Genomic DNA, 72089 nt, shown 5'->3' with positions numbered 1-72089 from the left:
AGTCCCTTCGAATGCTAAGGTATCCTCACAACTGTTGCCTTCAATGACCAATCGACGACCCTACAATGACCCTTTTACATCCAAAGGATAAAACTACTTACTTCTCAATAGTAAGGACGGTTTTACCCTCATAAGGATAGGAAATGCCCATAACGACCTTAGGAAGGTATAACTCTCAATTGCTGGATCATAACCTAAAACATTTCCCACCCCTCACACTTTGCAAATCCTAGAAAATCACCACTTGGTATACATTCATATTAGAATCATTACCAAGTTACATTTTTCTAAACCGTTTTCAAAATCAAACGAGATAAATACTTTGTATACATTCATACGAGAATCATTACAAAGTTAAACTCTCTTTTCGAAACATTTTTTTTAAACAATTCACGAACACTTTTCAGACAAAAATATAAGTGATCCAGCAATTAAGAGCCCATGGATAACCATGGATACAAAGGGTGCTAACACCTTCCCTTTGTATAATGTACCTCCCGAACCCAAAATCTATTGAGGTCTTTCCTGTTCTTTTCCACCTTTCCTTATTGGATAAAAGAAAAGTCGGTGGCGACTCTTGCTATCCGCGACATTGCGATAAAAAGCAAAACACCCCAAGTCAGTTCACCGTATGACAAAGTACCAAAAGTATTGGCCTCTAGGGCTTACACCAACAAGAACCACTACTTTCGGGAAATAAAAACGAGCCAATTAACAGCATAATGTAACACCTAGTTTTTATTATTCGAGCATCTTCGGTAGAATGCTCATCTAAGTATAAACTATTATAGTACAACTTAAGGCGTGGGAGTAGTATACCTTGACCTCTTGCATTATCATCTAACAAATCAGTCTCCAAGAGATCCATGCAAATTAAATTTGCATAGTTGGTTTTACCATTAACAGCCTCATCGGTTGGGAACCAAAATGTGTGTGTCTCTGGTCTCCATCTTTCGCATAAAACTAGAATGAATTTGTTATCTATGGACCAAGACAAAATCTTGCTTATATGACCAAAATCGGCGAGTTCAACATAAGGTTGAATCATCGGGTCCATATGGACATATTCGTGGACCCGAGTTCGGAACCTTGATACATCCTAAAAAAGAAAGAATAAAAAACTTGACTAAGTTGGTATGTTAAAATAAAAGGGGGTTGGTGAAGATGAAAGATAAAAAGTTAACAAAAGAAAAAATTTACATATGTTGCGATGTTTGCAACCGTTCCTCTATGTGATTCGCCCATTGTGAGGATAGACATTTTGTCGGGGGGTTAGTGTAGATGAAACTACAAGAAGTTGTTGCAGATGAAATTGTAGAAGAAGTATTGTAGAAGAAGTAGTGCGAGTGATGGTGTGGAAGAAGTGTTGATGGAGTGGATGTATTTATAGGCAAATGGATGGGAGCATGAAAAGTTGTGCTTGCATGGTGTCTCCACTTGAATTGGCGACCATGTACAACCTTTAAGAGGGGTCGCCATTCAAATTGGCACCTCCATAGGGACATGCATGCAATACCTATGTCTAATTGCTTGGTTTCGAGGTCTGAATGCATGCTTTGACAAGGTGTATCCACTTGAATTGGCGCCCATGTGCAAGGAATGAGTGGGGGCGCCAATTCATTTGGAGTGTGTGTCTGCATGTCTGACACGTGGCTGTCTTGTCTCTTGCATGCTGAACATGTCACTTCTTAGTAGCTTGCATGGTTGACACATCATTTCGGAGTAGCTTGCATGTGCGACACGTCATTTCGGAGTAGCTTACATGTGCGACACGTTACTTCGAACTAGCTAGCATGTGAGACACTTCACTCCTCTATTTAAGTGTCTTACTATCAACATCCAAGACACTTCACTCACATTCATCTGCAGTAAGAAAATAAGTTTCATCTGCACAATGTCATCTTCATCATTATACAGTGTCAACGTTCACTGCAATGGTGAAACATACGAGTCTGAGCTATATGGTTTTTGTTTTCGAAACACCGATACCATTAGACTCACGATCAAGAGAAATGCAACCTTCTTGCATTTGAAAAAAAGAATACAATCCTGTATAGGATCGGGTATTGTGTCAAAGATCACATATCAAAATCCAATATTTTTTTAGAATAGTCAATGCAAGTATTTCCCCCTTAAGGTATGAAGATGTTGAATACATGTTTGTTAGTCATGAACATTCAGGCTGCAACTATATTGAGTTGTACATTACTCTTCAACCATGTATACCATCTCAACAGTATCAACTAACCGGTCAGGATGAATCTGGTGAAGATGATCCACAATGGTCAGATGAACTCAACCCAGAAGAAGAAGCAGAAGTGGACGTCGTTGATGAAGAAGAAGAGGAGACCGAGATATAGGTTGATCACATGCTGAACAACGACGATGAAGATGATGATCAACCACCACCAATACCTCCTAGTCATGTCTACAATCCGCCTCAACATATGACAAATATGGATCTTCACGATGATGAAACATCCAACAGTGTTTTCTATAATCTGTATCCGAGATCAGAAGACGAATTAAAGGTGGGAGACATGTTTCGTACCAAAGAAGAATGTGTTTTGGCTATCAAAAAATTCCACATGAACAACTCTATTGACTTTACAGTGAAACGCACTGATTCTAGAAGGTATGTTATCGAATGTCGTACAATGCTTTGTAAGTTTCGTTTGGCTACGTCTTACAAGAAGAAAAACGACTCTTGGGAGATCGCTTCAATAGACCCACCTCACAGTTGCATTGCAACTAACGTTGAACAAGATCACCGTAAACTAAGCACAACGTTGATATGTCAAGACATTCTGCCGTTGGTTAGACTCATCAGTGAAGGTGAGTATAATTATATCCCATATCAGAACAACATATAATTATACTCCATCTTACAAGAAAGCCTGGATTGCGAGGACAAAGGTTGTTGAACAAGTTTTCGGCAACTGGGAGGATTCATACAAGGAATTGCCACGGTTTTTATGGGCACTAAAACATATGTCCCAAGAACTGTGGCAATTATGGAGACATTGCCAACGATGATGCCAGACGAAACCTGTGCTACAGGTAATAAAATCTTTCACCGTCACTTTTGGGCATTTGACCCGTGCATCAAAGGTTTCGCATTCTGCAAACCTATTATTCAAATTGATGGCACTTGGTTATACGGAAAATACAAGGGTACTTTGCTCATGGCGGTTGCACAAGACGGCAACAACAATGTATTTCCCAATGTCTTTGCTCTTATTGAAGGTGAAATGGCTGGTGGATGGGGTTTCTTTCTTCGACATCTCAGAACGCATGTGGCTCCACAAGCCAATCTCTGTTTGATTTCTAATAAACATGTTGCCATTAAGAGTGCTTACAACAACCATGACAACGGATGACATGATCCTCCTTCTACCCATGTTTATTGTATCAGACACATTACACAAAACTTCATGCGTGCTATAAAAGATAAGAATCTTCGCAAGAAGGTGGTGAATGCTGGGTATGCTCTAACTCAGCCGTCATTTCAATATTATCGTGATGAAATTAGACTGTCTAATGAAGACGCATGGAGATGGCTAAATAACATACCAGTAGAGCAGTGGACAAGTGCATTTGACAGAGGTTGTCGATGGGGTCACATGACAACAAACATTGTGGAATGCATGAACGGGATATTCAAAGGAATTCGAAATCTGCTGATAACCGCCTTGGTAAGATCAACCTATTATAGGTTGGCTTCTATGTTCGCAACCAGAGGTGAAAGATGGAGTGCGGTGTTAATGTCCGGGCAAGTATTTAGTGAGTGTTGCATCAAGGTCATGAAAGAGGGGAGCATCAAAGCTAGCACACACGTTGTAACAGTCTTTGACCGTCATAGGCAAAATTTTAGCGTCCAGGAAACAATGGACCACAACGAGGGGAGACCAAATTTAGCCTACGCTGTTAGACTAAACAGAAGTTGGTGCGATTGTGGAAAATTCCAGGCCTTCCGCATACCTTGCTCCCATGTCATTGCAGCACGCGCTTATACTCGTCAAGATGCTTACAGTCATTTATCTGATGTGTACAAGGCTAACACCATCATGAATGTATATAATCAAAGTTTCTCAGTACTACCAATGGAAGATTATTGGCCTCCATATGAAGGTGATATTGTTTGGCATAATGATGAGATGCGTAGAAAGAAAAAAGGAAGGTCAAACAACACACGTATCAGAACAGAGATGGATTCCACAGATAAAATGATAAGATTATGTAGTATCTGTCGTCAACGAGGACACAACAAGAACAACTATCCCAATCGAGGAGCATCATCTAGGTCTTAAGCTTTTTGTAACATTGTATTTCTGTAACCTTCAATCATTATATATCATTAAGTTTTTGTTACAACTAGGTTCACAACAAACATCAGTACAAAATAAGCAATCTGAAAACATAAATATTTCTAACTGATTACAACAATCAAATTGATGTCGTCTTGACCGAACATCATTTCCCTAGCATCCGTATCAGTCTTCATTCGCACCCAACCAAAGATACTATCAAGTCTCTCAATACTTCTAATTTTTTCCCCTTCTGGTATTTTCCCATCTAAGCAATGAACCAGCTCCCGCTTCAGTTGATCGAACGTAGTGATGTTCCAGAACAGCATCACCATCTGAGGTTCGTCTCTCGCATAAATCACCTTACCGTATCGGCGACGAACACCAAACATGATTGCCAAATGATTGTATGAGATGTGGAACATTTACTCACATAACGCATCTATTTATAACACAAAAATTGCATTTTAGGAGGAGTCTCCAATTGAATTGGCGCCTCCTCCTAAATCCTACACAGGGGCGCCAATTGGATTAGCTAGGGCATCTGCCATAACCAATCCAATTGGCGCCTCCATTCAATTTTTAAGAGGAGTCTCCAATTTAATTGACGACTCCTCCTAAAAGTGAGGTAATTTGGAAAAAAAAATTGAAACCAGAAGTATTTTGAAAATTTCCTTAAAAAAGTGGATTATTTTTGTAAAAAAACCTAATTTTATTCGATATTGAAATAATCTAATTTTGTGAACGAAATTTTATAATATTCAAATAAGTATTAAATACCATTTAAATTACTTTAACAACCGGAACTATGTGTTTGCATGATAGTTTTGAAAAAAACTAATTTTTTAAATAATTTTAATAGAAATGAAAAAGAAAAGTCAAGTTCTTAGCAACTCTACCCAAAGAAAACTAAGGCCATGAACCTCTATTATTTCACATGAAATGTATGAAGCTTCTTCGAACGTGGCCGTTAGAAAATTATTATTAAGTTGACTTGAGAAGACTTCATAAAAGATAAAACAAAACAACCTACAACTTGGGCAACAAGACATCAGCTTTTTCTTAAAGCAAAAGAACATGTACTAATTGAAAAATGAACAAAGGCACAAGAAAAGCCTAGGAAATTTTAACGAGAGTAGCCAGGAATTAATAAAAAAGAAAACTTAACCTCTAAGAAGGTATGTTGAAAAATTTAAAATAAAAGTATATTCAATTAATAATTAATATTCTTATATTTAATTTTTTTTTATATTTTTATATTCTTTATCCTGTGACCTTAGGCATAATAATTACCTCTTTTCACCGTATCATGACTCCTTCAAGATAAATTTTGGAAAGCTACTGTTTAATTTTCATACTAAAAGCTTTCTTAAATTCTTTAAAGTCGGAGTTAGATTAAATGCAATTTAATTATGATAAATATTATAATTTTTAGTTTTTTTAATTATAAATTAAAGATTAAAGGTAGTGCATTGTCATTGTAAAGAAATATTATATTGACATTCAATTAAAATATTTTATATTATCAAATAATAACATTATTTTAAAAATAAAAGTGTGATGTGGTGGGATACATGAATTTCATTGGTTGATGGTATAAAAATATTTTATATTTTCAATGTATATTCTTTTTTCTCAATAAATTAAATGCGGCAAATTTTAAATGATTGTGGAATTGTATTTTTGCTTTCTCTACAAGATACTAAAGATTATTTAAAATGTCTAATAAAATTGATTTATAAATCCAAAGATGTAAATATTTAAGTGTTCTTTGAGTCTTAAAGTTGTCTTTTGATTATTATAAATTATAAAGTTCAACTCATCTAAATTTTTTATAAAAAAAATACATAAAGAAAAATGAAAAAATAAATAAAATAGAAACCACTACAAATAGAAGCATCAAGTTAGAACAAAAAACATTCACTATCTCACATTCTCACTCTCTCAGCATCAAAATTCACAAACTCAAACACTCTCTTAACATCAAAGTTCACAAACACAAACACACCATGAGACCCCCTATGTTTGGTGGTTTCTCTTCCTCATTCACAAACATTGGTTCAGCATCATCATGGTTCGAGATATACGCTGCCTTTTCCACATTCATGATGCTCTTACGAACCGCAATCAACGATCTCATACCCTTCAAACTTCGAAACTTCATCATCTCAAAACTCTCTTCTTTCTTCACAAATTACCAACCCAACAATCAAGTCTCACTTCAAATCGACCAGTTTTGGGATGGAATGACCAACCATCTCTACTACGCAGCTAAAGAGTATCTCCCTACTAAAATATCCAACACTTACAAATCCCTCAAAGTTGGAAAAATATCCAAACACAACAACGTTCTGTTAGCCTTTGATGGTAAACAAGTAGTAACAGATGAATTTGAAGACATCAAAGTTAAATGGAAGCTTGTTGAAAACTCTAAAGAAGATGATCTTTTTGAAAATCCCAAAAGGGAATATAAGCATCATAACAAGTCGAAAGACTACGATGAAAACGGGTTTGTGTTGAGTTTTGATGAGAAGTATAGAGATAAAGTAATGAAGAAGTATATTCCACATATTTTAAGCACTTATGAAACTATAAAAGCAGGAAATAGAACTCTCAAGATTCATTCTATGCAAAATGGACCTTGGAAACAGAGTGATTTAACACATCCTGCTTCATTTGATTCAATTGCTCTGGATCCTGATCTGAAGAAAGATATAATTGATGATCTAGATAGGTTCTTGAGGAGGAAGAAACTTTATCAAAAAGTGGGTAAGCCATGGAAACGTGGGTATCTGTTGTATGGTCCACCAGGGACAGGAAAATCTAGTCTTATCGCTGCTATAGCAAAACACTTGAAATTTGATGTGTATGATTTGGATCTAAGTTCTGTGTTTTCTAACTCAGAACTCATGAGAGCCATGAGAGAGACATCTAACAGATCTATCGTCGTCTTTGAAGATATTGACTGCCACAGTGAAGTGCTTGATCGATCAAAATCAGACAAGTTTTCAGATGATGATTTTTCAGACACTTTTGGTGGTGGTAAGGTTTGTTCTCTTACTCTCTCTATCTTATGTTTTTTTATCTAGTAGTTTTGGTGGTTGGAATTTTCTATAAATAGGATGTCTCAAATTCAAACATGCAAGTAATTTTTGTTTTGTTGAAATTTTGGATTAGATGGTTAAGAACATGCCTATGCCTATGATGCCTATGCCGAGAAAGTTTACTCTTTCGGGTCTTCTTAATTATATGGATGGATTGTGGTCAAGCTGTGGAGAGGAAAGGATTTTGATATTTACTACAAATCATAAAGACAAAGTTGATTCGGCATTGTTGCGTCCTGGTAGAATGGATATGCATATTCACTTGTCATTTCTTAAAGGTAAAGCATTTAGAATCTTAGCTTCTAACTATTTGGACATTGAAGAACAACATGGTCCACTCATTGAACAAATTGAGGAGCTATTGGGAAAAGTTGATGTCACACCTGCAGTAGCAGCAGAGTATTTGTTGAGAAGTGAGGATCCTAGTGTTGCTCTTGAAGCACTTGTTAAATTTCTTCAAGAAACTGATATTTCAAAAGTTACTGTAAATGAAGAGATTTATCAGAAAGTTTAGAGGCTCTTAGTTGGTGAAAATTTGACATTAAGAATCCTTTTGTAATAGTAATTTTTATTTGAGATAATGTCCTCTGGTGTTGTTGGAGGATTTATTTAAGATATGCACTTGTATTTTTGTAAAACTTCAATGATGAATGCTGGTAGATTCTAATATATAGAACTTTACTTTCAGCTCATTTTTAATTAAAATAAGTTTATTTTGTCTCCAATGGTGAAATTGTTGAAAGATTTTCCTATTCAAGATCCTTGGTTTGTTTGTGTCAAATAGAAAAATGCAAAGTTTGTGCCTTGTACTAATTGCAAGTGGCAACGGTAGCAAGAAACTGTTCGAGGAGCAACTAGAGGAGTGAAAGGTGTCTTCATTATAATGGAAGTGAATTCATAGTATGCACAAGTTGTTGATCATAAATCAGTGATAAAAAATTCGTCGAGATAAATTTATTAATATATGAACTACTCAATAAATTTTTTTAGATGGAATATCAAAAGTCCTTTCAGAAAATTATTAATGATAAAATACATTGTGTCTCCCAACTTTCCAACCTTTCTCTTTTTCTCATAAGTTTTGTCTTTTAAAGTCCACCTTGTTTTGACCTAATGGGCTCCTTTCTACGAAGTCCATGCCCATTTTGTTTTATCTCTAAGGTCCATACAACTCATTCGTAAAGGAGTTTGGAATTGAGCATGTGTAACTTGCGTAACTCTTCTGTACAAAAGCGTGGAGTTGACCACATGCATCTTATGTCACTCGTCAGTGCCAGACACGTGACATGCTATAGGGAAATCCTAAGATGAGCTTTATTTCATCCGAGTGAAAGGTCGAAATAGAATGAATGTCCAAGTTGAGGTAAACACATTAAAGCGTTTGAGCTGAGTCAAACATGTTCTATGTGGCATGGTCATACATCTCAGTCCAAAGTCCACTAAGCGTCAAGCCTGATAAGGCGTTGACGTTTGCTTCTCATCATATCAGCCTATGCATGCCAATCCATATTCCACAAAGTGTCAAGCTTGATAAGGCGTATGCGTTTGCTTCTCGTCAGACTAGCCTATGCATGCCAGTCACAAGTCCACAAAACACCAATAGTGATAAAGCGTAGGCATTTGCTTCTCATCATATCGACATATGCATGTCAGTCCACAGTCCACCAAGTGTCAAGTCTGATAAGGCGTAAACGTTTGCTTCTCATCAAATCGGCTTATGCATGTCAGTCCACATTCCATCAAGCGTCAAGTCTGATAAGGTGTAAACGTTTCCTTCTCATCAGATCTGCCTATGCATGGCCTTCCACAATCCACCAAGCCTCAAGCCTAATAAGGCGTAAACACTAGTTTGATTCCAACTAGTCTTTCAAATCTTAATTATCGTACTTTTATTATTTTTGAAGTGATCGATCAATTTGATCTTATCACATAAATGATACTTTCTTCCTCCATCTTTTCCCATCATTATGACAACCCTTAAAGTAGTCCCCACCTGAGATACTGATTGATCACCATTTTCACTATGTTTTCGTTGCTTATCCGACAAGAAACCAAGGATATTGAGACACTGTGTACGCATCATGGTACCCTTAAAGTTAATTTTCATTCCCATAGGTTATTTAAGCAATTTTATTAATTGTCAGTTTTATTTTGTGTTTTCGTGATTTTATGTTTTAGTTGTTGTGTTTATGCCCTCCAGGTCCACGGTGAAGATCCAATTGACTCAATGCGAGAAAGTGGAAAGTTCTGACATGCGAAAAAAGAAGATTTCCTAGTTTAGGAGGCCTGACACGGCCACCCGTGTCACCTGACACGGGCCGTGTTAGGAGGAAGTCCAAGAAAGAACAAGTAATGCCCAAAATAGTGGCCTGACACTGCCAGTGTCAGCCTGACACTGCCAGTGTCAGCCTGACACGGCTAGTGTTAGCCAAAAACGCTAATTTTCCAGTTTTCGGGCTTTTTCACTGGGCTTAAGCTGCAAGGACGTTTTGGAGATTTCCACTATATTATGAGAGTTCCTATCAGAAATTAGGGGATCTTGGAACGAGGCGAACACAGAATTGTCAGACAATCAAGGATTACAGAGATAAAGGAATTCAGAGAGCGGAAGGTTTTCATGAGCGAAAGCGATTGAAGATCCAAGTCATCCAACTACTTATAATGTGTATTTTTTATCTTGAATTTGTTTTGAACAATATGAGTAGTTAAACCCCCCAATGCTAGGTGGTGTCCCTAATTTAGAATTGTAATGACTATGAGTTTATGATTGCATTTATAATATTGTTTTTACGGTAACCTTTTGATGTGTTTAATGCTTTCTCTTTCGGACCAATCGAGTTTGTTTTATGGTTATCAATTAGGATGAACCACCATTGGTAAGGTTTTCATAAGGTTACTATGTAGTGGATATCGCCTAGGACTAGGGATACCCTATATGAATCAGAGTATTCTCGATATAATAAAGCTTAACTTCACCCTAATTGCCTATGGATATAAAAATTAGGGTAGAATGATTAAAGGTTTTCTCACCAAGTAATTGGGAGAAAATACCCTTGAGAACTGGTAGTAATTGATATTTGTTGATGCAATAGTGACTCAGAGTTGTTACAGGGAAAAATCATACACATTCCCTGGCATTGTTCCTCATACCTTGCAAACCCTTATTTTTATTTTCCTTTATTTTTATAATTTTGAATTTAAAAACCCCAATTATAATTTTTGTTTAATTGAACGATGAATTGAACTCAATATTAACTTGCAGTCCTTGAGATCGATATTTGGGAAATTTCCCCTTTATTACTATAACATGCAAAATAGTACACTTGCTATTTTCTCGATCAAGTTTTTGGCGCCGTTGCCGGGGATTGCCAAAATATAGAGTTTAATTTTAAGTTCAATTAAAATTTTGTTGCTCTGCAATAAAATAATTTTTCTGTCATTTATATATTTTCTTTGACTAATCTGTGTATGCGAGGATAGCCCTTAGCAGGATTTCCTTTTGGCGCAGAAATCGAGAGAACCCTTCACCGGAGACGTAGAAACGCTAGATTGGATTTCAAAGAAGAAGTTCCCCCTGATCACTCAGATTCAGAAAAAGAAACTATGACTGAAATCCCTTAATAACAAGGGAAAATGAATCGTCGAGCCATGTGACGTTAAACGAAGCGCTTCGTGGGAGGCAACCCACGCATTGTTATTTCTAATTATAGTTTGTGTTTGTTTGTTATTTTAGGTGTACATAGTGCCTTGCATAAAAGGGCGAAGGTACTCACATGGAAAAAGTTGAAAAAATGAGCAGAACAGCAGCCTGACGTGTCAGGCCTGCAGATTTGAAATTTGTTTGGAAAATTTGAATTTTGTGTGGGCATGTCACATTTTCCACCCCATCCCCCTCAGTAGGGCATTGTGAGTCACCTTCCTTCTATCCTGTTCTAAAATATTGAGGCCAATGTTTAGTTCAAGTGTGGGGGAGGGTTTACTATGCTGTTTGGTTTTATTTTTGTTTTGTTTTATGTTTTATTTGATTAGTTCCCAATTTTTATCATTTCACATTTGGTTTATTTTTACTCTCGAGTATTATGTGCTGCATGTATTTCAGGTTCTTGGCATTATTGTTGGATGAGGTGATGATCAATAGGGTAGTGGATGAAATGATCACTCAACTTACTATTGCTTGCTGTGAAGGATCTTCCCAGAAAGTCGATACTGCTAAAGAAAAGATCAGACGTAACTTCTAAAGCTCAACTAATGTAGGATCATTGTGCATTCCGAGTTGAATAAGAAGACGCACCATACTGGAAGTATTGTGGATGCTGTCAAGCTTTACCTAACATGGTGAGTGCATAAAAAGTCAAACAGGTTTGTCATCATGAGCAATATTCAAGTATGTCTTTATCATTTTGACTTTGCGTAGGTTCTCTGGGAATTTCACTGCATGTATACACACACTGAGGCACATTGTTTGATTATAGCCCCGAGCCTTTCTAGCCATCCCGTTAATGTTATCCCTTGCTAACCCCATTTGAGCTTGTACCCTTTGTTTGTCTAACCACATAAATGTAACCCGCAATCCAAAAGACTTCCTTACCCTGTTCGGAGTTAATGTGATGTCATTAAGCTGTGTTAAATTCTAAGTTTGGGGTAAACCCCATAAGTATCAAAAACCAAGGTGAGTACGAAAAAAATGAAGAAAAACGACAAATATAGTCGATGGTTCGAAAGAAGCACTCACCAAAGGAAGATCACTCAGTTAAAAAAAAAAAGAGAATATCAAAGAAAAACTGAGCAATTGAAAAAGAAAAGAATAAAACATATTGAAAAGAATATTAACATTGACTCTGAACCCAAAACCACTTGTTTTCCCTTTTGTTTGTATTTACCACACCATAACCCAAACCCCGTTACAACCCAAAAGACCTTAAAAAGTGTGTGTTGTGTATAGTTGATACGAAAGGAGAAACTATTCAAACTTATGAGTTGATATTACATATTCTGAATTGGGAGTAAAACACTTTAACCCCGAGAGACTTCGTGAGAGTGTGATATAAGCTGACAGGTGAAGTGGTACCTCGATGAGGAAGTGCGGCAGAAAACTCATTAGGAAAAGCAGGAACTATAAAAGGGAGAGTGAAGGTGTTGGCGAAAGATCTCAGCAGTATCATGGTAAGAATACAAATTTTGGGAAGTGACACTTTATCGTATAGGACATTACTTGAGGACAAGCAATGAGCTAAGTTTGGGGTTGTGATCGATCACTATTTTCATTATGTTTTCGTTGCTTATTCGACAAGAAACAAAGGATATTGAGACACTGTGTATGCATTATGGTACCCTTAAAGTTAATTTTCATTCCCGTAAGTTATTTAAGCAATTTTATTAATTGTCAGTTTTATTTTGTGTTTTCGTGATTTTATGCTTTGGTTGTCGTGTTTATGCCCTCCAGGTTCAATTGATAAAATGCAAGAAAGTGGAAAGTTTCGGCATGCAAAAATAGAAGATTTCCTAGTTCAGGAAGCCTAACATGGCCACCCGTGTCACCTGACACGGGCCATGTCAGGAGGAAGTCCAAGAAAAAACAAGTAATGCCCAAAATAGTGGCCTGACACGGCCGCTCGTGTCAGCCTGATATTGCCAGTGTCAGCCCAAAATGCTAATTTTCCAATTTTCGGGCTTTTTCGCCGGGCTTAAGCTGCAGGGACGTTTTGGAGATTTCCACTATATTAGGAGAGTTTCTACTAGAAATTAGGAGATCTTGGAACAAGGCGAACACAAAATTGTCAGAAAATCAAGGATTACAAAGATCAAGGAATTCAGAGAGTGGAAGGTTTTCATGAGCGGAAGCGATTGAAGATCCAAGTCATCCAATTACTTATAATGTGTATTTTTTATCTTGAATTTGTTTTGAACAATATGAGTAACTAAACCCCTCAATGCTAGGGGTGTCTCTTATTTAGAATTATAATGACTATGAGTTTATGATTACATTTATAATATTATTTTTACGGTAACCTTTTGATGTGTTTAATGCTTTCTCTTTCGGACCAATCGAGTTTGTTTTATGGTTATCAATTAGGCTGAACCGCCATTGGTAAGGTTTTCATAAGGTTACTCTGCAGTAGATATCGTCTATGACTAGGGATACCCTATATGAATCAGAGTATTCTCGATATAATAAAGCTTAACTTCACCCTAATTGCCTATGGACATAGAAATTAGGGTAGAATGATTAAAGGTTTTTTCACCAAGTACTTGGGAGAAAATACCCTTCAGAACTGGTAGTAATTGATATTTGTTGATGCAATAGTGACTCAGAGTTGTTACAGGGAAAAATCATACCTCTTCCCTAGCATTGTTCATCATACCTTGCAAACCCTTATTTTTATTATTATTTTTATTCGCCTTTATTTTTATAATTTTGAATTTTAAAACCCCAATTATAATTTTTGTTTAATTGAACGATGAATTGAACTCAATATTAACTTGCAGTCCTTGAGATCGACATTCGGGGAATTTCCCCTTTATTACTATAACAGGCAAAATAATACACTTGCTATTTTTTCGATCAGATACTCTCAATGATAGTTTCCAAATCCTCTATTTAAATACTAAATTTCTCTTTATTCATGTCATTTTTGTTTTCCCATTAATTTGGATGTGTTGTTCTCTCTTGATAATCTCATCACACTAGTGGTTTACATCAAAGCTAGTATCCATCACCCCATGTAATATTTTCTTTAGCCCATTTTTTTACAATACATCATTGTAGCCTTATTATTTATCCCATCTTTATTATTATTGAGACTTCTTATTTCGAGATAATCCGCCATAGGCTTAAAAACGATGATTCCAACTCACAACTAGCTTACTTTATGGAAACTGTATGTGAGTTTCAAGAGCGAAATGTGGAGTAATAATTGTAGAATGAGGAACAACAACGTCAATGAGATGAAAATCATTTTCGGGAGGCCAAGCTCAAGCGAAAACCGGAGGAACGAGAGCATGAACTTAGGGAACAAATGGCGGTCAGAGAAAAAGAGTTGAGACAACAGGTCGAGCTCGTGCGGAATAATGTCACTAGAACCAAAACAACTAGGTTGATGCCTATGGTCCCTCAACCTATTTTAGAGGAAATCAAGGGACTAGTTATTCCTCGTCACTTTAGATAACCTACCATTGACCCTTATGAGGAACAACTGACCCTTAAAATCATGTTTTTCAACATTCCAGACACATAAGTTTATAAGTGGAGTTGCAAATTTTTTGAAGGGACCTTGAAATATGTAACTCATTAAGGGATTACAGGGCTCCCTGATAGGTCCATCACAAGCTTCGAAGACTTTGAAACTCATTTTGTTTCTAAGTTTGCAGCAAACATCGAAAATCCTTCCTTAGTAGCCGACTTGTTCGATGTCCAACAATGTTCAACTGAGTCTTTGAAGACTTGGTTTAACAATGCTAACCTAAAAATGGCGGAACCAAATGAAGATATATAGTTCATGGCCTTCTCGGAAGTCTTCAACTTAGGAACCTTCAGCGAGGCCTTAATATTATGTAAGTCATACTTAATGGATGAAACTTGAATGAGAGTTGAGAAACACGTTGAGGTCGATGAGATTTCTCGAGAGAAGGGATCTAGTGAGATGCGAAGTAGAGATCAAACATATTAAGGCCAAAAATAAGGGAGAACGAGAAAGATAGAAGAAGAGGTAAATCCAAAGAATGCTCAACAAAGGCAAAAAGACCGACAAGAGCTTGAGACACTATTTAGGAGGAATCCTTGGGGTGGAAAAACGCACTCCTTTGAACAAAAGGAGGGCCCAATTACTCAAATAAATAATGAACACTCAAATTATCAAATGAAGAACCCCAAATCCTCAGCCCATGAGAGAAGAAGTGAGTAAATGGTATAAATACCATTGTACACAATATCAATAGTTATTGAACCTTCAAAATACATAAATAAAACTCGATACAAGAAAGTTGCCTTGGGAGATAAGAACAAGGACGAGGTGAAGGCTATCCCTGCAAGAGGCCATCATCCAACATACCCTTAAGTTGGTCTCCACAACAAATACATGGAAGAGAAAAGACGGAAGATAAGGGTCGAGAGGGGGAGGAAGGGCACAATATTAATGCCAAGGAATAGTCAACAACATTGCAGGTGGGTTCTCAGGAGGTGGAGCAGCCAACTTGGATTGAAAAAGATACTCATGCTCGACTTTATCTTGCAAAATGGTCAGAGTACATGCATTCAAAAAGCACCCCCAAATTTCATTCACTTTTTATGATTTTAAAGTGATATACCTTCATGATGATGGCCCTTTGGTTATCTCGATGTCCACAGATGGATTTCAAATCAAATGTGTGATGATGGACACATGGACCAAACTATTATTTTAGAAAGTCTTCGAGCAGTTGAGACTGCCCAAGAAAGTCATTAAGGAGCATCGAGGAGCTATGTTAGGGTTTTTAGGGGAGTCAGTGGATATTTTAGGTTATATGGATCTATCTACCACGTTAGGCGAGGAAGAAAATGCAAAAACCATAATGGTGAAGTACATTATAGTGGACACACAATCATCCAACAATCTCATTTTTAGAAGGCCATCCTTGAATGAGTTAGGAGCAATGATCTTGACTGAACATTTATGCATCAGGTATCCACAAGAGGGAGTTCACGTTGGGTTATCAAATATGATCAAGTTACAACAAGAAAATTCTATAAAGACAGCTTGCAAAACATACCCTAAAGTTGGTTCACAAAAGAAAACTTCTACATCTTCTGAAGAAATTAACATTACAACAAATCTGAAGATATTCAAACTCCAAACTTTATGCCAAGATGTCATACAACATGTGCTGAACATCTTTCTTACAACCAAATCTTTAAGTTAAGACTTTTAGCAGAACCTTGAACTGAACATATCTTCTTAGAAACAAACATAGTCACACTTAGATTTCTTCATGAAATCTAGCTATAGAGTGAGGCCAAACGTTGGAACACATGTTGGAACGTCTTGTTCCACATGTTGCCTCTGCACAAAATACATGTCGTGCATAATTTATTTTACCTAATGCAGTTAGTTAAAAGGAACAATAGTAGGATTTGTCCTTCTCCCTTGGGGCGAATCCCTTCGCTAAAGGCGACATTTTCAAAGTGGGGCGAGTCCCTTAGCTAAAGGAGGCATTTTTAATGTGGGGCGAGTCCCCCCATCTTTTGCCAAGTGTTTCCTAGGTAGCTAGGAGGTAATGGGATATATCTAGTTTCATATTTATTGAACTCTGAGACGTCAAAACGTCAATTAATCGTGAATCGTGAGTTCTTTAGTGAAAAAAAGAGCGTGGGTAGCATTTAATGCAACTCATGATGGAATCATTGGAAAAACCAATCTAGCCTCTTTTATTTACACACATCTTCCAAGTGTAAGGACTATTCTACTTCTCGTAACAATCACCCCATTGGGTGGATATATGGCTTGTGCTATTGAGTTTCCACAGCTAAAATGTAGCGGAAATTTAAAGTAAATAACTAAAAAATAAAGAGATAAGGGAAGAGAAATAACACCGGAGAATTATACAAGTTTGACCAAGAAAACCTAATCTTATCCTCTAGATCCTCTACCCTCTTCTTCTGCATTTGAATTTCCTCACCCATATCATTTTCCTCTTTAATTTTTTCCTTTTATTTTTCTTTCCCTACGGCCACCTCCTTCACCCTCTCCAACTCCTTCTACCTCCTTCTCCCAAACTCCCTTGAATAATTTCTTTCCTTATAAGTTAACATTTTTTCTCCCTCACCCATCCCCATAAAACCTAATCTTATCCTCAAGATGTGGCCTTGAGAGTATCAACTATGCTGAATAATCAGAATTGTAACTCCATTTCGAATCCTAGTCACCACTCCATTACAAGCCCAATCAAAGTCTTCAGAAGAATACTCATAACTTCTACCCACGGGTGCCTCGTCTATCTTCCTTCATCTTCCCTCTATGACTTCTTATTTTTTCCCTCGATTACCTCTACGTATGAACCCCTTTGAATAAAACTCTAGATCCTCTACCCTCTTTTTCTGCATTTTAATTTCCTCACCTACATCATTTTCCTCTTTAATTTTTTCCTTTTCTTTTTCTTTCTCTACTACCACCTCCTCCACCCTCTCCAACTCTTTCTACCTCCTTCTCCCAAACACCCTCGAATAATTTCTTTCCTCATAAGTCAACATTTTTTCTCCCTTACCCACCCCCAGATTTCTCACATCAAACTTCTCAAACCTATCGTAACAAACCATGTTCACATAAATTCTAGTCTCCGGAGTAAACATTATTTAAACTTTTTCTTAATTTTTCTACATCCCTCACATTGGAAAACCGGGAAAATCCAAACAATTGTCCCTTTGCGTTTCTGTTTTGAGAAATAAAAACATCAGACAAAATTCCATATACCTCAAGTTCTCTTCGTATATCAACTTACTTAAGATGACCAGGAAAATTCAAAAAATAGAACAACACCATTGATGCCCGTGTTGGATCCACTATGATGTCCTTCCTACTGTATCGACTACCGTGATTGCTCCAACACGTAGCAACCTTTTCATGAGTCAAAACCTTATGAGCAAATGATCATCCTCTGAAAGCATCATTCCTTGAAAAACCATAATGTTGCCTAATGTAAAAAAACTTCTTCGTTGTTGCTAAAACTACAACCAACTGTCATGACATTTTCGGACTTGTACTTTTGGTTGCAGCTTCTGAAATTCATACTTTTGCTTGCAGCTTCTGAAATTCGTCGTCTGTCTTCCTCCCTGCAGGTTTGTTACATATATATATATATATATATATATATATATATATATATATATATATATAATATATATATATATATATATATATATATATATTATATATATATATATATATATATATATATATATATATATATATACCTCGTACTTTTTTTACTTTTACTATTATTTTAATTAATAGTTTTATATTTTATGTTCAGTTTAATTAATAACGGTATGTTTTCCCCGAATATGTCCGACTAAGCTCTTAGAGTTTGAAATGTGAGGATCGTCATTTCTATGGGACTCTGTAAATTATATCGGCACTTGTTTTTAATATTAATTTATTTTTCCGATTTTGAATTATATATTTTTAAAGTTAAAAGGTTTTGCGCGAAAGCGAAAACACTAAAATACCGATCAATATTGCAACAGTGTGAGACCGTTATTCGATAAATAAAATTTGAATTTTTAATTTCTAAAACATCGACAACACTTTATTAATTAATTAAGACTTATTGGTTTTCAAAAATTGTTTCGAAATTGTAACTTGTTGAGCGACAACAGGTAACTACGGTTTCGAAACATAACACGGGCTACACGAAAATGAGTAGTGTTTTTAAATTAGTATTTCCTCCAAAAAAATGTTTTAAACCAAACGAAGTGTTCAAATTTGTCTAAGTTCTAAAGGTACTCGGAAATCCGATTATCCTTTGATTTACAAAGTGACAATAGATCACAATAGGTTGACATTGGTCTATGTGGGTTTGATATTTTTTATATTATAATTGATTGTTCTGTGCACTTGTGGATTCAATACATCACCATCCACAACTCTTTCAAATAATATTCTATTCCCTAGTCTGTAGTTCCCAGCCAAAGATCCAACACCAAATAAACACTCGTTAGGTCCTTTCCTGATAATTACTAAATTTCAAATATAAAGATCCACACGATCATCAATCGGGTTTGAATCAATCGGAGTATACTGAGGATTTTGAACTAAAAATTCTACGAGCAATGTGTCATAGTCCTTCTGCACATATAAGAACAAAATTTAAATTAAATATAGTTTAAACAATATATAAGAATTAAATTAAATAAAATAATAAAATATAGCCACGTGATTTTTACGCCACAAACATTAAATTAGTTGCCACATGAAAATCACGGTACAACTTTGTCATTAGATATTAAAAAACTTTAACAATTTATTCATATACATAAATTAATTTAAATAAAATAATACAATATAAACAACTTACCAAAGTTAATTTGGTGTGTTCGTTAACAAATTCCCCCGATTTTTTTGTACGAGTCTTTGCAACCAGCTCATTCATTCGTGAGTGTCTCCCCAAATCCTTAGACTAATTTATAAAATTAACTTGAATTAAAAATATATAGTAAATCAATATATAACTTAAAGAAGTAGTTATAATTACCATGCGTCGAGCATGTTCGGCGATACTAATGCTTCTAACTGCACTGAAGTGACCCCCTTTTTAGATGCTCTCATTTTCTTTGCATTTTCAGATCTTGCCTTAAAACCAGGTGTATCCCAATAGACAAGAAGTTTATCTAAAACTTCCTTGCCTACTAGTTAGAACGAATACCATGCTCTTCCAACCATGTCTAGCATGTCGTAGCATGTCAGAAAGTTGGACTACTATTCTGCCCCGCCAATTATTTTCAATCCTTGCCTCGTCAATTTTTCCCACGTACACTTTTCCTGCAATGTTGTATGACATTCAAATTAATTGTTAGATAAATATAATTAAAAAAAGTAATTAAAATAATAATAACTTAAAATAACTTCATTATACCTTAAATTTGCTAAACCAAGCATGTTTATTATTCTTGGAAAGTTTTCGAAATCTATTCCAAGATTTTTTATATATTTGTTGAAAAACATAACTTATACATTGGGCAACAATCCGAATCGGCTCAAAACTAAACAACAACAATTTGAAAAAGTATTATTAGATCTAAAAAAAGGCAACATGTTTACTTAAATTAAAATTTTATAAATTAGAAACTTACGATTTTCAACTGGACCAAATATAGTATCTTCCATCAATAATCTCATACTCACTCGAATATGCAGCGCGATCCTGCCCCTGATGATCATCCTCATTCTGCCCTTCATGATCATTCTCATGATCATCCTCATCCTCCCCCTTATGATCCTCCTCACACGCAGGTATGTGTGTGGTAAGTGAGATGCGAAGTCCCCTAGCCTGCATGGATGTGGAGGGTATGTGTGAGGGGTGTGGGGTGCGCGGATCCCCCAACATGCATGGATGATGAAGGTATGTGTGAGGGATATGGGGTGCGGGATCCCCCAGGCTTCATAGAAGGTGAGGGTATGTGTGAGGGATGTGGGGTGTGGGATCCCCCATGTTGCATGGATGGTGGGGCTATGTGTGAGGGATGTGGGGTGCGGGATCCCCCAGGTTGTATGGATGATGAGGGTATGTATGAGGGATGATGAGGGTACAGAAAGCTAGACACCCCATTCTGCCGGTGTGGAAAGCTAGACACCCTAGTCTGCTGGTATGGAAAGCTAGATCCACCAGTCTGTTGGAATGGAAAGGTAGATCCCCAAGATGGGCTAATGAAAGTTGGGGACACATATGGGAACATATGATAATCATTAGGGGAGAGTAGTGACATAAGAGGTTGAGAACTAGACATAAACATGGGATCTACCTGACTTTGTGAGGGAGGGCACATAACCAACTGAGGTGCCTCACATACGATTACCCTCGGTCACTAGCGCTGATGTTGGGTCTTACCCTTACCCTTATCAGTTTGGGGTGGAATTTTATCTATTTTGAGAGAATACATATATAATAAATTAACATAACACATACAACTAATTCATCAACACAATTAATAAATCAACAAAACACATTTAAACTAACACATTATTTTCTACCAATCATTAAGTAAAATTACAAAAATGATCTATTCAAACTCTTCATGATCTTCATCCATATCATTCTCATCATCTGGTCTGATATTGTCCTCGGATCCAAAATCATCATTCTCTTTGTCCATATTATTTTCTTCTAAAAATATAGATGCATCAACTTGATGACCCTTAACCACTGTATCACACAAACTTGTAATTTGTTCAACTTCAATCACATCATTAATTTGAGAAATTTCATCAACTTGGTAAGCAACGTCTTCCACTAGTTCGTCATTCTCAATATGACCCAATGGTTTTGTTTTGATTACAACACACCATCCTCATTTACGTGGAACAATTGAAGGATAAGGAACGTAATAAAGTTGACTAATAATATGTGACTTATGAAAGGGTCATACTCTTTGTACCTTCTGTCCATTCAAATCTTAACAGTATTATATTTTTTATCTATTTTTTTGCATCTTCAGATAGATTATACCAATTACAATAAAACAAGACAACTTTATTTTCTGAGTCTAAGTAATTATATACCAACTTATAGATATGTGTAACAACACCATAGAAGTCGTCTTCACCACCATCTGTAACTCCTTCTACAAACACACCAATGTTTATGGTTTTTTCCCTCCAGTCTATGTCTTAGTGTGAAATTTATATTCGTTCAAAAAGTATGTCTACCATTCATTTGCACTTTGAACAGGTCCTTCATACAAGTTTCTCAAATGGAGTATTTCCTGAGTCGGTGCAACAATGCATGACAATTGCTCCTTGAACCATGCTAGAAAATACGCATGAATGTGACCGATACTTGCTTGTTCACTGGTGCTATGAAAATAAGAGGTGTTAAATGCCCTATAAAGAAACACACTATAAGTTTGAATGTAATAAGTTTTATATTCACAATGTAAAGATAAATAGGTAGTTAAGATATACTTACTCAATATATGGTTTAACTTCAGCGCAATTAATCAAGACATGAACATGCACATATTGCATTTCTTTTTGGGTCAGACAATGCACATTCTTCTTTCTAGAGGGACGACCTGGAAGACCGAAGGTTGATAAGGTAAATTGACTTCTTTCGTTAAAATTTATTGCATTCCTTATGATTCTTGGAGTTAACATCAAGTGATTAAAATAATGACTGCAAAAATGTGATGTTTCCCTATGCAAGTAATGTGCACATATTAATCCTTCAACTTTAGCTTTATTTTTCACTGATCGCTTTGAATCACCCAAGAACCTTTCAAACGGATACATCCATATACATTGGAATGGGCCGCCAAGATAAGCTTCATATGCAAGATGCATAGGTAGATGTTCCATGGAGTCGAAAAAACCAGGCGGAAATACTTGTTCCAACTTATAGAGAATGACTGGAATACTTTGGTCCAACTTAATGATGTCATCCACTCTTAAAGTTGATGCACAAATATCTCTAAAAAATTGACTAACTTCAGTTAGTAGATTAAGCACATGTTTGGGTAGTGAATTGAACGCAATTGGAAGAAATCGTTCCATGAAAACATGACAATCATGACTTTTCATTCCATGCAACTTCCCAGTGTTGGGATCAACACACCTTGCTAAGTTTGAAGCATAACCATCAGGTATTCTTAATTCATTTAACCATCAACCCATTTTAGCTTCTTGGGAAGTTAGACTGTAAGTAGCCTTAGGTTTTAATAATTCCCCATTCGATTGAGACTTCAAATCCAACTCTTTTAGATTACACCAAATTTCTATGTCTTTTATAGCCTTCTCATTATCTTTTGTTTTGCCTTGAACATCCATCAATGTGTTAAATACATTATCAAAAAATTCTTCTCGATATGCATAACATCAAAATTATGTCGCAACAAATTATCTTTTCAATATGGGAGGTCCCAAAATAAACTTCTTTTTGTCCAATTGTGTCTGACCCCATATCCTTGAATTCTGCATGCTTTACCATCACCTGTGAACTTTGGAAGTTCACAAACTCGGTTCCATACTGTAGCACCTCAAATTTGCACCTATCATTGTACATACATTCTCATATTAGGTCATAGCATATCATGGTCCACTGCATAGCATTGCATTGTCCCAGTTGCCTCAAGTACAAGCAAATCAAGAGAATTAGGTCAAATTGATCAGGAGATCAGTCAACCAAGCAAGCAAGCACAATTCTCAAGGAGCCAAGGCCCTAGGGTTGGTCTAACATGTTCACATGACTTGGAGGTCCATTTGAAGTGTTTAAGTCAAGGGTTGGATGTTCAGAAGTCATCAGTCAATGCACAGTTTACCAGAAACCCTAAAAAGTCAAACTTGGTCAACTGTGGTTGATTTTATGGTTTTGATGGATGGATTTGGTTTGAGAGAGCTTATTCATGTCCCAATAGGCCTCATATATCATGACAAACAATATCATTGAAGAATTTGAAGCCAATCAGAAAATTTCCAAAAATAGAAACTGGACCTGTAATTTTAATTGCCAAAAATGGAAACTTCTTGATCCCAAACTTACATCATGATACAAGCTTCAAATGAATTTTTGCCCAACATGAAAGTTGAAGATCTTGTTCTCCCATTTCCAAAAAGTCCAAGAACTCTCAATTCCCATGCATGGTTGTCAAGATATGATCAAATCATTTTCACAAAATCTTGAACTTCAAAGGGCCATATCTCTCAAACCATTTGGCCAATTTTGGTGGGGTTTTTTCCTACAAGTCCTATTTGATCCCCTCTTTCCAAAATGTATTCATCATTCATCAAAACCTCACCATTCAAAATGGCCTTTTTGGACTTGTCTTAATTAAATTCAAGAGAGGTGCAAAGTTGACTTTTTGAATTAGGCATTTTTACTCACTTTGGCCAATTGGGAATGTTTTAGAATGTTGTTTGGAACTTGTTTGAGGCCCAAACTCGGGCAGACCACACCTCCATGTGCATATTGGTTCAAAATTAGCAAATGGCAAAGTGGCTTCATTTAAGATAAACATGATTAGCATTTGTTAAGCCAAGTTAAAACAGAAGTATTTAAACTTATTTTCTGTTATGTCAACCCTAGCAGCAGCCATCCATCACACAGAAAACTCCCATTTCTCTCAATTCTCATTTTCCTCATTTTTGCATTTTTCTGTCAAAACCCAAAAGAACTCGAGCTGTTTGGTTGGTTTCCTCATGTGCTCACCATTTTGAGTTGATTGCAAGCTTCATTTTCCTACTGTAAAGCACTCAAACAACTGTTTCATCCAAAGCTCCAACAATGGCAGATTCTGGTTCAAGCTATCTCGTGCATTCTTGAGCTGAAATAACTTCATCATCCATCATTTGAAGCTTGGAGCAACGACTGTTTTGAGCATTTAGGACCAAACCATCACTGCTCCACTCTTTTCTTCAAAATCAAGTAAGTTCTCGAGCTTCATCATTTACCAAACCATGCTATGCTTAGTGTAGATCTTAATGTGCTGGTTCTAATGAGCTTTACATCACATAAAATGGTTGATTGGTTTAGGAGAAATCTAGCTTTTAATTTTGAAATTCAAAGTGGTTTTTGCTTGATTCATGCTATCTAGTGTGTTTTAACGTAAATGAATGATGGAATATGTATGTGTGTTGTTTGATGATCACGATGGTATAATCAATTTCTGTTTCTGGGTGAATTGTTTTTGCTCGATTGCTGAAGATGATGAGGGTTTACTGTACAAACCCTAGCTTCCCGTGTTTCTTCCCAGATTTTGTTTTTTTTTCCTGCGTGTTCTGCATGAGATTGTTACTATTTCATTGCCACGCCCAGTCGTCGCTTGCCACGCAGGATATCAATACTCACCGTTTCATTTAAATGATGCACATATTACCACTTTGCCATCGGTCACATATTAAATCAATTAATTCATTTTATTGTTCAATATTTATTTCACTTTGTTACACAATCTTACAAAAATCATAACTCGTGCATTTCAAATCCAAAATTCATGAAAATTTTTGCATCATGTTCATATGAATGTCTACTTTTTTATCATGATTTTTTCTGATTTTTTGGATGGCTGGATTTTAAATGGTATTAGGGTTTTGTTCATGTATGCATATTTTGTACATCTTGCCAATTCAATTGTGAAATGATGAGGATATATCCAATGACCCTGAAATTTTTTGTGCTTAATCTACGCTCATCCATGTTTATTTTGATGTAAAGATCATGAATTTATCTTATGTGGTTTGAGAGTTGTGAATTTTTGAAGTAGGGTGTGACAACTTGTGTCACACCATGGATGTACAACTTCCTGATTTTTGTATCCATGCTTCTTGACCTCCAAATGAATTGATTTTTTGCATGAACCTTCTCTTATGTGTCTAGTTTGTATGTGATTTTTTGTGGAATTGTTTGTGCCATTTTCCTAATTGTTTGAGATTTTTCTCCCCTGTCTAGTCAAATGTTGACTTTGTGTAACACATCTTGCCATTCCATTTGGGAAATTCTCATACTTTATTGGATGATCATGAAATTTTACATGTGCATACTAGACATCTTAAGCTTTGCCATGGTGTTGATCCCATTCATTTCTAATCTGTTATCACTGAGTTATGATTTTTTCAAGTTGATGCATGTTTGGTTGACTTCTTTGAGCATGTTCAAAATTGCTTTGACTTTCTGATTTTCATTGACTGCCTTCCACTTGTCCAAATGAGATGAAATTTGACATGATTACCATGCTATGTGTTAGGATTGGTCTTGATTTATTTGATATTTTTGGAAATGTTTGAGTTGACTTTTGATGCAAGTCTTTCTGTTGACTTCTATGAGCTCTCATTTGCCATGCTTTGACTTCTTTTGCTTATGAAATGATGATGATGCATGATATGAATGTGAATCCAATTGGTATTGTTGCTTAATTGTTTGAACATGATTTTGGATGCTTGCCACTTGCTTTTTGAACTTTTTCATTCCCTTTTGACCCTAGGCTTGCCCTAGTGGTCCTATTACTCACAGTTGAGTTCATTTTTTCAGGTTGATCAACAAATGACCAATGAGACCAATTCTTTTTGATTGAACTTGCTTGAATACCATGACTAACATGTTTTGTTTTGTAGGTTGCTTGGCTCACATGCCTTGAGCTTTGTGCCTTGCACATCCATTTGCCTATGATTAACTGTTAATGTCTGTTTCCTTTTGCTTTGTTTTGAAGTTGCATACTAACATCTGCTTGACTATTTCAGGTGCTTTTAGTTGCTCAGTTCCTTGTGAACTTTTGCTTTGCTTTGCTTATATAAGCAATTTGCATTGAGGTATATTTCTAATCTCCATGTAGTCTGGAAGACCTGGCCTGTTACTTGGCCAGGCAACTGTCTGAAGTCCTCCTTAAGAGGCAATGTTTGTGGATGTTTACAATTTGTCCCTGTACATACTCAAAGCCCTCCTAAGTGAAGAGGCAATTGGCAGAACCCAAGGGATATGCAACCTATCCCCTGCTATTCTGTGTGTCATCTGCTTTGCTCACACCACTGTGTTGATGCATTGCAGATACGAACCCAAGATCTTGTACAATTGTACAGTTGAGTCAGTATCAAATGTGTAGAAGGGTTCCCACTTTCTGAACCCACACATTCTTGTCAGATGCTCTCCCTGGCCAGGGATAAGAGCAATGAGGCATACCCCTCATCTCCTTTCATCTGCTTCACCTTGGCTCTCAATGTCAAGGTTAAGAGCACATTCACCCAGTTCCAGAGGTTTGTTTGTTGAGGTTGATATGACCCCTCGACTAAAACCTAGCCTTGTTTGAGCCCCTTGCTTGTGTATAGTGTGTGCTACCTGTGCTTGTATGTTTGTTTGACTTGCTTCCTGTGCAAGTTAGGTTTAGTTTAGACTAATCCTTGTTTGCTTTCGCCCTCGTTGCAATCCTTTCTCTCGCCCTCGTTGCGATCGAGACTTTTCCTTCCTCTCGCCCTCGTTGCGATCGAGACCTTTCCTTTCTCTCGCCCTCGTTGCGATCGAGACTTTCCCTTTCTCTTGCCCTAGTTGCAATCGAGACCTTTGTCCCTCCGTAGCCGAACTACGACAACTCTGATTCTCATGTTCAGATGAGATACGTAGGCACGAGATGCGATGTCTTGTCGAGTTTGACTAACAACTAACACTATTTCTCTTCTCTCGCCCTCGTTGCGATTGAGACCTCCCCTTTCTCTTGCCCTGGTTGCAATCGAGACCCTTCTGCTTCCTGTGCTAGTTAGGTTTGGTGTGGCTTGCTTCCTGTGCAAGTCATGTTTAGGATAGGCTTGCTTCCTGTGCAAGTTAGCTAGAAACCTTAACTTAGGGTTGACTTTGCATGACAACATCTAGGCTCGAGTCGTAGTCTCCCTAGTGTTGTGTCTCCCTCTGTTATCTGGTTAGGCTAGTCCTTTTTCCCTGCGTAGGGGAACTACATCGCCCTGATCTTCACACCAGATGAAGTATGTAGGCAGGAGATTGAGCTGATCTCTCCGGGCGCCTTTTTCCTTTTTGTGTGAGTTGTTTGACCGTTGCTAGGCTCGAGTGCCTGACTCCTTAGCAATTTGTTGTCTGTTCTTTTTGTGTGTGTGCTTGACAGTTATAGGCTCGAGTCCCCGACTCCCTATCAACTTGTTGTGTTGTTGTGTGCTTGGAAGCCGATGTAAGTCCATCGAGTGGCATTAGGGTTCCAGTGCGTGTGTGTTTTGGTTCGGATGCTGATGTAAGTCCAGTGATTGGCATTCGGGCTCCATGTTTGCCTGTGCTGTTTTGTTTGTTTGTGTGCGTGTCAGCCGAGCTACGAATGCTCTGATTCTTCTCTCGTCCGAGAAGATACGTATGCATAGGATGCGATATCCTAGCGAGCATGTGTCGTTTCCCCAGTCCGAACTACTTCGACTCTGATGTCTATGCCTGATAGACTAAGTAGGCCCAGGATACGATGTCCTGCCGAGTCAGTTTCAGTCAGTTTCTTTTGTCTTTTTCAGCCAGTGTGTGTGTGTTTGAGCAGTGTTTAGCAACCATTTTTCCTTCCTTTTGTGCGTGGATCCCGTAGAGTACTACGGATGCGTAGGGGTGCTAATACCTTCCCTTCGCATAACCGACTCCCGAACCCATCCTCTTTGGTCGCGAGACCATGTTCTTTTCCAGGTTTACTCTGAGCGTTTCCTTTCCCTCTTTTGGGATAAATAACGCACGGTGGCGGCTCTGTTGTTTCTTCTTTTCCCGCCGGTTTTTCGCGTAATGCGACAGTTGGCGACTCTGCTGGGGACAATAGAGAAGTTGACCTATGCTGGTCCATCTTCCCTAAGCGAGTCTCTCCTAGCGCTCTCTAGGTTAGGGTTTTGGTTGCTATTTGCTGTTATTTATTGTATGCATGATCATTATGTTGTATATATGTGCATATCTATTTGCATGCATCATACTATCACGTTGCTGTCTTCTGTACAGGTGGTTCTCTCTGTTGGGGTGGGTGTTCTGAGTGAGGCCCAATACCCAGGCCTGAGTATACACCTAGGATTAGCGTGGTCTCCTGTTTCTTCACATGTTGTACGACATGATGCGGAGACATGTCACCACAGCCGGACGAGGTTCATTTGAGAGAGTTTTTCCGGGTGGAGTTATTCCGCTTAGGTCGGATTATCTCTTATGAGCTGTTGACTTCGGTGACCGTTCTTTCCCGGATATTTGGTTTAGACGATCTTAAGAGAGCTACAACGGCACACCCGAGAGGGCAAACCCGTTGAGTATCTTTGCCCGATTGTCGAGACCATTGTCCGCCTTAGGATGACCTTGTTAGAATTCACCTGTGAGGGGAGGGTTTGATTCTTGCAAGTACAATTTCTGCCAGTGATGCTGTGTTGATGATCTTGAGTCGGATTTATGGATCGTTATTTCTGGACGCCGGAGGTTTGACCCTGGTATTGATCAGAGGGTTCCGTTTATTTCGGATCCCTGGGCTGAATTTGAGGGTACTCGCTCAGATGGTGACTCAGTTCTCCAGACTTGGGTTCAGATGCCAGCTCCTCAGATGACTTTGGGGTTTCAGATGGTTCCTCAGATGCCAGTTCCTGCCAGTCTTGGCTCCATCATTTGCATCATAGCATGTTTATTTTCCAAAAAATAGTAATGCATGAAAATGAAAAAAAAAGTTAACTCGCATACGCATATCCTTTTCAGGATCATTCATGATAAAATAGCATTCGCATCATACGCATATCATGTACATATCATCCTTGCATTACAGACATGTTTGGGGACGTGACTTCTCACTTTGGGTTCCTGACTGAGACAGGATTGCTGACCGTCGTCCGCACCGTTACTCAACCAGACTCAATCATCAGAGGATTATGGACCAGGTTCAAGCAGAGTTGGCTGAGATGAGGGCAAACATGGCCCAGTTCATGACAATGATGCAAGGAGTTGTTCAGGGGCAAGAGGAGCTGCGTGCCTTAGCCCAGAGACTGGAAGCCGTGATTCCACCAGTCCACCGTGCTCCACCAGTGGATGTACCCGTTCATGAGAATGCTGCTGTCACTATTCTCGTCGATGATTATGCCGTGAGTGATGAATTGAGGGGGATCAGAATCAGTGAACAACCTCTTGCTGCAGAGACTATTAATGTCAGAGCAACCCGCGCTCCGGTTCGCCATCCTGGCTCTTCAAGTTCTTCCAGTTCTAATAAGCCATTCTCTGGGGCACCCAAAAGGGGAGAGGATGAAACAAATGCGGTGCACCGTCGGAGGAGTGCAAACAGAGGACAGAATCGTCAGGTTGCTGCTGTGACTATTCCAGCAACTCAACCTCAACAGCAACAGAGAAGACCAACTCAGCAGTATCAACATCAGCAACATCATCCTCAGCAGCAGGCTTACCAGCCTCCCATCGATAATCAAGCTGGTATAAGTAATGAGAGGAAGAAGATCATTTTTGATCCAATCCCCATGTCCTACGCCGAACTGTACCCCTCTCTGATAGAACGGAATTTGATTACTCCCAGAGACCCGCCGCCCATACCCGTCAACCCTCGGTGGTGGTATAGGCCTGAACAACATTGTGTGTATCATTCGGGTGCTCCTGGTCATGATGTGGATAGTTGTTTCCAGCTGAAGATGAAGGTTCAAGACCTTGTGAGGTCAGGTATTCTGAACTTTGAAGATTTGGGTCCCCGTGACAATCAAGCTTGAAGATAACAAGTCCTGGGCTGGCGCCGACTTTTTCTTCAGAAGGGTTGTTCAGAAAACAGAAGCTGCTGATGCAAGAGATACTGACAGTTGTTATCCCTGGTGGGATCTATCACAATTGGGTCACTGTGGGCGTTCCTACAGTTGTTCATAAGTCAGAGTAACAATCACTTTGTTTAAAAACCCTTCTCCCATGCCAAAAGGAGAAGTGATGACATTGTTGGCAACATTTTGTGCAATGATATTTTCATTCAAATAAATTCATGTTAAACATTTGTTTTTCCATTTGTTTTCCCTTCTCGCTTTTTGCATGAAATTGGTGATCACAAAAAACCTTAAAAAAAACAAGAATAAAAGCAATCTTTTCATCTGCATAACGATTGTCTTGTTTGATTTTCAAAGTGCTTTTTATACTCAAAATCTTTATGCAGGTTGTTTCTCAAACCCATTGAACATAAGGATCGGACGTCATCTCCCAATTTTGAATTCCCTGTATTCGAAGCGGAAGAAGATGATGATTGAAGGGATTCCTGACGAGATTTCCCGACTTCTTGAGCAAGAAAAGAAGATCACACTCAGCTGCATCTCGAGAATCAGCAGAACAGCCAACTGGGGCATTATCAAAAAAAAGAAAAAAAAAGAAAAAAAGAAAAAAGAAAGAGGAGAAAGCAAAATCAAAAGCAAAATCAAAAGAAAAAAAAAACAAAAGAAAGATAGCACCCTCAAAGTCCCAAGTTGGCTAATGCTGAATTCGACGGAAAGAACGAAAAGATCAACTGCCATGTGTCATGGTCAAGTTATATCAGCAGAGAGTGAAGAAAGCATTCGATAAGAAGATCAAGCCTCGTGTGTTCCGAGGGACCTTGTGCTCAAGAAAGTCTTGTCTTTCGTGCCCGATTCCAGGGGCAAGTGAACTCCAAGCTATGAAAGTCCATGTGTTGACAAGAGAGCCTCTTCAGGCAATGTCTCGACACTTACAACAATGGATGGAGAAGTTCACTCGTCCTGTGAACTCTGATGCAGTCAAGAAATACTTCGCCTAAACAAAAAAAAAGAATAGCTCGCTAAGTCGAACACCCCAAAGGGAGACTTAGGCAAAAAGGAGCGTCTCGGAGGATTGAAAACCCGAAAGGGCGATCCAGGCAAAAGTTAGAGACATTGAAAAAAAAAAGGATTTGCATCCCGCTAGATTGATCACCTCACACTGGGGCAATCTAGGCAAAAATTAGGGATTTGGCAAGTAACTGCATCTTGACAAGACTGTGCTCTATATCTGTCATCCGTCAGGGATTCTCGATTCGTCGTCGACTGAAGCTTTGAATACATCGAAAATTCGGAATGGTAGAGGAAAGGTCATTATGTTCAATGTAGTCCTCTCCAATATATATCACCGATTTCAAACTTGTACAGATCTATGGAGTCTCGCCCTTTGCAGACTACCATTCCATCACATCAATTTGAGCTTTTTATCCAATTGTTTGCACTCTTATTTGTTTTAACTCAACAGATGTTTTGCATGTTTTAATTGATAAAGTATCATTGTTTTCAGAATAAACAAATTTTTCAAAAATTGTTCTTAAACAAAGTGAACATTCACGATGATGGAAGGATACTTAGGAGATCCGCAGTGCTCTCCCGAGGGTGGTATGATTACCAACAGGTAAGACAATTGTTCGTATCTCGAGCATGACTGTATCTTTGTCCTGCAGAACCTCGTATGGTCTCCCCTCAGTGAATTTGCCCGACGCAGTGTTGTTTGAAGTTGTTCATCTTCATGTTCCCGGCAGTACAGATTCTTCCTCCAAATCCCCGTTAGCACCTATTGTGGGGCATCCCCAGTAGAGTGCTGTTTGAGCCCTATCGTGGGGCATCCCCAGCAAGTTTGCTATTTCGGACATTATTGTGGGGCAGCTCCCCTAGCAGAGTGTTTACTGAAGACTTCAACTTTCGCCTCTCCAGCAGAGCAGTCTTCATCTCTCCCCCAACGTGGGTGTTTTTCTTTGAAGATTCAGTATTTGGTAGATCAACATCCCAGTACTATGTCATGCCCTCAGATGGATCCCCCAGCGGAGTTGTTGACATGATGAGCCTTATCAATGCTTTTGTATTTCTCATCAGAGATCTGGTTGCTTCTCGGTATCTCAGATTTTCATCACGAGTTGTTGTGGCGCATACGCCTGTATGTTGAACTCTGTTCTCCGGTTGTGACTGACGATCCCTCCGGAAGCCTCTGGTGGCCTTCCTCCCCCGCAGGATGGTGTTGTTCCCTGATATCCCAGTCTCCAGTGGATTTTCTTGGATCTCTGGTGTTTTGGCCTTCCCTGTGGAAGAAGAGTAGTACCGGTTGGTTGATTCCTGGACCTGCATGTTGAGCATGTCTGTTTGTCAGCATTCATCATACATTTCATGTATAATGCATACATGCATAATCATAGCATTTGGATACTCATGTTGCAGCTGTTGTCGGGTATCTGTAGATTGTTACCTCCTGCTATTCGATAATATAAATCTCTCCAGTAGATTTTCCTCAAGCAAATATGGGTGTGTCTGATCTCTCCATGTAGAGCCAACCCTTAAGCAGAAAGTGTCTATCCTTTCCTGCCATTTCCCCACTGAGATACATCCTCGTGGATGACGGTTGCTTCCGTTCCCTCCTTACACGGGATGGGTTTTTCCCTATTGAGTTCTTTCCTCATCAGGATGAGTCTTGTTTCAGTCTGCCTTTTTGGATCGATCCTAAATTGGCTTCCTGTTGGTTGTCTCCCGTGCTTCCTTGGGGCATAAATGAATAGTCGCTCACTAACCGGCACTCATTCATCTTATCCTTAGTGGAATTTGTGGGCCTCTACCTACAAACCGGTAGTTGTAAGTCCTATCTTTGTGGTTTTCTACCTACAAACCGGTAGTTGTAAAATCCCACTTTCATCCCCTGGCGGATATGGTTTGTGGGCCTCTACCTACAAACCGGTAGTTGTAAGTCCTATCTTTGTGGTTTTCTACCCACAAGCTGGTAGTTGTAAAATCCCACTTTCATCCCCTTGTTGGAATTAACCCTTTGTGCTCATCCCGATGATGACTGGTTACTTTTCCGTGGTTTTCTGCCTACAAACCGGTAGATGTAATCCCCTCTTTGTGGTATTAATGGTCTTGTCCCCTTTGGATACTTGCCTTGATCAAGCAGTATTGTCCCCATTGGGTCTTCCCTTTCTTTTTGGATACTTGCTCCGAGTTAGCAACTTTATCCTCTTTTGATTGGTCATCTTTGCATACCTAGTCCTGGTACCCTGATGCCTTTCTTTTCGGTCGTTATCCATCTAACAACCTACAACCCAGTTATGGATAAATCTTCCATGCGAGTGTATTATCTACGTTTTGACGGCTATAGATAATATATCTCATGCACTCTTTGGTCAATCTTTCGATTGTTATCACCAGCAGAGTAAGATTCGTATTCCTTGTGGAATCGAATGTTCATCCTTTAACAAGTTTGCCTTCGCTCTCTTCAGGATGTTTTCGGTCGATTATTCATTTAACAACCTACAACCCGGTTATGGATAATTTTCCATGCGAGTGTATTATCTACGTTTTGACGGCTATAGATGATATGTCTCATGTCTTTCCGGTATTCAGACCGAAGGAGTTTCCGACGATCAGGTCGATGTACTCATGGCACTCAGGCCAATTTTCCGGTATTCAGACCGAAGGAGTTTCCGACGATCAGGTCGATGTACTCATGGCACTCAGGTCAATTTTCCGGTATTCAGACCGAAGGAGTTTCCGACGATCAGGTCGATGTACTCATGGCACTCAGGCCAATTTTCTGGTATTCAGACCGAAGGAGTTTCCGACGATCAGGTCGACGTACTCATGGCACTCAGGCCAATTTTCCGGTATTCAAACCGAAGGAGTTTCCGACGATCAGGTCGACGTACTCATGGCACTCAGGCCAATTTTCCGGTATTCAGACCGAAGGAGTTTCCGACGATCAGGTCGATGTACTCATGGCACTCAGGCCAATTTTCCGGTATTCAGACCGAAGTGGCGTTCAGGCCAATTTCCGATTTTCAAATCGAAGAAGTATTCCTCCTCTCCGTTGGTGTTGGTAAACGCCATTGTTTCGGTGTCGGTAAACATCGAGTCTCACCCCAGTCATCGGTAAATGTCTGGTCATTCTTTTTGATGTCGGTAAACGCCATTGTTTCGGTGTCGGTAAACATCGAGTCTCACCCCAGTCATCGGTAAATGTCTGGTCATTCTTTTTGATGTCGGTAAACATCATCTTTCGGTGTCGGTAAACATCGAGTCTCACCCCAGTCATCGGTAAATGTCTGGTCATTCTTTGGTGTCGGTAAACGCCATTGCTTCGGTGTCAGTAAACATCGAGTCTTTCCTTCAGTCATCGGTAAATGTCTGATAATCCCCCAACAAAAATCCCCAGTAGAGTCATCGGTAAATGTCCTACCTGGTTTTCAGTTGCAAATATTTGTTTGTCTCTTCCCAATAAATTCCTCATTCCCAGTCATCGGTAAATGTCTGGTCATTCTTTTTGATGTCGGTAAACATCATCTTTCGATGTCGGTAAACATCGAGTCTCATCCCAGTCATCGGTAAATGTCTGGTCATTCTTTGTTCTCTTGTTAATAAAATCAAAATCCCCAGAAGTCGTCGGTAAACGGTTTGTCTGGTATCACCCCAAAGATTTTGTTCCTCCCCAAGCGGAGATGCCATCGGTAAATGGCCCAGTTTTCTTCGATATCGGTAAATATCGAATTCCCAGTTGCAGCAGCCATCGGTAAATGGCCTTGATATCGGTAAATATCAAGTTTGCTTTGAAGCCACCATCGGTAAATGGTCTTGCTTCCTTTCTACATCAATTATTTCCCAGCAACCATCGGTAAATGGCCTTGCTGAAGTTGATATCGGTAAATATCAAGTTTTTAACCATCGGTAAATGGTTCTGTTTTTCTCAAGTTGCTTTTCCAGCAGCCATCGGTAAATGGCCTTGCTGAAGTTGATATCGGTAAATATCAAGTTTTTAACCATCGGTAAATGGTTCTGTTTTTCTCAAGTTGTTTTTCCAGCAGCCATCGGTAAATGGCCTCGCTGAAGTTGATATCGGTAAATATCAAGTTTCAAGTTTTAACCATCAGTAAATGGTTTCGCCTTTCAGAAGTCTGTTTTCCCAGCAGCCATCGGTAAATGGTCTCGCTGAAGTTGATATCAGTAAATGTCAAGTTCTCAGTTTTTAACCATCGGTAAATGGTTTTGCTTTTCTGAAGTTGTCATGCAGTTGTCATCGGTGAATGACAAGGTTCTTCTTGTATTATAGCCAGTCGGTGCAAATTTCTACGGTTCTTTGGTATTCAATCCCTGTTTACCCTGAAAGTCTGACAGCCATTGCTATCATCCGTTCGGGTTCCCAGCTGATTGAATAGGGGCAGCTGTAGCACCTCAAATTTGCACCTATCATTGTACATACATTCTCATATTAGGTCATAGCATATCATGGTCCACTGCATAGCATTGCATTGTCCCAGTTGCCTCAAGTACAAGCAAATCAAGAGAATTAGGTCAAATTGATCAGGAGATCAGTCAACCAAGCAAGCAAGCACAATTCTCAAGGAGCCAAGGCCCTAGGGTTGGTCTAACATGTTCACATGACTTGGAGGTCCATTTGAAGTGTTTAAGTCAAGGGTTGGATGTTCAGAAGTCATCAGTCAATGCACAGTTTACCAGAAACCCTAAAAAGTCAAACTTGGTCAACTGTGGTTGATTTTATGGTTTTGATGGATGGATTTGGTTTGAGAGAGCTTATTCATGTCCCAATAGGCCTCATATATCATGACAAACAATATCATTGAAGAATTTGAAGCCAATCAGAAAATTTCCAAAAATAGAAACTGGACCTGTAATTTTAATTGCCAAAAATGGAAACTTCTTGATCCCAAACTTACATCATGATACAAGCTTCAAATGAATTTTTGCCCAACATGAAAGTTGAAGATCTTGTTCTCCCATTTCCAAAAAGTCCAAGAACTCTCAATTCCCATGCATGGTTGTCAAGATATGATCAAATCATTTTCACAAAATCTTGAACTTCAAAGGGCCATATCTCTCAAACCATTTGGCCAATTTTGGTGGGGTTTTTTCCTACAAGTCCTATTTGATCCCCTCTTTCCAAAAATGTATTCATCATTCATCAAAACCTCACCATTCAAAATGGCCTTTTTGGACTTGTCTTAATTAAATTCAAGAGAGGTGCAAAGTTGACTTTTTGAATTAGGCATTTTTACTCACTTTGGCCAATTGGGAATGTTTTAGAATGTTGTTTGGAACTTGTTTGAGGCCCAAACTCGGGCAGACCACACCTCCATGTGCATATTGGTTCAAAATTAGCAAATGGCAAAGTGGCTTCATTTAAGATAAACATGATTAGCATTTGTTAAGCCAAGTTAAAACAGAAGTATTTAAACTTATTTTCTGTTATGTCAACCCTAGCAGCAGCCATCCATCACACAGAAAACTCCCATTTCTCTCAATTCTCATTTTCCTCATTTTTGCATTTTTCTGTCAAAACCCAAAAGAACTCGAGCTGTTTGGTTGGTTTCCTCATGTGCTCACCATTTTGAGTTGATTGCAAGCTTCATTTTCCTACTGTAAAGCACTCAAACAACTGTTTCATCCAAAGCTCCAACAATGGCAGATTCTGGTTCAAGCTATCTCGTGCATTCTTGAGCTGAAATAACTTCATCATCCATCATTTGAAGCTTGGAGCAACGACTGTTTTGAGCATTTAGGACCAAACCATCACTGCTCCACTCTTTTCTTCAAAATCAAGTAAGTTCTCGAGCTTCATCATTTACCAAACCATGCTATGCTTAGTGTAGATCTTAATGTGCTGGTTCTAATGAGCTTTACATCACATAAAATGGTTGATTGGTTTAGGAGAAATCTAGCTTTTAATTTTGAAATTCAAAGTGGTTTTTGCTTGATTCATGCTATCTAGTGTGTTTTAACGTAAATGAATGATGGAATATGTATGTGTGTTGTTTGATGATCACGATGGTATAATCAATTTCTGTTTCTGGGTGAATTGTTTTTGCTCGATTGCTGAAGATGATGAGGGTTTACTGTACAAACCCTAGCTTCCCGTGTTTCTTCCCAGATTTTGTTTTTTTTTCCTGCGTGTTCTGCATGAGATTGTTACTATTTCATTGCCACGCCCAGTCGTCGCTTGCCACGCAGGATATCAATACTCACCGTTTCATTTAAATGATGCACATATTACCACTTTGCCATCGGTCACATATTAAATCAATTAATTCATTTTATTGTTCAATATTTATTTCACTTTGTTACACAATCTTACAAAAATCATAACTCGTGCATTTCAAATCCAAAATTCATGAAAATTTTTGCATCATGTTCATATGAATGTCTACTTTTTTATCATGATTTTTTCTGATTTTTTGGATGGCTGGATTTTAAATGGTATTAGGGTTTTGTTCATGTATGCATATTTTGTACATCTTGCCAATTCAATTGTGAAATGATGAGGATATATCCAATGACCCTGAAATTTTTTGTGCTTAATCTACGCTCATCCATGTTTATTTTGATGTAAAGATCATGAATTTATCTTATGTGGTTTGAGAGTTGTGAATTTTTGAAGTAGGGTGTGACAACTTGTGTCACACCATGGATGTACAACTTCCTGATTTTTGTATCCATGCTTCTTGACCTCCAAATGAATTGATTTTTTGCATGAACCTTCTCTTATGTGTCTAGTTTGTATGTGATTTTTTGTGGAATTGTTTGTGCCATTTTCCTAATTGTTTGAGATTTTTCTCCCCTGTCTAGTCAAATGTTGACTTTGTGTAACACATCTTGCCATTCCATTTGGGAAATTCTCATACTTTATTGGATGATCATGAAATTTTACATGTGCATACTAGACATCTTAAGCTTTGCCATGGTGTTGATCCCATTCATTTCTAATCTGTTATCACTGAGTTATGATTTTTTCAAGTTGATGCATGTTTGGTTGACTTCTTTGAGCATGTTCAAAATTGCTTTGACTTTCTGATTTTCATTGACTGCCTTCCACTTGTCCAAATGAGATGAAATTTGACATGATTACCATGCTATGTGTTAGGATTGGTCTTGATTTATTTGATAATTTTTGGAAATGTTTGAGTTGACTTTTGATGCAAGTCTTTCTGTTGACTTCTATGAGCTCTCATTTGCCATGCTTTGACTTCTTTTGCTTATGAAATGATGATGATGCATGATATGAATGTGAATCCAATTGGTATTGTTGCTTAATTGTTTGAACATGATTTTGGATGCTTGCCACTTGCTGTTTGAACTTTTTCATTCCCTTTTGACCCTAGGCTTGCCCTAGTGGTCCTATTACTCACAGTTGAGTTCATTTTTTCAGGTTGATCAACAAATGACCAATGAGACCAATTCTTTTTGATTGAACTTGCTTGAATACCATGACTAACATGTTTTGTTTTGTAGGTTGCTTGGCTCACATGCCTTGAGCTTTGTGCCTTGCACATCCATTTGCCTATGATTAACTGTTAATGTCTGTTTCCTTTTGCTTTGTTTTGAAGTTGCATACTAACATCTGCTTGACTATTTCAGGTGCTTTTAGTTGCTCAGTTCCTTGTGAACTTTTGCTTTGCTTTGCTTATATAAGCAATTTGCATTGAGGTATATTTCTAATCTCCATGTAGTCTGGAAGACCTGGCCTGTTACTTGGCCAGGCAACTGTCTGAAGTCCTCCTTAAGAGGCAATGTTTGTGGATGTTTAAAATTTGTCCCTGTACATACTCAAAGCCCTCCTAAGTGAAGAGGCAATTGGCAGAACCCAAGGGATATGCAACCTATCCCCTGCTATTCTGTGTGTCATCTGCTTTGCTCACACCACTGTGTTGATGCATTGCAGATACGAACCTAAGATCTTGTACAATTGTACAGTTGAGTCAGTATCAAATGTGTAGAAGGGTTCCCACTTTCTGAACCCACACATTCTTGTCAGATGCTCTCCCTGGCCAGGGATAAGAGCAATGAGGCACACCCCTCATCTCCTTTCATCTGCTTCACCTTGGCTCTCAATGTCAAGGTTAAGAGCACATTCACCCAGTTCCAGAGGTTTGTTTGTTGAGGTTGATATGACCCCTCGACTAAAACCTAGCCTTGTTTGAGCCCCTTGCTTGTGTATAGTGTGTGCTACATGTGCTTGTATGTTTGTTTGACTTGCTTCCTGTGCAAGTTAGGTTTAGTTTAGACTAATCCTTGTTTGCTTTCGCCCTCGTTGCAATCCTTTCTCTCGCCCTCGTTGCGATCGAGACTTTTCCTTCCTCTCGCCCTCGTTGCGATCGAGACCTTTCCTTTCTCTCGCCCTCGTTGCGATCGAGACTTTCCCTTTCTCTTGCCCTAGTTGCAATCGAGACCTTTGTCCCTCCGTAGCCGAACTACGACAACTCTGATTCTCATGTTCAGATGAGATACGTAGGCACGAGATGCGATGTCTTGTCGAGTTTGACTAACAACTAACACTATTTCTCTTCTCTCGCCCTCGTTGCGATTGAGACCTCCCGTTTCTCTTGCCCTGGTTGCAATCGAGACCCTTCTGCTTCCTGTGCTAGTTAGGTTTGGTGTGGCTTGCTTCCTGTGCAAGTCATGTTTAGGATAGGCTTGCTTCCTGTGCAAGTTAGCTAGAAACCTTAACTTAGGGTTGACTTTGCATGACAACATCTAGGCTCGAGTCGTAGTCTCCCTAGTGTTGTGTCTCCCTCTGTTATCTGGTTAGGCTAGTCCTTTTTCCCTGCGTAGGGGAACTACATCGCCCTGATCTTCACACCAGATGAAGTATGTAGGCAGGAGATTGAGCTGATCTCTCCGGGCACCTTTTTCCTTTTTGTGTGAGTTGTTTGACCGTTGCTAGGCTCGAGTGCCTGACTCCTTAGCAATTTGTTGTCTGTTCTTTTTGTGTGTGTGCTTGACAGTTATAGGCTCGAGTCCCCGACTCCCTATCAACTTGTTGTGTTGTTGTGTGCTTGGAAGCCGATGTAAGTCCATCGAGTGGCATTTGGGTTCCAGTGCGTGTGTGTTTTGGTTCGGATGCTGATGTAAGTCCAGTGATTGGCATTCGGGCTCCATGTTTGCCTGTGCTGTTTTGTTTGTTTGTGTGCGTGTCAGCCGAGCTACGAATGCTCTGATTCTTCTCTCGTCCGAGAAGATACGTATGCATAGGATGCGATATCCTAGCGAGCATGTGTCGTTTCCCCAGTCCGAACTACTTCGACTCTGATGTCTATGCCTGATAGACTAAGTAGGCCCAGGATACGATGTCCTGCCGAGTCAGTTTCAGTCAGTTTCTTTTGTCTTTTTCAGCCAGTGTGTGTGTGTTTGAGCAGTGTTTAGCAACCATTTTTCCTTCCTTTTGTGCGTGGATCCCGTAGAGTACTACGGATGCGTAGGGGTGCTAATACCTTCCCTTCGCATAACCGACTCCCGAACCCATCCTCTTTGGTCGCGAGACCATGTTCTTTTCCAGGTTTACTCTGAGCGTTTCCTTTCCCTCTTTTGGGATAAATAACGCACGGTGGCGGCTCTGTTGTTTCTTCTTTTCCCGCCGGTTTTTTGCGTAATGCGACACATACTTCAACTGGTAACAACTGAGGGGGAGGAAAATATGTTACTCGCTCGTCTTATTTGAAATCATTCATGTTTCTTCTAAAGACATGATGTTCTAGTAAGAATATGCGGTGACAGTCAAACCACACCCCCCCTTTCCCAACGTAAACGCCTTGGTGTATTCCATGCAATAAGGACAACCCATTTTGTCATGTGTACCCCAATCAGACAACATGCCATATGCGGGAAAGTCATTAATAGTCCACATCAAGGCAGCAAGTAAAGTAAATTTTTATTTATAGGATATATTATAAGTCAATTCTCCAATCCACAACCTCTTTAAATTAGCAATTAAAGGTTATTAATACACATCGATTTCGGCTTTTGGACTTGACGACCCTGGAATGAGGCAAGTCAAAAACATGTATGGTTTTGTCATGCACATCTCAGGAGGGAGGTTGTAAGGGGTTATAATAACTGACCAACACTACGCCAAATAAGGGAAAAGAGGACGCTTTTTTTGGCCTATAACAGCGTTTTAAAGCGCCCTCTAATCTGGCGCTGGCATAGGTAAAGACAGCGCTTTTTTTCCTGGTGAAAGCGCTCTCTAAAGTGGCTCTTTAAGCCCTTTAAGGGCCACTTTAGAGGGCGCTTTTTAAAGAAAGCGCCCTCTAAAGTGGAAACTTTTAAGGGTTTAGAGGGCGCTTTTACTGGAAAGCGCCCTCTAAAGTGGAAACTTTAAGGGTTTAGAGGGCGCTTTTACTGGAAAGCGCCCTCTAAAGTGGAAATTTAAAGGGTTTAGAGGGCGCTTATTTTGGAAAGCGCCCTCTAAAGTGGGTGGTTATTAAATTTTTTTTTTTTAAAAAGCGCTATATTTTTTTATTTATTTTAGACAACCTGTATATTAAAGCAGTACACCTAAAACTGTATAATTTGAAGCCCTTTTTCACACATTGCATTCAACAAGCCTTATATACAACAATCCATACATATACAACAATCCACTGATATATAATCGTTTAACTTCTAAAGATTCTAAATATACAACCAATTCATAACTTAAAAAGAAATAAAACTAAGTAGCAAAAGCATCTCTGAGATGTATGTTTTTTTTGCTAGCCGCAGTCTTCTTAGCAACAACCTCTTTTTGTTCAATATCAATATCATGAACCTAAAATATCATAAAATTAGTTAGGTGAAGTATAAGATCAAGAATTAACATTTTCTATGCATAAATATCATATAATTGTGTTTATACCTTTTACCTGTAATAAAGTCATTTTACCTGTAATAAAGAAAACAATTAAAATCATTTGACCTGTACCTTTTTCACTAAGTTCTCTTTCTTTTCTTGGTTGGAATATGTTCTACATGTCTCTTAACAACACGGACGGTTGGATTGATCCAAATACCCTCATTATGATCATTTCTAATATATGAATCATTTGATATAATATTCTCATCTTGATCATTTCTGGTAAACGATTCAATTTCAACATCAATATCACCTTGATCTCCAGTGTTTTCATCAATTACTTTGTTGGAAAAAAGAACTATAGACCATTTCGTACTTTTCGGATCATTGACATAGAACACTTGTCTAGCTTGAGAGGCTAGAATAAAAGACTCATCTTTGTATCCCACCCTATTAAGATCCACTTGCAAAAATCCTGACTTATCCATTCGAATGTCGTTATTAGTTTCAACCCACTTGCAACCAAATATAGGAATCTGAAACTTATCATAATCAAACACCCAAATGCGCTCGATAACACCAAAATACGACAGATTTGCAAATTTGGGGTTTAAGTCCTTCACACTTGATATGTGCATTGCTTCAGCTACCACGGTGACACCACTATTTTGCATAGTACTTTTATCATCTTGTTCTTTGGTATAAAATGTGTATCCATTAATCGCGTATGCGCTATAAGAAAAAACATGGAAACTTGGACCATATGCTAAGCATCTCAACCTTTCTGTTATTGAAGCGGGATCTGAATAATACTTTGAATAAATATGATCCTTAAACCAAGGTATAAAACATCGATTGTTCTCTCGTACTATCCAATTTTCATTTCTATTGGGATTTAAACCTCGGAGAACATCCTTGTGAATCTCAACATTTTCAGATATCTCTGACTTCAATAGCATGAGAATGTATGAACCATGCATTAAGCATTAGTGGTATGCACTAATTTGTAGCATAGTTATATATCATCATATAGTTTTTACAAAAGATAAACATTGACTAGAAAATATATATGTAGAATTGTATAATGGTCTAACTGAAAGCTAACAGAAGAATAGTCGACTCTAATTTACTCTATCAAATAACATTCATACCTAAACTTCTTAAGTTACTAGCTACGCTATGTATGCTAGAATAAATACACTCATAAGCTGCATAGTGTACCTTTGATTGGTAGAAGGTGTTTTAGATATTGCTGCCTCCTTTTTCTACATCGAGAAACAAATGGAACAGTTGGTGAAATTTAACCCATAATGCCTAGTCTCCATTGCTAGCATTGCAACACAATAATTATTGTTGAGAATACTCAATAAATGTATGAACCAAGAAAAATGAAACCAAAAATGAACAATAGCGAACGTCAGAAGAGAAACCAAGTAATATGAAGATTAGAAAAATATCTATGGTGTCAAAATCGAACAGCTAACAACAAATTAATAGAAGGAGGAAACATCGTAGATCTAACAGAGGTGGAAGGAGAACGCCTTAGAAGTAGCGAAAATCGTAGCAGTGAGAACCCTAACGTGAAAAAGAACGAAAATAACAGAGAGTGAAATAACAAAACGCGCAGTATGTTATAATTTTAATGTTTACTAAAGGGGACCTTAGAGGGCGCTTGTAGAAAAAAAGCGCCCTCTAAAGGGGGCCTAAGAGGGCGCTTATGAAAGCGCTCTCTAAGGCTTTCCAAAAGCGCTTTATAAACTGGAAATGCACATGGACTTATAGAGCGCTTTTTTAAAAGTGCCCTCTAAGGGTAACCTTAGAGGGCGCTTTCTAAAAAGTGCCCTGTATTGTTGTCCCTCTATCTCCTCCTTATTTTTTCGCTTCACCTTAGAGGGCGCTTTATTACAAAAGCGCCCTCTAAAGTGCGCCGTCTATTCCAGTTGTTCGCTCCTTATTTTTTCGCTTCACTTTAGAGTGCGCTTTTGTAATAAAGCGCCCTCTAAGGTGCGCTGTCTATTCCAGTTTTTGGCGTAGTGCAACAAGAATATTCACTTCCCGACGCTTGGGAATATGGAGTAAAATCATCATAGAATAAACCAAGCCTCACATTTATAGGTTCTGGAGCAAAATCAGGATGTATTCGATCAAAGTGCTTCCATGTGTCGTCATCAGATAAATGTCACGTAGTTCCATAACTTGTTTTGTTTGTATGATGCCATGTCATTTGACTTGCACTGTGCATTGAAGAAAACATTCTTTTTAACCTTGGTATTATCGAAAGATAAAGTATAGACTCCACTACTACATGTTTTTGCTTACGATTATTGGCTTTACTCCGAACTTTATATCTTATACACTTATAGAACTTATATTCCTCCAAAGCTCCATCATTAGTACCAAACTTGTCATAAAACAACATGGAACCAATAATGCAACAATCAATATTTCTTACTTCTAAACCTAACTTCGGCACCAACCTCTTTGCATCATAAAAACATGTAGGCAGGTTGTCTTTCGTAGGAGTCGCGTCCAACATCATTTTTACGAAGAATTTCAAACGCTGATCAGGAACACTCCAATTTGACTTGGCAGCCAATAATCTCAGACACATTGATAATTTTGAGTATGACGACCCCTCAAACAATGGCGTATTCATTTCTTTAAACAATTGATAAAATCTTCGTGTTTCCTCATTCAACAACTCTTCCCCATTAAAATCTCCAGGTTCATCATAAGTCACATTCACCCCAAAAGCATTGCCAACCATATCATCAATCAAGTTAAATTGCTCATCATATTCCATATGTGATCGACTACTTGCAACATGCATATTAGCTGTCTCTGGTACCTTACTCAACAATTATTCTCCATTGTATGTCCAAACCCAATAATTTTCAATGAAACCCCTTCTCTTCAAATGACATTCTACTTCTTCTAGGTCAATAATTATAGGTTCACATTCACATTTAAGACAAAGACATCTTACTCCTCCTTCATTTTGACAACATTCTTAAGCAAATGTCCACATGATAAACTCTTTAACTTCTTCCTCAAAATTTGGTTTAACAGCACGTTTTCCTGGATACAGCCTATCGTACATCCAACTACGATATGATCGATAATATTCCATAGTGCACATTTATACAATCATTATCATTTAAATTAAAAATGTGATTTCAATATATGCGAAACAATATAATTTTTTCCCACATTGTTTTAAACATAACTATATTTCATACTCTCTCTCTCTCTCTCTCTCTCTCTCTCTCTCTCTCTCTCTCTCTCTCTCTCTCTCTCTCCTCTCTCTCTCTCTCTCTCTCTCTCTCTCTCTCTCTCTCTCTCTCTCTCTCTCTCTCTCTCTCTCTCTCTCTCTCTCTCTCTCTCTCTCTCTATATATCTAATATATATATATATATATATATATATATATATAATATATATATATATATAATATATATATATATATATATATATATATATATATATATATATATATATATATATATATATATATATATATATATACTTATTTATAATATATTTTCTTATTAAATAATATTTACTTAAATATTATACTTACTTAATATATATTCCTTAATAATATTTTTACTTATTTAATAATATTCTCTAACAAATATATACTTACTCAAATTATATTTTATTTACTTATTTAAAAATATATACTTACTTAACTAAAAAATATATATACTTACTTAATATATAATACCTACTTAAAACATTTAAGTAAAAAAATCTATACTTACTTAATATATAATAATTTTAAAAATATATATTTATTTGCTAATTAATATATATTACTTAATAATATTTACTTTAGAAAATATATACTTACTCAAATTTTATTTACATACTTATCTAAAAAATATATATACTTACTTATATAAAAATATCACTTAATACGTATATTCTTAAAAATAGGTTACTTACTTATATAAAATATTACTTAATAAATATAAAAATTATTTTAATTTATTACTTAATATATTCTGTTTAATATATTATATATTCTATAAAATATTAAATAAATCTTATAGTATATTTAATAATATATTAAATTTGGAAAAAATAGAAATTTAGTAATATACTATTTAATATTTTATGTTTATTTTTCTATAACTATTTAATATATATTATATTTATTCTTTTTAAAATAATATATATTAAAATATTATGTTAGTATAAATATTCTATTAAAGTAATATATTATAAAAAGTAAAAAACAAATCTAAACAAACATATATATGAATTTAACAAATCTAAAAACATCTATGAATGTTAAGATATAAATCTAAACAAATGTAAATCTTAACGTATAACGTCAACATATAAATTTAAACAAATCTAAAAACATATATGAATGTTAACATATAAATCTAAAAAACAAATCTAAACAAACAGTGAAATCCAATCATTTATATATATATTATATATATATATATATATATATATATATATATATATATATATATATATATATATATATATATATATATATATATATATATATATATATATATGAATCTCTAGAATTTTTTTTTATCAAAATACCTCAATGAAACAACTAAATACATTTTGTGGCGATATAACTTCTGAATGAATATCTTAATAACCTAAAATAAAAAAAGAAAAGAATAAAAAAGTTATTACTAACAATATGAAATTCAATTAAACAAAAATCAAATAAAAGAAAGATAAATTAAATAATTTCTTACATTGAACTAATTGGATGACTGTGAGAAAATTGAAGTTTAAGACTTAAGATTGAAAGAGAGAAGTATGAAGAATGAGATTGGAAGATTGAAATAAAGGAGCTGGAAATGAGAATGAGATAAAGAGTGAAGAAGAAGTATAATTATGTGCATGGAGGAAGAGCGTTGGAAATTATATATCAGAGTCAGCATTGTAGAAATCACGTCGCAACTTAGTTACGTGTAAACAGGGACGGAGTCAGAAATTTTGAGTAGTGGGATCAATATAAATATAACATTTCATTTTCAAAAATATAAATATAAATTATAATTGTTCTCTACGATTTTTCATGTTCTGAAAATGTTGAATGATTTTCTCATTTTCAACATCAACAAAAATATCTCTCTCAATGTAAGTATAGCAATCATTTAACCAATCATCACCCATGCGATTTCGCATTCGATTCTTGATAATATTCATAGCAGAGAAAGCTTTTTCAGCTATTGTAGTTGCCACCGGTAATATCAGAGATAACTTTAAAAGCAAATATACCAACGGATACACAACATATTTTTTGGTCTCTACGAGCTTGATAGAAAGATCATCAATCCCCTCTAATTCTGAAAATTCACTGTCAGAGCATACATCTAAGAAATAGTTTTCAAGCTGACAATCTAGTGTCAATAATTCAACTTGAGAAAACTCTGAAGGATAAAATTGAGCTAAACGAATCAACCTCTCCTTATCAAATGCAGAAAATGAATCTCTTGGACTTAAACAAGCTACACAGAGGAGCAACTCAGTATTCACTTCTGGAAAATGATTGTTCAACTCTTGAAGTTGTCGATCAATCACTTCATAAAACAATCCAACTTGAAAATGGTGTAAATTAGATACTTTCTCCATTTTTCTCTTTGACTTTTTTTGTGTCGGTTGAAAAGTGTCATCCATATCTCTGGAGTGTCAATATCATTATGCTCACAAAATAATGAAACATCATTCAACAAAGAATCCCAACCATTATCTCTTATAGCTTGTAGTCTTATTTTGGACATTTTTACTAACTTCATAACATTTACAATATCTTGATCACTTCTTTGTAATGCTTGAGATAAATCATGTGTAATTCCTATAACTATTTTCATCAAGTACAAGATGAAAATAAATTCAAAAGACTGCATATAATTCTTCAGCATTAGTGCTTCACCTTTTTTTATCTAAATCTGTTCCATCTTCCTCAACCATTTCTAGCACATCAATGATAGAAGAGAATAAAGAAACTATACTAAGTAATGTACCATAATGTGAGCTCCATCTTGTTTACCCCACCCTTCTTAATTGTCATTTCTTGATTCAAGCCACGCCCACTAGAGATTTCTCCATGTTCCAATGCTTGTTTCACCTTTGTAGTTTGACTTTCACGAAGAATATCTTGACGCTTACATGATGCTCCAACAACATTATACAAAGTAGCAACCAAATTAAAAAATAAAGCAATTTTAGAATGTTTTTTTTGCTAATGTCACAAGAACTAATTGGAGTTGATGGGCAAAACAATGAATAAAAAATGCAGAACAATTCTCTTTAAAAATCAAGATTTTTAGACCATTGTATTCACCCTGCATATTACTTGCTCCATCATAGCCTTGTCCACGTATCCTTGACAAACTTAATCCATATTTTGCAAATAATGACTCCAAACCCGATTTCAATGTTAGAGCACTAGTATTTGAAACATGAACAACACCAAGAAAACACTCAATAACTTTTTCTTCATTATTTACATAACGTATAACGACAACCATTTGCTCCTTCACTGAGATATCATGAGATTCATCAATTAAAATAGCAAATAAATCATCTCCAAGATCATCCAGTATAACTTGAGTAGTGACCGTTGCAGCAACTTTAACAATATCCTTTTGAATATCAAGAGATGTTAACTTAAGATTTCCACGATAATTTTTCCAAACTTTATAAATATCTTCATTATGGTTAACAAGAAAATTCATAAGTTCAAGAAATTCCCCTTATTTCTAGATGAAATTGACTCATCATTACCACGAAAAGCTAAACCTTGTGCTAATAAATATCGAATGCAATCAATTATACTTGTCAAATGAATTCGATAGTCCTCTTTAACTTTATTGGATTGTTTACACAAGACACCTTCAATGTTTTGCTTTTGTTTCATTAGAGCTTGACAATTTCTCCATGCAGAGCTATTTACATCTCCAAGATGACCTCGAAACCTTTCACTATTTTTCCAATTTGTAAAGCCTTATGTTATAAAGGCATCACCGCAACCTTTATGTTCTTCAAAATGTGCCCTCATAAGATAACAACATAAATAATACGCAGCATCCTCACTTTGACTATATTCCAACCAACTACCATATTTTAAATACCAATCCGAATTAAACTTACGAAAGGTATCTCCAAATTTTCTTTGTGGAAAAATAATTTCTTTTGGTTGACAAAGACCCTTTGGCAAATAATATCTGACATTTTTTGTCTTAAACCAGGATCGTTAGGAAGTTTTTCCAATTCAAACTGCAAAAACCTTTTTTCCATGGGAGAATCCAGTTTGGGGCTTCGACGTTCATTAGGTGTTTGATGATTAGGAGTTGATGATTGCTTTGTTGTTTTTCTTTTGAAATATTTTTCCATTGCTTATTACTAAAAACAAAACAAAAAATCACAATTAAAATCATATTCAGAAAATTCATAATAATATTGTAAAATTGATACAAACACCATAATTTCAAATAAACACTACAAAATTCTAAAAATAATTTTTTTGCCATTAACATAATCTCAAGCTTAATAAAGTAATAATATATTTTTTACTCTTACTACAATAATAAAAATAAATTATAAATTCATAAAGATTAAAATTAAAAAATTTACCTTTTAAAAGATCAACAATGGAGAAGAAGTTAGAAACAGAAAGACACTTTGTAGTGAGAGAATAAGGAGAGGGAGAAAGAAGAATATGAAAAGTGGTTTGTTTCTATTTGAAAAGAGTAAAAGAGAATTAATAGGAATATGAAAAAAAATAGGAGTTAAATTTTTTTTTTATTTAAAGAATTTAATTTATTTTAAATGCATATGGATGTGTGTCGGTGTGTGATACTCCAAATCATTTTATTAAGTGGGGGCATTATTAACTTTTTTTCCTAATTTTTAAGACATTAAATTATTAATATATTATTAAATATTAATCGAAGAAGAATGTGGTGGGGACATGGGCCCACTCTTTCTTCTTAATACCTCCGGCCCTACGCGGAAATCACGTGGCAACTGAAAAGTGACGGTTGCCTTGCAACTTGATTTACATATCGGTACTATTGAGATGTCAGAATGACTCTATATCCTAACCAAACATCAATTCACTCAATTAAGATTCCTAAATGATTTTCTTTGATTTTTTGAAAAGTATTTTGTGATGTGATTTACACGGCACAATTTATTTTTTTTAAAATTCGAATCTCTCTCATGTGAAATCACTGACGCTTTTTTATTTATTTGAAAATATATGTTACGACGTGTTTAACACGACACAATCTTTTATTTATTTATTTTATAACATACCACCATCTGAAAATAGGGATTCTTTTATTTAATTATTAAAAAATATTAATGACGTGTAAATCACGTCGCAACTGTCTATTTTTTGTCATGTTGTTTTCACGTCGTAAAATTATAACGTTGCGGAAGATTTTCTTGTAGTATTGTGTTTTCTTTTATTATTATTTTTTAAAATAACTATTTTCTTGATTTTTTTATCTAGAAGTAAAATTCTAGAAAATTAAAAGAAAAAAAATAAATTTTTATTTTCTTTATTTTATTCTTTTCTTAATAAACCTTTTAAAATAAAATTTAAATTCAACCATAAAAATAGAGAATAATTTGACTATAAAATATTTTAAAAACAGACATTGAATATCAAATACTAAGTGCTTTGATATTTAGCATTAAATCATGGTATCATATAGTAAAATAAATATTTATTGATATATCTTCAATTTTAATATGGTCAAACTTTTTACACATTCAAATAATTTAATAAAAAAAGTATTTATTGTATATTTTTAAAATAATCTAAAATAATAGTATTTCAATGTGATTTGATGGGATGAATAGATAAAAAAAACTTTTTTTATAAAAAAATTAAAAACAATTTAGGGAATAAAATGAATAATATATTGATAAAAAAATATCAGATATTACATTGATTATAATTTCAACTTTGATTTTCTCTTCCTAACAATCTCCTTTAGTACTTTCTTTTCCTTGTTTTTATTTTTAAATCACTGTTTTAAAAAAGTTTGAATCTTATATGATTTACTCTTTATAATCTTTTATTGTTTGTTTTTTTTAATAGTTGTTTCCTTGATTTTCTCTGAGAAAATTTAAATTCCACCTTGATAATAGAGATTAAATAACTTATTAAACCTATCAGAAACCCTATAAATAAGAATATCTCTCAACTCTTCACATCACAGTTCATCTATCTTCCTCCGTCTTCACATCATGATGATGAATAATCGTTTTTATCCATCTTTTACAAACATTGGTTCAGCATCATCATGGTTTGAGATATACGCTGCTTTTTCCACTTTCATGATGATTTTTAGAACTGCAATCAATGATCTCATACCCTTAAAACTTCGAAACTTCATCATCTCAAAACTCTCCTCTTTCTTCTCCAGTTATAGACCCAGTAACGAAGTCTCACTTCAAATTGATCAGACTTGGGATGGAAATACCAACAATCTCTACTATGCAGCCAAAGAGTATCTCCCTACTAAAATATCCAACACTTACAAATCCCTCAAAATTGGAAAAATTTCTGATCATAAAAACTTACTCTTAGCTTTTGATGGAAAGCAACGAGTGTTCGATGAATTTGAAGGCATCAAGATTAAATGGCTGCGGATTCAAAAACCCGATAACGAGGTTTTTGAAAGTCCTAATCCCGTTAGAGAACTTGATGGTGAGGGTTATCATTATCAAGGTTATCCCGAAACATATCAGTATAATAAGCCTAAAGAATCTGCTGAGAACGGATTCATGTTAAGTTTCGATGAGAAACATAGAGATAAAGTAATGGAGAAATATATTCCACATGTTTTAAGGACTTATGAAGCTATAAAAGCAGGAAATAGAACTCTCAAGATCCATTCCATGCAAACTGGGGTTTGGAAACACAGTGATTTTAATCATCCTGCTTCCTTTGATTCACTTGCTTTGGATCCTGATCTAAAGAAATCTATAACTGATGATATAGATATGTTCTTGAGGAGGAAGAAGCTTTATCAAAAAGTGGGAAAGCCTTGGAAACGTGGTTACCTATTGTATGGGCCACCAGGAACAGGAAAATCTAGTCTTATTGCTGCTATAGCCAAATACTTGAAATTTGATGTATATGATATGGATCTTAGTTTGGTGTATTGTAACTCACAGCTCACTACATTAATGAGAGGAACATCTAACAGATCCATCATTGTTATTGAAGACATTGACTGCAACAAAGAGGTGCTTAATCGATCAAACCATGTTAATATGGACATGGGTTCAGACCATTTCTCCGGGGCTCAGGTTTGTTGTTTTTCTTTTGTCCATTATCTTATTTAGTTTCTGGGTCTTGAATAGTTTTTTTTTTTGCTTTGTTTAAGGTTCATATGCTACAGGCATATCAGGCAAATCCGGGTAGTAAAAAAAGGTTTACCATGTCGGGTCTTCTTAATTGTATGGATGGTTTGTGGTCAAGTTTTGGAGAAGAACGGATTTTGATATTCACTACAAATCATAAAGACAAAGTTGATTCGGCATTGTTGCGTCCTGGTAGAATGGATATGCATATTCACTTGTCCTTTCTTAAAACCAAGGCATTCAAAATCTTAGCTTCAAACTATTTGGACATTGAAGAACAACATGGTCCACTCATTCAACAAATTGAAGAGCTATTGGAAAAAGTAGATGTCACCCCTGCAGTAGTGGCAGAACATTTGTTGAGAAATGAGGATGCTAATGTTGCTCTAGAAGGACTGGTTAAATTTCTTCATGAAGTTTGAAGAGAGAATGAAGAATAATGTCAGGAATTCTATTAGATTTGGTATTATACTTTCTGCATAGTCTTTGCAGAAAGTATGCTTAAGTGGGACAGTAGTTTTATGCTTTAAAATTGTTCAAGTCTTATGTTTTTGTTTTATTTAGCTAATAATACTAATTTAAAATATTTGTAAGTTTTTTTTTATAAATTTTGTTTACTAATTTTTTGATCAATTGATTTACTAAAAATTTAATCATATTTTTCAATATATTTTATATTTATTATTTTAGTATTTAAAATTATAATGTTAATTAAATTTAAACATATTATAATTTTGATATTTTTAGCATTAAAATAATTCTAATTTAAATTTCTTCATTGACTGTTTCTTTAAGTAAAATAATTTTTTTAATAGAAAATATCAATAATATTTATTAATAAAAAGATAATTAAAAGTTATAAACGAAACTAGGGAAACAAAAGAAAAGAGTATTATAAGTGTGCAAGAATAACAAATCCGACAAAGACTCGTCAAAATAAAAATTCCAAAGCAAAACAACAACTCAACCAAAAAAAGAAAATCAAGTCAACCAATCTATTCTAAAACCTCAAACACAAACAAACCTTTGCAGAGAGGCGACTGAAGGGAGGAAGACACAACCACCTATAACAAAAGGATGACATCCAACACACCCTAGATGCCCAGTCACTTGATTGGATTTCGCTCTCAATCTAACTGGAAAATTTCAAACTTGGAGAATGGGCATGAACCCACTTCCATGCTAAGCTAACACTACTATAGAAAGGTCATATCACCACAATTATAAAAAGGATACTACCACGGTTGACAAACCGTGGTAAAGTAAGATGTGGTAGTATGTGCCAACTTTACTACCCTGGTCTTCAAATCGTAGTAAAAACTCAATAGTGTGTTACATATCATTATGATTATTAAAAACAACCGTAGTAAAATTTGGAGGTAACTCGTTCGATACCCAGTGTTAGAATTTGATAATTTTTAACATTTCACCATGGTTGAAAGTTACGATCATATTGAAAGACTTAGCATATCAAATTTCACCATGGTTATAACTAGCAACCGTTGTGATATATATACTTGAGTTTATTATAACTTGCAGAATGCTTATTTCACCAATTACTCAATAAACATATTGAAGGAGAAGAACGATCCAAAATGCAGCGGAATTTAAAATTTCTCCTTTAGTGATCCTTACGAATGGGCATGATCAGTGATAAAATCGTTACCTCTTGTGGCGATTGTAACCTTTGATGCAGATCTACGGAGCGATCACGAACGTTGAACGATGACAACGCCTCTACTCAGTCCACACGAACGGATTCCTTCAATCTCAGTGCTAGCTGCTATGAATGAAGGCTTTGAGTGTGTGTGTGTGTGTGTGTGTGTGAGAGAGAGAGAGAGAGAGAGAGAAACGAAATTGCAACTGCACAAATACTTCTGCACAAGGGTTATATTTATAGAATCACTTGTGTGGGCTATAAGCTAAAAAGTCCACTTAAGTGTATGTGACCCATATCTTATAATATGCCAAAATCACTTAAGCGCGTGGTACCTTACCATATTTCGTATTCTACTTAAGTACACCGTACCTTACGATGTTCTACAATTCACTTAAGTGCACCGTATATTACGGTATTCCTTAGTTACTCTATCTCTCATCAATCCGTCCTTTTGTGTGTGACCCTGTAGGTTTTCGCGATATTGGAAATTATATTAAATCACGTGTTTCACATAATAAACAGTGAGCGGTATCTAGCAACACATCACTGCTACCCAAGACACGAAAGTGTCATGTGATCTGACAAATCCTTTTGTGATAATACTTATGTGTACAATTACTCTTTTTCCCTTATGTCTATATTGAACACAAGGCATAAACTGTGTCATCCTTGTCCAGTTCAATATTCGGCCCATAGACATTTATCATGTTACGCAGGATGGGCAAATTCCATCTAGATCACTCATGTCCCTTAGCATGCTTCGTGGAGTACCCATCAACTGTCTTTATGGTCATCCAGTTACGGACAATGTTTGATCAGTAATAAAGCACTCGACTCTACATCTAGGGTCCAGAGTGGTTTCAGGTCGAAGGGTGGTATACGCCATTATCACCATGAGAATAACTTATGACACTTTGCATAACATTCTATATAGTATTCTCATAGCGGGTCAATCCAGTATAAATATTACTCTTAATATTCATACCTATGTTTAAGACTTGATAACTCCTTATCCATGATCCATGAGATGTGATCATCAGTCTATATACATAATAGTCTTAATGCTTTAATGTTATACCACTTCACAATAAAGCTCGACTACGGATACTTTAAGAATAGTGTCATTATGTTTAATGTGATCTCATGATTAAGTCACACTTGATACATTAAACGGACTAGATATTCTAGGGACTTTATTAAACAAACATAATAAAGAAAAAGCCTTTTATTATTAAAAAATAATTCGATACAAGTACCAAAAGTATTGGCCTCTAGGGCTTACACCAACAATCTCCCACTAGCACTAAAGCCAATCAGGCATACCCATAATGCCCATAGATCTAGTATGGCCATCATGCTTCTGTTGCGCAAGAGGCTTTGTCAGTGGGTCAGCAATATTGTCAAGTGTAGGTACTCTGCATATTTTCACATCTCCTCTATCTATTATCTCTCGAATGAGGTGATAACGCCTAAGTATGTGTTTGGATCGTTGGTGAGATCTAGGCTCCTTAGCTTGTGCGATAGCACCATTGTAATCACAATAGAGACCAATGGGATCCACAATGCTAGGATCTATGCCAAGTTCACTAATGAACTTTTTGATCCAAACAAATTCCTTTGTTGCACTTGAGGCAGCAATATACTCGACCTCGGTTGTAGAATCAACAACTGTATCTTGCTTTGAACTTTTCCAGCTCACAGCGCCACCGTTTAAGCAAAACACATAACCAGATTGCGATCTAAAGTCATCCTTATCTGTCTGGAAGCTAACATCGGTGTATCCAATTACAACCAGCTCTTCCTGACCTCCATATATCAAGAATGAGTCCTTAGTCCTTCTCAAATACTTAAGGATATTCTTGACAGCTACCCAATGAGCATCACCGGGATCAGATTGGTACCTACTCGTTGCACCTAAAGCATACGAGACATCTGGTCGAGTACATAACATGGCATACATGATAGATCCTATTGCAGATGCATATGTAATCTTATTCATGCATATTAAAGCGTCTCAGCACTTAGTCTATGTATGTACTCTGACTTAGGCCAAGCAGTTTTTGTGATCTATCTCTATAGATTCTGATTCCTAATATATAGGCTGCTTCACCTAGGTCCTTCATAGAAAAGCATTTCCCTAACCAAGACTTTACTTGTTGTAGGGTAGGGACATCGTTTCCAATGAGTAATATGTCATCTACATATAATACCAGGAAAACGATCATGCTCCCACTAACCTTCTTGTAGACACAAGGCTCATCTTCGTTCTTGATGAATCCATATTGTTTTACTATTTCATCAAAATGAAGATTCCAGCTTCTGGAAGCTTATTCAATCCATAGATTGATCTTTGTAATTTACATATCTTTTGGGCTTCTTCTGGTATGTCAAATCCTTCAGGTTGTGTCATGTACACATCCTCAAGAAGATTCCCATTAAGGAAAGCAGTTTTGACATCCATCTGCCATATTTCATAATCATGATATGCAGCGATAGCAAGTAAAATCCGAACAGATTTAAGCATTGCAACTGGTGAAAAGGTTTCATCATAGTCAACCCCATGAATTTGTTTATATCCTTTTGCAACCAGTCTTGCCTTATAGGTATGTACCTTACCATCCATGTCAATCTTCTTTTTGAAGACCCACTTGCATCCTATAGGGTTAACTCCTACAAGAGGCTCTACCAAGGTCCAAACTTGGTTTGTGTACATGGAATCCATTTCAGATTTCATGGCTTCTAGCCACTTCTCAGACTCGGGACAAGTTATGGCCTCTTGGTAGGTCACATGATCATCTTGATCCATGAGTAATACATCACCTTGATCAGTTATGAGATATCCATATCTCTCAGGTAGGTGAGGTATCCTGCTTGACCTACGTTGGTCTTGTTCTACTTGAGCAGGTTGCTCTTCCACAACTACTTGTGTTTCCTGCTCTAATTCCTCCATAGGTGTATCAATGCTTTGTGATTCTTGAATTTTCTACTTTCCTCCCACTGATTCCTTTGGAAATAAAATCCTTTTCTAGGAAAACTCCAGTTCGAGCGACAAACATTTTGCCCTCAGAAGGATTGTAGAAGTAATACCCTCTTGTCATGCTCATTTATTTATCAAATAAAACAGTTGCATAATACGCAGTGGATAGAGATCAAATCGATCATTCAAAACATGCAACATACTACATGTAAACTGGTTCAACAATCATCAACAACACAATTAAAATGTTCCATCCCGATGTTACATCTATCAGAGCATGACCCACTAAGGAGACTACACTAGACTCCAAGCATTAGCTTCTACTCAACTCATTGCTCGTTACCTGAAAAATAGTTGTAAGGGTGAGTTCCTCAATCGATATAGTAAGCATTATAAAATATCATGTCATGTTAAGTAATTTAACACATTAATCACCCTAATCATATCACACATTCAGTAACGGCACATCAACCCAATTATCATACTCAATACTGCACAATTCATACTCATACTCAATGTCAACACAACCACACGTATAATATTGGAATACATCCATTCATATTATACGCCATACATACATTATGAAATGAGACTCCACACATGCGGTACCGACTATTCTTGAACATCTAGTTCAAGCTCACCGATCAAATCCAGATACGGCTACTAAGCTCACTAGTCCCACTCATTTGAGATCTAGTGACTCACTCACTAATTCCTCACCATGGGAATTAGCTACAGCCTCAAAGGCTATGCTATGCACACTAATCACCTAGCATGCAAACATCAACAACGAATCCACAATGATTCACTCACTAATTCCTCACCATGGGAATTAGCTACAGCCCCAAAGGCTATGCTATGCACACTAATCACCTAGCATGCAAACATCAACAACGAATCCACAATGATTCACTCACTAATTCCTCACCATGGGAATTAGCTACAGCCCCAAAGGCTATGCTATACACGCTAATCATCTAGCAATGCAACACCAACAACAATCCACAATGGACATATGCTCACACTCTAAGCCATACAACAGTCCATTCACAAATACATGCATAATATATACATTCACAACATTATGCATATCATCATACATCATCAACACATGTATCAAACACCATATCATGTCAAATAATTAATCACAGTATTAGCACACTCTACTAATACCCTTACTACTCAAAACAACAGGAACTAATCCCTATTACATCATCCGCCAACATATGCCAACCATCAATTAAGTACACAACATTTAAAACACCAATTTTCCACTCTGCAACAGTGTTAACCGGTTAACGCCCTGGGTTAACCGGTTAACGCAGCACAAACACGCTTCCTGCCCAAAACTTAACAGTGTTAACCGGTTAACGCCCTGGGTTAACCGGTTAACGCAGACAGAACAACACTATCTCAGCAATCCCAACAGTGTTAACCGGTTAACACCCTGGGTTAACCGGTTAACGCAGACAAAACAGCAATTTTACACAATACAACACAGTGTTAACCGGTTAACACCCTGGGTTAACCGGTTAACGCAAGACAGAAAGCTGTTCCTGCGCTAACACAAGGCAGAATGCAGAATTCTCCGCATTTTCCGCCGTTGGAGGACTTCCGGACCTCCGATTCCAATTCCGTAACAAGCTATACGTCCAGCAAATTACGACTCACACGACTATCGATTCAATTACTGTTTTTAACACAGTTTATCCAACGTAATTTTCAGCATTCACAATCCCAATTAGGGTCAATTCAACGGTTTATCACTACCCATTACATGCTAATCCATAATACCCATTAAACGACGATAAACCCCCCTTACCTGAGTTAATCCGGCGAATCTTTTAGCTTCAAGCTCTTCCTTCTTAAACCTTCTTCCTCTTGTCCTGCCTCTTTGCCCTTTCTCCACTTTCCACTTTTCAGCCGCTTCTCTGTTTTTCACGTAAAAACCCTTTCTTTACCAAATGGATTCTTTTTCTTATTTCCAACTTATATATATATTTTCCAATAATTATTATTCCAATAATAATAATAATAATCCAATAATTCCAATTATTTAATTAAATTAATAAATATAATATTAACTTAAATTAAATAATTATCTTATTTTTATCGGGGTGTTACAACTCTCCCCCACTAAAAGAGTTTTCGTCCTCGAAAACATACCTCAAGCGAATAACTCCGGATAAGACTCCTTCATCTGACTCTCAAGTTCCCAAGTCACATTGCCACCTGCTGGTCCTCCCCAAGCTACCTTCACCAAGGCAATCTCTTTACCCCGCAACTGCTTCAACTCTCGATCCTCGATCCTCATAGGTGATGTTTCAACAGTCAGGTTATCTCTCACCTGTACATCATCTATTTGGACTACATGCGACGGATCATGAATGTACCTCCTCAACTGAGACACATGAAACACCTCATGCAAATTCGCAAGCGACGGCGGTAAAGCGATACGATAGGCTACCTCCCCTATCCTCTCCAAAATCTGATAAGGGCCAATAAATCGAGGTGTCAACTTCCTCGACTTCAAAGCTCGACCAACCCCAGTTATCGGAGTAACACGAAGAAACACATGATCTCCCTCTTGAAACTCAAGTGACTTCCTCCTCTTGTCATGATAACTCTTCTGACGACTCTGAGCAATTCTCATCTTCTCCTGAATCATCTTAATCTTTTCCGTAGTCTGTTGAACAATCTCCGGTCCAACCACAGCACTCTCACCGGACTCATATCAACATAAAGGTGTCCGACATCTCCTACCATACAAAGCTTCAAACGGTGCCATACCAATGCTCGAATGAAAACTATTGTTGTAGGTAAACTCAATCAAAGGTAAATAACAATCCCAAGCACCTCCCTTTTCCAAAACACAAGCCCTCAAAAGATCCTCTAGTGACTGAATCGTCCTCTCAGTCTGACCATCAGTCTGCGGATGATATGCAGAACTCAATCTCAGCTTAGTTCCCATAGCCCTCTGCAAACCTTCCCAGAACTTCGATGTAAATCTAGGATCTCTGTCCGAAACAATACTCGACGGAATACCATGCAAACTTACAATCTTCTCAATATACAACTCAGCTAATTTCTCTAACGGATAATCCATTCTGATCGGAATGAAATGAGCCGATTTCGTCAATCTATCAACAATCACCCAAATAGCTTCAAAATTCTTACTTGTCCTCGGTAAACCAGAAACAAAATCCATACTGATACTATCCCACTTCCACTCTGGAATAGCCAACGGTTGCATTAGCCCAGACGGCTTCTGATGCTCAATCTTTGACTTCTGACAAGTCAAACAAGAATAAACAAAACTCGCAATTTCTCTTTTCATTCCCGGCCACCAAAATAACTTCTTCAAATCATGATACATCTTCGTAGCTCCAGGATGAATACTCAGGCCACTACGATGTCCTTCCTCCAGAATACTCTTCTTGAGTTCGGTAACATCCGGAATACACACCCGATTACCAAATTTCAAAACACCATTCTCATCAACTCTGAATTCACCACCTTGACCTTGATTCACTAGAGTCAACTTATCAACCAAAAACACATCGGATTTCTGACCCTCTCTAATCTCATCCAGAATACCACTCGTTAATTTCAACATTCCCAATTTAACACTATTGTGAGTACTCTCACACACCAAACTCAAGTCTCTAAACTGCTCAATTAAATCCAATTCCCTAACCATTAACATAGACATATGCAATGATTTCCGACTCAATGCATCAGCTACTACGTTTGCTTTACCCGGATGGTAATTCAAACCAAAGTCATAATCCTTCAGAAATTCTAACCATCTCCTCTGTCTCATATTCAGCTCTTTCTGATCAAACAAATACTTTAAACTTTTATGGTCACTGAAAACCTCAAATCTCGACCCGTACAAGTAATGCCTCCATAACTTTAGAACAAATACCACAGCTGCCAACTCTAAATCGTGCGTCGGATAGTTCCTCTCATGAACCCTCAGCTGTCTCGAAGCATAAGCTATAGCCTGCTTATTCTGCATCAACACACCACCCAAACCCAACAATGAAGCATCACAGTAAACCTCAAATGGTTCCGACGGACTCGGTAATATCAGAATAGGAGCAGTAGTTAACCTTCTCTTTAACTCTTGAAAACCTTCTTCACATTTTGAGTCCCAAACAAACGCTTGCCCCTTTCTAGTCAACATCGTCAACGGTAACGCCAACTTAGAAAATCCCTCAATGAACTTCCTATAATAACCAGCCAATCCAAGGAAACTTCGAATCTCAGCAACAAACTTCGGAGCTTCCCACTTAGACACCGCTTCTATCTTAGAAGGATCAACAGCAACACCACCTCTTGAAATCACATGACCAAGAAAACTAACCTCTTCTAACCAAAATTCACACTTAGACAGTTTAGCAAATAACTTCTTTTCTCGTAGAATTCCTAAAACCACTCTCAAATGCTCAGCATGCTCTTCTTCAGATTTCGAATACACCAAGATATCGTCAATAAACACCACAACAAACTTGTCTAGATACGGATGGAAAATCCTATTCATATACTCCATAAATACTCCAAGCGCATTAGTCACACCAAAAGGCATTACAGAATACTCATAATGTCCATACCTTGTTCTGAAAGCAGTCTTCTGAATATCCTCAGTTTTCACACGTATCTGATGATACCCAGATCTCAAATCTATCTTGCTGAACACACTCGCACCAACCAATTGATCCATCAAATCATCAATCCTCGGCAAAGGATACCGATTCTTGATCGTCACTTTATTCAGTTGCCTGTAGTCCACACACAACCTCATAGTACCTTCTTTCTTCTTAACCAATAACACTGGTGCACCCCACGGCGACACACTCGGACGAATAAATTTCTTATCCAACAGATCTTCCAACTGACTCTTCAATTCAGTTAACTCAACAGCAGACATACGGTACGGAGCCATCGACATCGGCCTAGTACCAGGTACCAAATCAATCGAGAACTCAACTTCACGCTCTGGCGGTAATTCATTCACTTCTTCCGGAAACACATCAGGAAAATCACACACCACGGCTAGATCGCAAATCACCAATTTATCTTTAGCCTCCAAGGTCGCTAACAGCATAAACAGCTCTGCCCCATCTGCTACTGCCTCATTCACCTGCCTCGCTGATAGAACCAAACTCTCTACTTCCTCAATCTCAGGAAAGATCACAGTCTTATCAAAACAGTTGATAGAAACCCGGTTACACACCAACCAGTTCATACCCAGGATAACATCAATCTGCACTAATGGAAGACACACGAGGTCCATCCCAAAGTCTCTACCAAAAATACTCAAAGGACAATTTAAACAAACTGAAGTAGTAGTCACTGAACCCTTCGCAGGAGTATCAATCACCATACTTCCATGCATCTCAGATATCTCTAACTTAAGTTTCACAGCACAATCCAAAGATATAAAGGAATGAGTCGCACCTGTGTCAATAATAGCTACAAGAGGAAAGCCATTAATATAACACGTACCTCTGATCAAACGATCATCTGCAGAAGTCTCAGAACCCGATAAGGCAAAGACCTTGCCTCCTGACTGATTCTCTTTCTTCGGCTTAGGACACTGTGGACTGATATGACCCACCTCTCCACAGTTGAAACAAGTTACAGTCCTCAACCGGCACTCTACAGCCAAATGACCACCTTTGCCACACTTGAAACACTTCATCTCAGCACTGGTACACTCATGGACACGATGTCCAGCCCGACCACATCTATAACACTTAGCAGGGGCGCTAGAGTCTCCCCCACTAGGCCTCTTCATCCCACTTTGCTTTTGAAAACCTTTGCCAGCTGCATACGGTTTTCCACGATCATTCTGATTCTTGCCTTTCCTATCAACCCTTTGCTGATAGCTCTCTGCTCTGGCTTTGGAATCCTGTTCAAAAATCCTGCAACAGTCAACCAAGTCAGAAAACACTCTGATCCGTTGGTATCCAATAGCCTGCTTGATCTCGGGACGTAACCCGTTCTCAAACTTCACACATTTCGAAAATTCCCCAGTAGCCTCGTTATAGGGAGTATAATACTTTGACAGCTCTGTGAACTTAGCAGCATACTCAGTAACAGACCTATTACCCTGTTTCAATTCTAAGAACTCTATCTCTTTCTTTCCTCTGACATCCTCTGGAAAGTACTTCCTCAGAAATCTCTCTCTGAATACAGCCCAAGTGATCTCAGCATTCCCAGCAGTTTCCAACTCAGTGCGGGTAGCAACCCACCAATCATCTGCTTCTTCTGACAGCATATGCGTACCGAACCTGACCTTCTGGTTATCGGCACACTCAGTCACTCGGAAGATTCTCTCTATCTCCTTCAACCACTTCTGAGCGCCATCTGGATCGTATGCTCCCTTGAACATTGGAGGATTGTTCTTCTGGACTCACTCAATTGACGAGCAGCTCCCATTCCCACAACATTCGGATTCCCTCCAAGTACTCCAACTAGCATACCCAGAGCCTCAGCAATCGCAGCATCGTCTCTACCTCTTCCAGCCATCTCTATTCTGAAAACCAAACAAGCTAAAACAATAAGTACTGATAGGGTTACACAACACCTATCCCGTACAGGGGAAACAGAATAATTACGACTCGACTCGACCGACTATGCTCTGATACCACTAATGTAACACCCTTCTAAAATACCCAAAATATTTAATCAAAATAACAAATATGTATCTATCAGAGTAAATATGCAATTAAGGGTGTCACACAATATTTCACACTATTCATCAAAGTAGCTTGTCATGCTCATTTATTTATCAAATAAAACAGTTGCATAATACGCAGCGGATAGAGATCAAATCGATCATTCAAAACATGCAACATACTACATGTAAACTGGTTCAACAATCATCAACAACACAATTAAAATGTTCCCTCCCGATGTTACATCTATCAGAGCATGACCCACTAAGGAGACTACACTAGACTCCAAGCATTAGCTTCTACTCAACTCATTGCTCGTTACCTGAAAAATAGTTGTAAGGGTGAGTTCCTCAATCGATATAGTAAGAATTATAAAATATCATGTCATGTTAAGTAATTTAACACATTAATCACCCTAATCATATCACACATTCAGTAACGGCACATCAACCCAATTATCATACTCAATACTGCACAATTCATACTCATACTCAATGTCAACACTAGACATGGCAACGGGGCGGGTCGGGGACGGTTTTTACCTCCCCCAAACCCAAACCCGAATTCCCAAACCATCCCCGTTCCCCGCCCCAAACCCAAACGGGGATGGAGAATCAAAACCCAAACCCGTCCCAAATGGGTTTGGGTTGGGTTCGGGTATCCCCGCCCCGCCACCATTCATTTAGTGAAATCAATTTTTTTAATAGAAATATTTATTTTTATAAAATAAAATTACATTTCAAATAATAAAATAAAACATTCTAAAAAAATTCCATACATACATTTCAAATACTTTAAATAATAAATTAAAATTAAAATATCAAAACATTGACCATATATTTAATATTCTAAATTATCAAAAATAAATAATAATGTACATAATGAAATAAACGGGGCGGGTTCGGGGACGGGTTCGGGGTGGGTACTAGTGTCCCCATTACCCAACCCGTCCCCATATTTTAAAATCGGGGAAAACCCAAACCCGAACCCAAACCCAATCAAAGCGGGTTTTCCCCGTCAACTTCGGGGCGGGTTCGGGTTGGCACCCACGGGTACGGGTTATGTTGCCATGCCTAGTCAACACAACCACACGTATAATATTGGAATACATCCATTCATATTATACGCCATACATACATTATGAAATGAGACTCCACACATGCGGTACCGACTATTCTTGAACATCTAGTTCAAGCTCACCGATCAAATCCAGATACGGCTACTAAGCTCACTAGTCCCACTCATTTGAGATCTAGTGACTCACTCACTAATTCCTCACCATGGGAATTAGCTACAGCCCCAAAGGCTATGCTATGCACACTAATCACCTAGCATGCAAACATCAACAACGAATCCACAATGATTCACTCACTAATTCCTCACCATGGGAATTAGCTACAACCCCAAAGGCTATGCTATACACGCTAATCATCTAGCAATGCAACACCAACAACAATCCACAATGGACATATGCTCACACTCTAAGCCATACAACAGTCCATTCACAAATACATGCATAATATATACATTCACAACATTATGCATATCATCATACATCATCAACACATGTATCAAACACCATATCATGTCAAATAATTAATCACAGTATTAGCACACTCTACTAATACCCTTACTACTCAAAACAACAGGAATTAATCCCTATTACATCATCCGCCAACATATGCCAACCATCAATTAAGTACACAACATTTAAAACACCAATTTTCCACTCTGCAACAGTGTTAACCGGTTAACGCCCTGGGTTAACCGGTTAACGCCCTGGGTTAACCGGTTAACGCAGCACAAACACGCTTCCTGCCCAAAACTTAACAATGTTAACCGGTTAACGCCCTGGGTTAACCGGTTAACGCAGACAGAACAGCACTATCTCAACAATCCCAACAGTGTTAACCGGTTAACACCCTGGGTTAACCGGTTAACGCAGACAAAACAGCAATTTTACACAATACAACATAGTGTTAACCGGTTAACACCCTGGGTTAACCGGTTAACGCAAGACAGAAAGCTGTTCCTGCGCTAACACAAGGCAGAATGCAGAATTCTCCGCATTTTCCGCCGTTGGAGGACTTCCGGACCTCCGATTCCAATTCCGTAACAAGCTATACGTCCAGCAAATTACGACTCACACGACTATCGATTCAATTACAGTTTTTAACACAGTTTATCCAACGTAATTTTCAGCATTCACAATCCCAATTAGGGTCAATTCAACGGTTTATCACTACCCATTACATGCTAATCCAAATACCCATTAAACGACGATAAACCCCCCTTACCTGAGTTAATCCGGCGAATCTTTTAGCTTCAAGCTCTTCCTTCTTCAACCTTCTTCCTCTTGTCCTGCCTCTTTGCCCTTTCTCCACTTTCCACTTTTCAGCCGCTTCTCTGTTTTTCATGTAAAAACCCTTTCTTTACCAAATGGATTCTTTTTCTTATTTCCAACTTATATATATATTTTCCAATAATTATTATTCCAATAATAATAATAATAATCCAATAATTCCAATTATTTAATTAAATTAATAAATATAATATTAACTTAAATTAAATAATTATCTTATTTTTATCGGGGTGTTACATACCCCACAAATAAGCATTTGTCAGATTTGGGCTCAAGCTTAGTTGAAATTTGTCGTTTCACATAAACTTCGCAACCCTAAATCTTCATGTAAGACATATGTGGTTTCTTACCACTCCATATCTCATATGGTGTCTTCTCAACCTTTTTGGATGGAATACGGTTAAGTGTGTAAGCTACTGTCAATAGTGCATGTCCCCAAAAGGAGTTTGGAAGATCGGCGTGACTCATCATGGATCGGACCATGTCTAACAGGGTTCGATTTCTTCTCTCAGATACACCATTCCATTGAGGTGTTCCAGGAGGAGTAAGTTGGGCTAGGATCCCACACTCTTTCAGATGGTCATCAAACTCTAGGCTTAAATACTCACCACCTCGATCTGATCGAAGAGTTTTAATATTCTTACCTAGTTGGTTTTGTACTTCATTCTTGAATTCCTTGAACTTTTCAAAGGACTCTGATTTGTGTTTCATTAAATACACATAACCATATCTACTGAAATCATCAGTAAATGTGATGAAGTACTGAAAGCCTCCTCTGGCTGGTATGTTCAGTGGTCCACATACATCAGTATGTATGAGGGCCAAAAGATCATTAGCTCTTTCACATTTTCCTATGAATGGAGACTTTGTCATCTTTCCAATTAAACAAGATCTGCATGTCAAAAGAGTCCAAGAGTCCATCTTTATGGAGTTTGGAAATGTGTTTCTCATTTATGTGGCCTAATCGACAATGCCAAAGGTAAGTTGGATTTAACTCATTAGGTTTCATCCTTTTAGTATTAATGTTATAAATAGGAATTTCAAGATCAAGGACATATAGTCCATTGTTCATTTGTGCAGTAGCATAGAATATATCATTCAAATAAATTGAACAACAATTATTCTCTATTATAAATGAAAAATCAAACTTGTCCAAACAAGAAACAAAAATAATATTCCAAATAAAATTGTTCTTTAGATAGACTTTATTATTTAGATGTAACGTGTACATCCAAACTGATGAAAATAAGAAATGTTAGGTTTTCTTCCTTTGAACAACTCATATGCAGTTTTGTTCAGAATGGGTCCGATGTAGATCCTGTTTTGAACATAACATGTTGTATTTATAGCTTCTGCCCACAAGTACTTTGGTAAGTTATTTTCATGAATCATGGTTCTAGACATTTCTTGTGAGTACCCATTCTTCCTCTCTACAACTCCATTTTTCTGTGGGCTTCTAGGAGAAGAGAACTCATGGAGGATTCCATATTTTTCATAAAAGTTTTCAAAAGGTTCATTTTCAAACTCTCCTTCATGATCACTCCTTACTTTTAAATTTTTTTGACCCTTTTTCATTTTGTACTTTTAAATTCATCCTTGTTTCTAAGGAATTTAACCCAAGTTCATCTACTAAAGTCATCAACTATGACAAGTCCATATTTCTTCTTATTGATTGATGCAGTACTAACACGACTAAACAAATCAATGTGAAGCAGTTCTAAGGGTCTAGAGGTAGAAACAATTTTTGTTTATTTTAAAAGAGGTTTTGTTAATTTTACCAATATGGCACGCTCCACAAAGAGCATTTGAATGATAGTTAAGATCTGGTAGCCCCTTAACAAGTTTTAACTTGTTAAGCTTTGAGATTAGTCTCTAGTTAGTATGACCTAACCTTCTGTGCCATACCATCTTTTCATCATTCACTGATAGAAGGAAAACTAACTTTTGATCAGCCAATTCTAAAAAAAATAATTTTATAAACATTTGCTTTCCTCTTGCCCTTGAACACTATATATTTATCAAATTCATTCATTCATGAATATATATATATATATATATATATATATATATATATGTTCTTATTAAATATTACTTCATAACCACTATCACAAAATTGGCTTATGCTAAGTAGGTTATATTTTAGTCCATTTACTAACCAGACATCATTAACAAATAAATAGGAGTTACCTGTACCAATGATCTTCCCTTTTTGGTTTCCTAAAAATCCCATAGTTCATCCCTCTTTAAGAGTGAGAGTTTGGAACATGTGCCTTTCTTCTATCATATGTCGTGAGCAACCATTTTCCAAGTACCATGATTGCTTCTTTTCTTCTCCCTTGAAGCATATCTATAGTCAAAATGATTTCAGCTTTAGGTACCCATAGTCTTATGGGTCATTTAGGATTAGCTCTGACAAGTTTTCTCTTGTTTTGTATCTTTGCTCTCATATGGAAAGGCTTAGAATCATTCAAAATTTTTGATTTAAAAGTTTGTTTTCTTAAATGAGTCTTGACCTTAGGTTCTAAACCTTTCAGAACCTTATGATCTGATGCCTCAAGTTTTGGTTTCTTCAAAACCTTTGAATTCAGAGTCTTAGGTTATGATGACTTCAGAACCTTTCTTTAGAGTTTCAGGTTCTAGTTTCTTCAGAACCCTTGAATAAATAGTTTTAGATTCTAATTGGTTAAGAACCTTTACATTGTTAGAATCAGGTACAAATGGTAACTAAGACATTCTCCTTTGCTTCTACTTACACCATAGATCATGGATGAAAGTTTGGTTCTTTTAAAGCCATTTAAAATAAATTCTTGAAGAGTTATTTCATGTTTATCTAGATTTTTATTAGATACATATTTAATAAGAGAAATATGATCTCTCTCAATAGCTTCATTCTTATTTTGAACATATTTTAATTCCTCTTTCAAAAGATCATATTGCTTTTGTTAATATTTTCATGTGCCTGGCCTTTTTCTGACATCTACTCATAAGATCTTGAATAAAAATAATCAAATTAGAACGAGATAGTTTAGAAAATACTTCATAGGATGTAAGAGCCATCAAAGCTAGATTGGCTTGTTCTTCATCTTTCTCAGAGTCTTCTTCATTATTAAGTTCTTCCCATGTTGCCTTGAGACTCTTCTTGAATCTATTTATGAAGTTGTCCTTATGGAAGCTTCCATTCTTTGACTTGTCCTTTTGCAGCCCTGGACATCAACAATGAATTGACCACACTTCTTACTATTGAATCAACCCTTCTAATCATCCTTCTTATCTCTTGAACTTGATCCTCTAAAGACACTACTTTTACCAAAGAATCTTTTGTTCTTCTTGGCCAAGTATTAAAATATTTTAATGATAAAGGACATTTCCTCCTCATCTGAGTCTTCTTTATAATCTTATGATTGAGAATCTTCTTCGGAGTTCCATATTTTATGAGCCTTTACAGTTTTTGCAGAAGATTTCAAAGTAATGGACTTTGGCTTTTTGGCAGGCTCATCTTCATTGAGCTCCATCTCTTGACTCTGGAGATTGCTTATAAGACTTTCAAGACTTAATGTGTTTAAGTTTTTAGCCTTTTGGGTTGCTGTTACCTTGGGTCTATATATGATATGAAGACTCCTAAAAATCTTCTTGAAATGATTAGAGGCAGTATAGCTCTTGGCAGAACCCGAAGTCCAGACACAAGAATTTGAAACCTAGAAAACATGGTTTCAATATCTTCATCCTCCTTCATTCTAAACAGCTCGTATTGCTGAACCAAGAGGTTAGCCTTAGCTTCCTTAACTTGTTGATTCCCTTCATATGTAGCACATATGGATTTAAAAATGGTCTTGGCAATAGATTTACCAATAATTTTTATGTACTCAGAATGAGGTAGAACACCAACTAAGATGCCTCTAGCTCTATGGTGTTTTCTGTAAATATTTTTCTGAGCATGTATGAGAGATTTTCTGTCAAACACCATTCCAACTCCATTGACTTTAATGTGAATTCTATCTTCCAAGATATCCCACAACTCATCATCAAGACATATGATATGAGTATACTTCTTACTTTTCCACCTTTCAAACTCAGTAGAATCTCCATTGAAAGTAGGAGGTCTAGCTGTATAATTATTTTTCTCAGATGTACTGTAATCATGATTAATGGTAACAAAAGGATTATGAGTACCCCCCAACAGAACTAGATACTTTAGAATCATCAGCCATGATATAATATGTATTTTTGTCAAAATCTTTTATGTATCACTATTAAGTGTTTAGCACAAACCAGGATCTGATACCAACTGAAGGTGAGAAAAACATAAGAATGAGGGTTGAATTGTGTTGGCTCCTCCTCCTTTTAAGATTTTCCTTCCCCTGCTTCTGATGGTTCTTAACTAGATTATGAACACATAGCTTAGAGTCTGACTCAGAAAAGCTTGGTTAGCTTCTGAAGCTTCTTATCAAATTCTGAACCAGAATCTAACTTAGAGTGTTATAGTGTATAGCAGCATAATATTGATATCAGAAAGCAGGAAAGTAAAAGCAAGAATACACATCATTTATCCTAGTTCCTCTAACAACTTAAGAGTAGTCCAATCCCCTTATAATTCCAAAGGATTTTCACCATACCAAACTGATACAAAATGCTTAAGCACCAAGCAAGAGACTTCCAATGCTCAAGCACATAGGCAAGAGACTTTTATGCTCAAGCAAAAAAGCAAGAGACTTCCAATTCTCAAACCCGCAAGTAAGAGACTTATATTATCAAGCACATAAGCAAGAGGCTTCAAATTCTCAAGCACTAAAGTAAGAGACTTTTGACTCTATAACAAAAGAGATTTTGGTAACAACTACACTTGATATATAATCAAAAGTGTAGACAGAATACAACTTAGGAAGACTCTAAGACTTAAGAACTTCTAAAATATACAAAGTGTTAAGAGGTTCTAAGTCTAGCAATTTTGACATAGTGGTTTCTCTTTGAATGTCAATGTTCAGAGTTTTGTTATGTAGTGTATAATTGTGTCTTCTTCTTCATATCTTCTGCTCCTTAAATAGGGAGGAAGAAAAGAGACGTTGAAGACTTTCACCAAAAGTTTGGATAACCTTTGTACTTGATTAGACACATAAAGAAAACAACTTTCTGCAAGGAGAATTATCCGTTGAAGCTCAGACACCAATGAAGAGATTTTTACTTAAGTCTTTCATGTGATCAAAAGCTCTCTAGGTCTGTCAAAGTTTCCTCGAATGAAAAGACATAGTCGTAAGAGGTTGACTTTCATCAGACTTGATTCTTCAGAGTCTCATCTCACCAGAGTCTGCTTCATGACTTATGAAGCTTCAGAGTCTAGATCACCAGAGGCCGAATTTATTCATAGTTGACTACTTTAGAGTCTGGTTCTTCCATCAGAGCTAGAGTCTTCAGAAGTAATCTTCAGAACCAGAGTCTGAACTTCAGGTGCAAAACCATCAATCTTCTATTCATCTATTCTTAGATTTATAATCCTGCAAACTTGAACAAATGTCATAATACCCAATTATTCTTTAAATACTTTGTTAGCATCTAAACCCAACGGATATGGTATCAACCAATTTTGTTCCAACACTTAAGATTTTCTATTAAAACTTCATATTCATCCTCATTGTTTGAGCAACTTCTTTGGATTTTAAATTTAAACTTTGTTAGAATTCCTTTGGGGGAAATAACTAGAATTCAAAGGCCATTCTCATGTTTATGCTTGGAATCACCGAAGTGTAAACTTCAAGGCTTAAGTTCCACATAATGTTATGGTACTTCGACTATTGGATGATCTACAATAATTAGCAACAATCAGACCTTTCGTGGCCTTTAAAGGCGCATATGCTAAAGAGTATTCAGTTAAAGTTAAAGCCCATTTTTCCTATTCTACTATGTAAAATAGGCTTCGACAACAT

General features: G+C 37.0%; 3 protein-coding genes across 4 annotated transcripts; 2 read left to right on the top strand and 1 right to left on the bottom strand.

Annotated features, from left to right (window-relative positions):
* Window positions 1–6211: 6211 nt before the first annotated feature.
* Window positions 6212–8098, top strand: LOC127120208 (AAA-ATPase At3g50940). Its single transcript, XM_051050617.1, has 2 exons — window positions 6212–7354; window positions 7485–8098. Exons 1-2 carry the CDS (start codon window positions 6317–6319, stop codon window positions 7923–7925), a joined length of 1479 nt encoding a protein of 492 aa, XP_050906574.1. The 5' UTR covers window positions 6212–6316; the 3' UTR covers window positions 7926–8098.
* Window positions 8099–47152: 39054 nt separating this feature from the next.
* On the bottom strand, window positions 47153–49022 carry LOC127123647 (uncharacterized). The gene is given in 5 exon segments (XM_051053850.1): window positions 47153–47783; window positions 48036–48166; window positions 48168–48283; window positions 48459–48747; window positions 48849–49022. Coding segments are annotated over 5 exon segments (1341 nt in total).
* A 2315-nt stretch (window positions 49023–51337) lies between these two features.
* LOC127120207 (AAA-ATPase At3g50940) lies at window positions 51338–53045 on the top strand. Of its 2 annotated transcripts, none has more exons than XM_051050616.1 (2): window positions 51338–52432; window positions 52525–53045. In XM_051050616.1, exons 1-2 carry the CDS (start codon window positions 51365–51367, stop codon window positions 52906–52908), a joined length of 1452 nt encoding a protein of 483 aa, XP_050906573.1. In that variant the 5' UTR covers window positions 51338–51364; the 3' UTR covers window positions 52909–53045. The 2 variants fall into 2 exon arrangements, with proteins under 2 accessions (XP_050906573.1, XP_050906572.1); XM_051050615.1 differs by having other exon boundaries at window positions 52510–53045.
* The last annotated feature ends 19044 nt before the right edge of the window (window positions 53046–72089 follow it).

The sequence above is a fragment of the Lathyrus oleraceus genome, chromosome 2 (genome assembly GCF_024323335.1).
Source record: "Lathyrus oleraceus cultivar Zhongwan6 chromosome 2, CAAS_Psat_ZW6_1.0, whole genome shotgun sequence".
In the NCBI taxonomy this organism is placed as follows: Eukaryota; Viridiplantae; Streptophyta; class Magnoliopsida; order Fabales; family Fabaceae; genus Lathyrus; species Lathyrus oleraceus.
The sequence above is the reverse complement of the archived record's forward strand: the minus strand, read 5'-3'. Positions and strand labels throughout refer to the sequence as shown.

Coding starts and splice junctions, on each gene's coding strand:
- LOC127120208 (XM_051050617.1), top strand. CDS start 6,317: ATGAGACCCCCTATGTTTGGTGGTTTCTCTTCCTCATTCACAAACATT. Junction 7,355..7,484: donor ACACTTTTGGTGGTGGTAAG/GTTTGTTCTCTT, acceptor ATTTTGGATTAG/ATGGTTAAGAACATGCCTAT.
- LOC127120207 (XM_051050615.1), top strand. CDS start 51,365: ATGATGATGAATAATCGTTTTTATCCATCTTTTACAAACATTGGTTCA. Junction 52,433..52,509: donor ACCATTTCTCCGGGGCTCAG/GTTTGTTGTTTT, acceptor GCTTTGTTTAAG/GTTCATATGCTACAGGCATA.